Genomic DNA, 71,145 nt, shown 5'->3' on the forward strand with positions numbered 1-71,145 from the left:
TCCCAAGTAGCTGGAACTCCAGGCACATGCCACCACAACTGGCTGTTTTAAAATTTTTTGTAGAGACAAGATTTCACCACATTGTCCAGGCTGGTCCTGAACTCCTAGGCTCAAGCGATCTTCCTGCCTCAGCTTCCCAAAATGCTGGGATTACAGGTGTGAGTGACTACGCCCAGCTAGACTTTCTGAAAGTTAGGTTCTATCCTATCTGTTTTACATCCTTCGTAAGCCTGAGCTCCCTTTCTCCTGCAGTCAGTATACAGTAGTTATGGTGATGTCACAGGCACTGAAATTTGCATTTTCACCTGGTCTCATTTAAGTGCCCCAACAACCCCGTGAAGCAGGCTGTTATCACCTGAATCAGTGCATACCCCGCCTTCGCCAACCACTGAGCTCTACTGCCTCTCCTCAGGGCTTTCGTCTGCTCCGCTCACCTGGCCCCTGCTCATCAGGGCTGCTTGACAAAGTGTGACCAAGACACCAGCTGAGCACCGGGTGGTTATGGGTTTGTCCTCTGAATCCCAGTCTGGGCTCAATTGCCAAATCCACCACTATTCACTGTGTGACCTCGAGCAGCTGCCACATCTACAGAATGGTCATGACAGTCCCTGTTTCAGAGAGCCTGAGGGTGAGGAGGAAAGACAAAGTGTACACAAGGCTGAGAATGGTGGCCCACTCTGACCCGCCCACAGAGGAGGCTGTGCTGGTGGGGCTGTGGCCACGTTACTTCACACAGAGCTATAGTATCAAGTCCTGAGACCTACAAGCACTTCTCTGCTTCTATGATCCCTATTTTATAAGCTCTTCTCTACCAAACACATTTTTTTTTTTTTGAGATGGAGTCTTGCTGTGTCACCCAGGCTGGAGTGCAGTGGTGCAATCTCGGCTCACTGGAACCTCTGCCTCCCGGGTTCAAGCCATTCTCCTGCCTCAGCCTCCTGAATAGCTGGAATTACAGGTGTGCCCACCATGCCTGGCTAATTTTTGTATTAGTAAAGACAGGGTTTCACCATGTTGTTCAGGCTGGTCTCGAACCCCTGACCTCGTGATCTGCCCGCCTCAGCCTCCCAAAGTGCTGGGATTATAGGCGTGAGCCACCGTGCCTGGCACGAAACACATCTTAGCCAAACAAAATGTAGTCAGATTTTAGATGAAAACATAGGGCATAGTCAAAGCAAATTTTTCAAATTTGTTTAGCCAAAATAAATTTTATGGTCTTATCACAGATTTGGGAAACGCTTGTAAAAATAGCTCACAGCATTTATGGATGAATGGATAAACAAGTAGTGGTCTATCCAGTCAATGGAATATTGTTCAGCCATAAAAAGGAATGAAGTGCTGGCCGGGCGCGGTGGCTCAAACCTGTAATCCCAGCACTTTGGGAGGCCGAGACGGGCGGATCACGAGGTCAGGAGTTCGAGACCATCCTGGCTAACACGGTGAAACCCCGTCTCTACTAAAAAATACAAAAAACTAGCCGGGCGAGGTGGTGGGCGCCTGTAGTCCCGGCTACTCGGGAGGCTGAGGCAGGAGAATGGCGTAAAAACCCGGGAGGCGGAGCTTGCAGTGAGCTGAGATCCGGCCACTGCACTCCACCCTGGGCGACATAGTGAGACTCCGTCTCAAAAAAAAAAAAAAAAAAAAAAAAAAGGAATGAAGTGCTGATGCATGCTATAATGTGGACGAACCTCAGAAACATTATGCAAAGGGAAAGAAGCCAGACATAAAAGGCCATGTATTGTATTTTTTTTTTTTTTTTTGAGACAGAGTCTCGCTCTGTCGCCCAGGCTGGAGTGCTGTGGCTGGATCTCAGCTCACTGCAAGCTCCGCCTCCTGGGTTCCCGCCATTCTCCTGCCTCAGCCTCCCGAGTAGCTGGGACTACAGGCGCCCGCCACCTCGCCCGGCTAGTTTTTTGTATTTTTTAGTAGAGACGGGGTTTCACCGTGTTAGCCAGGATGGTCTCGATCTTCTGACCTCCTGATCCGCCCGTCTCGGCCTCCCAAAGTGCTGGGATTACAGGCTTGAGCCACCGCGCCCGGCCTGTATTTTTTCATTATATGAAATATTCATAATAGGTAAATCCATAGAGACAGGACTCAGATTGGTGGTTTCCAAGGGCTTGGGCATGCGTGGGAATGGGGAGCACCTGCTTGCTGAGTGCAGGTTTCCTTTTGGGGTAATGACAGTGTTTTGAAACTAGATGGAGGTGGTGGTTGCACTGTACTGTGCATGAACTAAACGTCACGGAATTATTCATTTTATGTTATGAGAATTTTACTTCAATAAAAAAACATAGTTCATGGACCCCCCTGCCCCCATTCTCCTTTTGATCACCCTTAGGGATCCTGATTAAGACCCCAGTTAGAAAACACCAATCCTTTCACATTATGAGTGGGAGACCAAAGCCCTGGGAGGAGGATGGAGGGGCTCTGCAGGGGGTCACAGAGCTGGTTCCAGCTGGGTCTCATTCATTGAAGAGATCTTTACTGGGAACCCATGGGCCCATCCCTGTTCTAGGCCCCAACAAGTCGGTCATGAATAAGACCTAGGAGTCTCTTTCTCGTGGAGTTTGCATTCCAAACAGAGGAAGGCTGACCAACAGACCCGTAAGCAAATGTCAAGAAGGTAGGGAGCTATGAAGAAAAATGAAGCAGGTCAGGGGATAGGAGCAGGGCGGTTACTTAAGACAGGTCTGTCTGGGATGGCCTGGAAGAGGTGATGTTGGAGTGAGCAATGCAGATATGGCAGACACTGAGAGAAGCCTGTTTCTGGAGGAAGGACCAGGACCGGCCAGCGGAAAAGCCCAGGCAGGGGCATGCTTGCTGTGCACAAGGACCGGCACGGAGGCCGTCCCCACTGGCCTCACTTCTGCAGAAAAGAGACGCTTTCTGCTGCGGAGAACATAGTAGACTGTTTTATGCTTACCAGATGCTCAGTCAATATTTAATTGATGCTTAAACATGGAATGAAGTTGGGAATCTGGGCAGAGCCTGGGCAGGGACTGGGGCTGGCTGGTGGAAGGGGAGAGGGCAGCTCCCCATCCTACTGGGCCTGGGCTGGGGAGCTCTGAGGCATCCCAGGTAGACTCCTGGGAGCAGGGGCGAGGCGGGCAGGGAGTGTTCAAGCAGCACCAGGTCCAGCAGCTCTGCCAGGATGAGGATCCTTAATTGGCTTCTTGGAGTGTGGAATCCTCCACATCCCGCCCCTGGGAGATGGTGCAGCTGGAGAAGGCTGCTCATCACCCCTCTACCTGCAGGCTGCGGGAGTGTGAAAAGAGGGGATTTGGAGCTGGTAGGAGGACTGGAGGGGCTTTGAGTTAAAGGGGCCAGCTGTGTTGGGCAGAGGGCTGGGGAGTAATGAGATGTTTCCCTGCTCACATAACCAGACACAGCACTTGCCCAGGTTGAGGTAAAGAAGAAAGTGAAGAATTATTTCAGGTAGGAGTGGAAGCTGATCCCTGCACCTGAGTTTTTTCCCCCACTTTCAGACTCTTCCTTGCTGGAAGATGGGGTTTGAGGAGCAGAGGGTTAATCTGGAGATTGAAGGCCTTGCAATGAATTCTAAGGCTCCCCACTTCCTTGCTAGTCGGGCAATTTAACTTACCTCTCCGAGCCTCAGTTTTATGGTCTATAAAATGTGGGCTAATTCAAAAAAGAATAAGCATAGTAGCTGGCATATGGTGGCACTTTAGAATCCAAGTCTAAAACTCCGAAGTCTCCTTTCATTGCCTGCTCGTGGTTTACCTGACGTAAGCAGGCAGCTATCCATGGGGAAACTCTGGCCCCAGCACATCCCTCCCAGCTACCCTGAGCAACACACAGGTCCCCTGCATGGACAGGGTGGCAGGTGGCCTGTCTCTTGGGCATGGGACTGCACAGTGGGAAGGGTACAGCAGCCAGGACCTGCACTCATGCCACTGACACAGGCTTCCCACGTCTCTGGCTGCATACTGGCTGTCATCCCCAATGCAGTGACCAACCCCCTCCCCAGGTCCTGGTGGTCCTATTTCCCAGGATTCCTGCTCCCTCTCTAGGTGTCTGTTCTGGGTCCCTATGGGCTGTGGGTTCCTATGGGTCTGTCCTCTTCAGCAATCAGCGGTCACTCAGTAGAAGACCAAAGCCTATTCCTGGTTGTCACCATCCACGGGCTGGCTTCCCAGATGCTCCCTGCAACCCAAAGAAGTCCAGCAAAACTGCCTAGCATCTGTCATTAATCTGATACTCAGAGAAATAAACACACAACTGCAGCTGGAACCTGGGCTTTGAAGAAGGAGAACATGGGACTCAGAGATGCTCAATTGTCAGAATAGACCTGGCCAGGCTGGGGAGAAGAGGGCTTCCCAGAGGAAGTGGCTTTAGAACCAAGGCAGGAAGGATGAATAGGGGCTAATTAGTTTTTTTTTTTTTTTTTTTTTTTTTTTGAGACGGAGTCTCGCTCTGTCGCCCAGACTGGAGTGCAGTGGCGCGATCTCCACTCACTGCAAGCTCCGCCTTCCCGGGTTCCCGCCATTCTCCTGCCTCAGCCTCCCGAGTAGCTGGGACTACAGGCGCCCGCCACCGCGCCTGGCTAATTTTTGTATTTTTAGTAGAGACGGGGTTTCACCGTGTTAGCCAGGATGGTCTCGATCTCCTGACCTCGTGATCCGCCCGTCTCGGCCTCCCAAAGTGCTGGGATTACAGGCGTGAGCCACCGCGCCCGGCCGAATAGGGGCTAATTAGTACAAGAAGGAAAGGAAAAGTATTTCAGGCAGAAGAAGTTGCGTATACAAAGACCCTGCAAGTGTGAAGGGCTGAGGAAGGCAGACATGGTGGGGTGCAGAGAGATTGGGGTGTGGTGTGAAGTGACATGGGCTCATAAGCAGGTTAAAGAGTTTGGTTTTTTATCTAAGAGAAATAGATGTCCTTTGAAAGCTTTAACTAAAGGAGGATGACTTGACCAAATTCGCCTTCAGGAAAGTTCAATTTAGCTAAAAAGAGGCCAGGGAGGACATTTCAGAGGCTTGTTTTTTTTTTCTCCCTGCATTAAAATCATCTTTGAAAAGAGACTGGACAGATTTACAATAGTATTGGAATATTTTAAAAATGTAATACTTTTTTTTAACTTCAAACACATTTCAGCATTCTCAACATACAGAAAATAACAGAACATTACAAATCGTGTTTAAATACAGACAGTTCTTGAATTTTCATCGATGTGATGTCTCTTGCTTTGCTGATAATGAAGACTTCTACAGTTTGTTTAAAAACAGTTTTCTGCTGGGCGTGGTGGCTCATGCCTGTAATCCTAGCACTCTGAGAGGCTGAAGTGGGCACAGTGGGCGGATTGCTTGAGTCCAGGAGTTTGAGACCAGCCTGGGCAACATGACGATACGCTGTCTCTATAAAAAAAATACAAAAATTAGCCTGGCATGGTGCAGGTGCCTGTAGTCCCAGCTACTCAGGAGGCTGAGGTGGAAGGATCACCTGAGACCAGGGGGTTGAGGCTGCAGTGAGCCAAGGTCATGCCACTGCACTCCAGTCTGGGTGACAGAGTGACACCCTGTCTCAAAAAAAAAAAAAAGTTTAAAAATGACCACACTTGGCCGGGCGCGGTGGCTCAAGCCTGTAATCCCAGCACTTTGGGAGGCCGAGACGGGCGGATCGCGAGGTCAGGAGATCGAGACCATCCTGGCTAACACGGTGAAACCCTGTCTCTACTAAAAAATACAAAAAATCTAGCCGGGCGAGGTGGCGGGCACCTGTAGTCCCAGCTACTCAGGAGGCTGAGGCAGGAGAATGGTGGGAACCCGGGAGGCGGAGCTTGCAGTGAGCTGAGATCTGGCCACTGCACTCCAGCCTGGGTGACAGAGCGAGACTCTGTCTCAAAAAAAAAAAAAAAAAAAAAAAAAAATAACCACACTTAACTAAAACAAACAAACAACCCTCCCCCAAACACTTCTCATGCTGGCTGACCTCTCTTTGTCCACAACTAAGAATGGCAGCAGAATGCTCTGTCATTATATGCAGAAACAAGACAACCTGAAGCTAAATGGATGCTCTGCAGAGTCAACAGGTCCAGCCTCACAGTGCATGCCCTGAGCTACAGCCCCTCCAAAAGGCGTCTTCCCCTACAGCCTCAATGCCAAGCAAGGAGCTGTCAAGAGTCTGCCTCGGTTGTTTTATTCTTTTTACAAACCACACATATATGCAATCGATAACTCAGGATTTCTGGTCAATAACCAGATAATTAACACCATCTTATTAAAAAAAAAAAGCCAGAAACATCTTTAAATGCCTTGTCACTCCAACAGCAAAGTGCACAGAATGAGAACACAAGAGTGCCTCTTCATTTTAAAAATGTTTGAAAATACATACAACTTTGATAGCGTTTCAGAGTGCTCCAGACACCACGGCTGCTTCATGTATACCATGGACAATTTCTAGAGCACTTTGAGAGGCTACAATATGATCATGATCAAATTTTGTAATTAAACCTGATGAGGGCAACAGACACTACTTCTCAAATAAGAGATGTGTCGATTACGGTGCTCCCCTACTCTAAGGCAGGGGTGTCCAATGTTTTGACTTCCCTGGGCCATGCTAGAAGAAGAATTGCCTTGGGCCACACATGAAATACACTAATAATAACTATAGCTGATGAGTTAAACACACACACACACACACGCACACACACTTCATAATGTTTCAAGAAAGTTTATGAATTTGTGTCAGGCAGCATTCAACCGTCCTGGGCTGCACAGGCTACAGGTTGGACAAGCTTGCTCTAAGGTACTTACAAGGAAACAGATAAACTGTTTTTAAAATGTCTTGCCAGGTGCGGTGGCTCACGCCTGTAATTCCAGCACGTCGGGACTTTGGGAGGCCAAGGTGGGCAGATCACTTGAGGTTAGGAGTTCGAGACCAGCCTAACCAACATGGTGAAACCCCGTCTCTACTGAAAATATACAAAAATTAGTTGAGTGTGGTGGCAGGTACCTTTAGTCCTAGCTGCTTGGGAGGCTGAGGCATGAGAGTCACTTGAACCTGGGAGGCAGAGGTTGCAGTGAGCGGAGATTGTGCCACTATACTCCAGCCTGAGAGACAGAGCACGATTATGTCTCAAAACAAAACAAAACAAACATGTAGCATAAAATTTACCATCTTACCCATTTTAAGTGTACGGTTCAGTACAATTAAGTACATGTATGTTGTTTTGCAACAGATCTCCAGAATTTTTTCAATTTGTAAAACAAACTCTATGCCCATTAAACAAATCCCAGTTTTCCCCTCCCCCAGCTCCTGGCAATCACCATTCTTCTTTCTCTTTCTAGGAATGTGACTACTCAAGGTACCTCACATAAATGGTATCATCCAGTATTTGTTCTTTGGGGACTGGCTTATTTCACTTAGCATGATGTCCTCAGAGTTCATCCATGTTGCATCATGTGACAGGTCATTTAGGAGGTTCTGCAGGAGTCTGAGTAAGAGCTGATGGGGGCTTGGACTAGGGCTTGGAGATGGAGATGGCAGGAAATAACAGGGAGGTTGAGGGGTGGTAGAGTCACAGGACTTGGTTTGGTTGGATCCCTGTTTTCCAGATGCTAAAACACCAAGCAACATCTTACCCGAAGTTGCACACAGGCTGGGGATGGGATTTGAACTGGGTGGTGGGCTCCCCTCTTCTCTGCTCTTTTTTTTTTGAGATGGAGTCTCACTTTGTCACCCAGGCTGGAGTACAGTGGCGTGGTCTTGGCTCACTGCAACCTCCACCTCCTGGGTTCACGCCATTCTCCTGCCTCAGCCTTGCGAGTAGCTGGGACTACAGGCACCCGCCACCATGCCCAGCTAATTTTTTGTATTTTTAGTAGAGACAGGGTTTCACCGTGTTAGCCAGGATGGTCTCGATCTCCTGACCTCGTGATCCACCCGCCTCGGCCTACCAAAGTGCTGGGATTACAGGCATGAGCCACCGTGCCTGGCTGATCTTCTCTGCTCTTAACCACTGGGCTGTGCTCTGGGCCAGCCAGCTCTGAGTGCAAGTGTTAGGGACAGGGCTGGAGGAGGTTAAGGAGAGAAAATGGCCAGGAGTTGGCTTCAGGGAGGGAGGCAGTGGGTGAGGGTGGAGCCACGGCAGGCTCCCAGAGGCTGAGGCACCATTCACCGATCTGTGGAACTGGGAAAGGCCTCGCGGTCCTCCGTCTTCCTGTCTGTGAAATGGGGACAAGAACACCTGCCTCAGTGGTAGAGAGAGTGGTGTGAAGGTCTTTTGTGTACCCAGGGTGCTCTGTCAATGTAGCCTGGCCCAGCTGCCTCACCCCAGCCCTGCCCACTGGTGCAAGCACACTCATTGTCCCCTTTGTCCCCTTCCGGCTGCCTCTGAGGGATCCTGCCCCCTGGGAATTTCTTTCTCTGTCATTTCCTGGAGGAGCTAGAACCCGCTTTGAAACCTGCCTGGCTCTTTAGTGGGAGAGAGGTAAAAGCAGTTCAAGGGATGTGGGTTGGAAGTATTTGGAAATGCAGATGGGCCGCACGAGCACCTTTTATTTTTGTTCAGAACATCTGAGTCTCCCCGTGGGGACTCCCCCGCCCAGAGTAGCGCCTCCCCGAAAGGCAGAGAGGATGAGAGAGCACCCGGGGGCTGCCATGAGCTCAGGGCAGGCAAAAGCAAGGCGGTTGCTCTCCTGTCCCACCCCTACCAAGCCACCAAAAATAGAAGGGCCAAGATGTCAGTCCCAGGGAGGGGCCAGTTGGGGAAGCCTTTGAAGCTGGAAACAGCCGGGGAAGGAAGGCTGAGAGAAGCAAGTTTGTTAATATTCAATGGGCGGCAGCAGCAGTTGTCCCTGGGTTTTCTGTTTCCAAGGCAAGCAGACATCACCAGCCTAGCTCAGCAACTCCAGGGCCTGTGAGGCAAGGCCTGGGCTTGGCTCGTGACTTGCTGGGTGACATTGGGCAACCGGAAACCCTCTCTGGGTCTCTGTTGTCTCATCTGTAGCACGAGGGATGGTGACTAGATCACCTCCCGGGTTCCTTCCTCCTGCAGCGTTCCGGGACTCACACCTTTGGCCACTGACCCCTGCCCCACCTTCTGAGTGGGGCTCAGGCCTAGGGCTCAGGGACTGTGCTGAGCATGTCTCTGGGAAGCAGCAGGGCGCAGGGGCACACTGATGAGTGGTGCAGGTGCCCAGGGGCAACATCAGGGCCATTTAATCACCAGGGCAGTCAGGCATGGACAGGTGCGTTTGGGGGAGGGGCCCACTGTGTCAGCTGTTAACACTTAAGTTCCTGGAGTAGAGAGGTCTGGAGTTCTGGGGAGGGGCCAGGGAGGCAGGAGAGGGAACACTGGGAGGATTTAGGGCTTGGCCTGTTTATCAACTACTGTGGAAGTATTTCACTGTTCTGACAATCCCTGCAGCTGTGTCCACGGACCTGCTGTCTATCAGCCCTATTCATGGAGAGGGAGAGATGGAGAAGGCTGCCGGGGTTCTGGGAGTGGGTTTCTAGTCCTTCCCACCATCAGAAAAATTCCTGTCACTCAGAGTGGGGCCAGGTCACTGTTGCCCCTTGGTCCATCGCCCAGGGTTCCTGGCCTGCCACCCTTAGGACACCCCTTTTTCCCTGGGACTGGGGAACAGTGAAGGGAGGCTTTCTTTCCACTCCTTTGCCCACAGTCCCTGTGGCTCCACTTGCCCAGCAGCTGCTCTGGACCACAGGCCAGATAGCCTCAGTTCCTGGCTCCTGTGTGGCTGCCCCCTCTGCCATCAGACCACCCCCGCACAGGGCCCATTTGGCCACCCTCCCTTATATCCCACGTCCCCTAGGTGAGGCCCTTTTCCATCCCATTCCAGCCTGGCCTGTAGGGGAGAAAGTTGAGATGGGGTTGAAGGGTGGGGGCGGCCAGAGCAGGTCCAACATCAGGTCCAACATGCGGGGACAGGGAATGGGTTCTTGGTGCAGGGTCCCCACTCTGCCGGCTGCCCCAACTTCCCTGTGCAGCAATTTCAGTTTCTATTTTGAACAGTTTGGGTTGGTTGCTTCTCTGCCTTCCTGCTGGGTGTTTATAGTGAGGAAAATAATTGGTAATATTTGCACAGATGTGCTGGCATTGCAGCTTGTCACGGGCACCTTTACCCAGGGGACCCTCCCTGCCCCCAGCCTGTCTCTGCCAGCCTGAGGAGCCAGCCTGAACGGGAGTAGCTGAAGCCCCTATGCCTCCCAGGGGCCTCAGGCAGCCAGAGGCAGGCGGAGCTGGGAAGCAGGAGCCTCAAGTGCCCCAGGCATGCCAGGGGAAGAGGGTGGGTGGGCGTCTGATCAGGACAACGCTGGGATCCACAGATGGGTCCTTTCTAGGGGCTGCATGAGGGAGGCCCCCAGGGCTTCGTTTCTGATTCCATTTTCTTCTACAGAGCCTGAATTTGCAGCTGAGGGTAGGGATGGGGTGAAAAGGAGAGGGGCAGGTCCAAGGTTGAAAATAGAAAATTGTGGCCAGGCGCTGTGGCTCACACCTGTAATCCCAGCACTTTAGGAGGCTGAGGTGGGTGGATCACCTGAGGTCAGGAGTTCCAGGCCAGCCTGACCAACTGAAATCCCATCTCTACTAAAAACACGAAATTAGCGGGGCATGGTGCCGCATGCCTGTAGTCCCAGCTACTCGGGAGGCTGAGGCAGGAGAATCGCATTAACCTGGGAGGCAGAGGTTGCAGTGAGCTGAGATTGCACCATTGCACTCCAGCCTGGGCGACAAGAGTGAAACTCCATCTAAAAAAAAAAAAAGAAGGTAGATAATTGTTTGGCTTCTCTTTCCGCCTCTCAAAGCCTGGAATAGCATTTCAGAGGGCTGGGAAGGAGGTGGGAATTGTGGACTGTGAGACTGCCTGCCCAGTCCAAGCAAGGCCTGGACCAGGGTACATGCTGCCGTGTGCCCTTTCCAGGGCCTCAGCCAGGCTGGTGATGGGTGGGACCACAGCGCAGGCAGGGCCAGGTGAGACTCCTCAGCCACCATACCCCCTTCTCTTCTTCCTTTTTAAAAAGTAATCTCTCTCTCTCTCTTTTTTTTTTTTTTTGACAGGGTCTCACTCTGTCACCTAGGCAGGAGTGCAGTAGTGTGGTCATGGCTCACTGCAGCCTCAACCTCCCAGGTTCAAACGATCCTCCTGCCTCAGCCTCCCATATAGTAGTGGGACCACAGGCATGCACCATCATCCATCACGACCAGCTAGTTTTCAAATTTTTTTGTGGAGATGGGGTCTCACTATGTTGCCCAGGCAGGTCTTGAACTCCTGGGCTCAAGCAATCCTCCTGTCTCAGCCTCCCAAAGTGCTGGGATTACAGGTGTGAGCCTCCTTCTTCACCTCTTATATGTGCACGTGGTGCATGTATGGGTGCATGTGTGTGCATACAGCTTTTGTGCATGTGTGGGCTGTGCCTGTGTACATGTGCATGTGTGTGCACAAAGGTTTGCGTGGTGCGTGGCTGTGCCTATGTGTATGTGTATGCATGTGTGTGGGTACATGTATATGCAAGTGTGTGCATATATGTGGAACATGTGCATGTGCGTGTGAACGTGCATGCTCTGTGCCAGGGTTTGGCTTCTCCCAGAAGCCAATCCTGAGACAAGGGTTCAACTGTAGGCGGTTTATTGGGAGATGATCCCAGGAAGCACAGCTGGGGAGTAGGGAAGGAGGCAGGGAGAGGCAGTCAGCCAGTGAAGGGCATGTGTCAAGCAGAATGCTGCTGCAGGCGACTGAGCTCAGTCCCACCGGGGAGCCCAGGGAACCTGTGTAGAACACGACCGAAGCAGCCTTCGGAGTGAAGAGGTGAATGCAGAGGGGATCTAGGTGGGCACCAGCGCGTCTGCTGCTGGGTGGGTGGGTGTGGTGAACGTGGTGATATGCCACTTAGGGCCCCTTCAGGAAGGATTGACAGCTTTCCAGCTGTTGCAGGTCCTGGCAGCAAACAGTCTTCAGGGCAAATCTTTTCGGGTTGTCACAGCTGAAGACCATTGCCTTGCCTGAGGTCACACCCTCTTTCTGGGTGGCCCACATCTAATGACTGGTCAAGAGGGAGTAGAAAGACCTGGCTCTTCACCCCAATTTGGGTCAACTCTGGCTCCTCTGTGGGTTGGCCCAGCCTGTCATTCAGGACTGCATTGCAGCCTGACCTCTCCGTCTGCCCAGATCTGCCTCCTTCTCCACGCTTCTACAAATGTTATCCCAACAACAGCCCCTCATATCCACCCCACAGGCTAATCTCTGTTTCTGGGGTTTGCAATCCATGCAGCATGTGTGTGTGCATACATGCATAGCTGTGTCTTACAAGTAGGTGCACACACGGATATGGGATGTGCATAACCTGCCACCCCAGGGCCCTCCATCCAAGTGACCTAGAGGCCAGGCCAGTCCCTGTGCTGGCCCAGGCAGGCTCCTGAGGGCTCAGGTCTGAGAGGATATTGGAGATTTGGTGCTGAGCTGGGGCCTGAGGCAGGCAGAGATGCCTTCCCCTCCACATTGCCCAGGAGCAGCTCCTGGGATAGAAGAGATGGTGAACCCGAGAGCAGGAGGCAGGGGCATGGACTCCTTGGCCCCCTCACACCCTGTATCCAACCTTGGTAGCCCTAGGCAGCTCCGTGGAGCCTCGGTCACCCTGGCTCACATCCCTTCCTTCCTGTCCTCCAAGGCTCTTGAGCCTAGAAGGGCTTTTATTTCAGGCATGGATCTTGCTTTGGCTTGCCTAGAGCAAGCTAAATGCAGGCCATCACCCTACAGCCAGACTACTCCAAGCAGATAAGTCCTGAGATGGTGCAGACATTCTGGCCACAGCTCCTCCTAAGGCCCATACATCATGGGCTTGTCCTCTCCGGAGGCTGCCAGGGGTCAGAGCAGCAGACATAGCAATAGAATGGGATTCAGGCAAAGGCGGGGTAGGTGGCACAGCAAGAGACCTAGAGGGCACCAGGTGTTACAGAAACGTTTATTACAAGGATAAATCAGTACAATAATGGGATCTTAAAACTGCTGTGATGCAGGAGTGGAGGGCTGGGCAGTGCCCAAGGCAGGGGAGGACAGTGGGACAAGGGATGCTCAGTGGGGGAGCCACAGCCCTGGGTTCTATATGGGGCATGGGAATGACCAGGTTCCCACATCATGCACAGCAGGGGCCTGTAGCTTGAGTCCAGACAGGCCTGCTCACATTAGTGCTCCCCCCTTGCCTACCTGGATGTCTCTAAAATTCTGGATGTGCCCTAGTGGCTGAGGGTGTTGAGAGCGGCCCTGAGCAGAGGTATCAGTGAAGATGCCCCAGGGGTAACCAGGTACCCACCACTGACCCCCTAGCATTCAGAGATGGGAAAACATCATTGGTCTTTGAGAGACAGGCCTGATGTTCCTCCTTGAGTTGGTGGAACCCTTAGGAATGGCTGTAGTTTGACTCCAGCCCGGATGTTCCAGGCAGAATCCAAACAGCCTGGAAGCTTCCCATGGAAGGCTCCTGCTACACCCCAGCCTACAAATACAAAGAATTATGTGACCAAATCCCTTAGATGAATTCTATTCATCCTAGGCCTTGCTCAAGGGACACCTCCTCCAGGAAGCCTTCCTAAGCACTGCTGACTACTCAGCAGGCCATTCCTTCCATGAGTCCCTTCCCTCATCTATACTACTCCCTAGGGTCTCTCCTTGTTGCATTTTCTGCAGGGCTGGACCTAGGGCCCTGCACTCAGTGGCTGGTGAGCTGAGGGCACTCTCTGGGTCTAGTCTATTTGTGATGGCACCAGCTCATGGACTCCCAGGCAAAGCCCAGAAAAGGATGATGGGGGCAGGGAGTGGGGGGAGAGTAGGAAGACTCATGTAGTCCAGCAATATTTCAGGACTCTCTGTCATTGCAACTGCCTTTTGCACCCACATAAAGAAGCTCCAAGAACCTGCCCTTGGTTCAGAGTTTACATACCGAGGTTCCTCTTCCCTATCTAGAATCTACAGTGCCTCACAAGCCCGTGGGGAGATAAGCACCCCGTAGAATCAGAGACAGCAAGAGGCCGCCTTGTCTCCACATATTTCCTTCTTGGCCTGCTGAGGTCTGGGCATGATGGGGCCAGAGTGGAGTTGGGGGAAGCTCAGGCTGTCCCCAGGTGAAGATCCCTGTGGGCTGAAAGGATTGGGACAGGTCCCCTTGTGCCCTGGGCACCCCCTTTCCTCCCTGTAACCTCCTGCTCTTTCTCTGTGGGGAGGTTGGCAGGGTAGGTGGTGGGCTGGCTGTAGGGCAGGAGATCTTCTAGGGAATGGGCAGAATGGACTGAGCTAGGCCCCGCTGGGATGGCCTGGTGGGCAGCCCTGCCTTCTGCTTCCCGTCTGTAGCCTGGGTTAGAGAGTGGGGCCCCGGGCCCTGCTCTGGGGCTGGGAGCAGCGGGCAAGCAGAAGTGAAGGCTGAGCTCTGCAGGCTGCGGAATGGGGGTCTCCCCCTCAGCAAGCCACTCTCCCGGGATCATCTTCAGGGGCTGGGCCTTTCCATAGCGTCTGCAACCCCAAACCCCACTGCTTCCTCAGGTGGGCAGGGGAGTCAGGATGCAGGCCCTACTGGCTACTAGCCATGGCCGTTCTGGGACATGTAAGCTGCCAGAGCCACCACCACGGCCACGTAGAGACCGGCCCCCACGGCGATGGCGAGTGTGGCTAGGAAGAGGGCCCGGCGGGAGGTGGTGCTGGCCAGGCGGAAGTCCCCTTTGGAGATGGCCTTGCTGGTCTAGGGAGAGAGACATGCTGATGAACAGGAGTGTCCCCACACCCAGCAAAACAGCCCAGCCTGCCAGGCCCCTGACCCCATCCTGTAGACGCGATGCCAAGCCCTCAAGTAGAGGGATGGGCCAGGGAAGAGCCCCTGGGCCCCAGGTGCTCTCACCCCCTGGGAGAAGTAGAAGGCAGCAATGCCCAGTGGCCAGAAGCAGCAGAGCATGGAGAAGAGAGTAAGGCCCAGGTGGTCCCTGGGAGGCAGCGTGAGGAAGTTGTCTTCACTTTCGCTCTCCGTTGAAGTGGCATCGCTCTGCAAAACAGTGGGGTTTAGTGACCAGGCCCAGGATCAGCCCCGCCCCAGCAGGCTGGAAGAGGTTTTTAAAAAGGCAATGCCCAGTGGCCAGTGACATGGAGCAACAGGCAGTCTCTTCTGCCGCAGGTGGGGGTGTAGGCTGGCCTTGGCACTTTCTACCAAAGCCTTAACAATGGCACAATGATTCCACTTTTAGGAATTTATCACGAGGAAAGAAGGCAAATACCTACATGAGGGTTGTTCATCATAGGATAGCAATTGTGAAAGAAGAGAAACACTCTCAATGGGCTGGTCACAGCGGCTCACACCTGTAATCATAGCACTTTGGGAGGCTGAGGTGGGTGGATCACCTGAGGTCAGGAGTTTGAGGCCAGCCTGGCCAACATGATGAAACTCCCTCTCTACTAAAAATACAAAAATAGCTGGGTGTGGTGGCAGGTGCCTATAATCCCAGCTACTTGGGAGGCTGAGGCAGGAGAATCGCCTGAACCTGGGAGGCAGAGGTTGCAGTGAGCTGAGATCGTGCCATTGCACTCCAGCCTGTGTAACAGAGTGAGACTCTGTCTCAAAAAAAAAAAAAAAAAAAAAAAAAGAAACAATCTCAATGACCAGTGACCAGGAGACTGTGTTAATAAATGATGGAAGAACTTGCAATGGAAGACCATGTAACCATTAACAATCACCTCTCAGGAATACATTAAATTACTTGGAGCAATACTCAAATATGTTGCTTAGAGAAATACAATCAGGCTGGGCGCGGTGGCTCAAGCCTGTAATCCCAGCACTTTGGGAGGCCGAGACGGGCGAATCACGAGGTCAGGAGATCGAGACCATCCTGGCTAACACGGTGAAACCCCGTCTCTACTAAAAAATACAAAAAACTAGCCGGGCGAAGTGGCAGGCGCCTGTAGTCCCAGCTACTCAGGAGGCTGAGGCAGGAGAATGGCTAAACCCGGGAGGCGGAGCTTGCAGTGAGCTGAGATCCGGCCACTGTACTCCAGCCTGGGCGACAGAGCGAGACTCCGTCTCAAAAAAAAAAAAAAAAAAAAAAAAAAAAAAAGAGAAATACAATCAGATTATAAAACTATGTACAGCAAGATCTCTTCTGGGGAGTGGGCTGGGGTAAAATGTGAATAAGAGACTTACACAATCATTCACCAAAATGTTATCTTTGAGTGCGCTGAGTTTAAATTATTTATATAATTAAGAAAACAAGAACAAGTGCTACTGAACAATGAAATAGGCACTCCAAACTCGTGTTTCTCAAAGCATGGGCTGTACCTGTGTCCCAAGTCCTTTTCTTTGGTAGTATACAGATTCCTGGGCCCAAGTCTAGGCCTATTAGATCTCAATATCTGGTGATGAGGCTCTGAGAACTTGCATTTTATTTATTTACTTATTTATTTATTTACATTTTTTTGAGTCAGGGTCTTGCTCTATCACCCAAGCTGGAGTGCAGTGGCGCAATCACAGCTCACTGCAGCCTCAACCTCTTGGGCTCAAGCAATCCTCCCTCTTCAGCCTCCTGAGTAACTGGGACCACAGGCATACGCCACCATGCCAGGCTAATTTTTAACTTTTTTGTAGAGTCAGGGTCTCCTTGTGTTGCTCAGGTTGGAATCTGCATTTAAACCTCATTCACTCACCTCCTCTTCCTCCTGGTCGTCCTCCTGGTCCCGAAGCTCCTCTTGTACCCCGTAGGACACAGTCTGGATGGTGACATTCTCTGCAGCTTGACCAGGTCCTGTGGGCTGCTCTGGGGGCCCCTCCTGGGGCTCCCTGTCCTCTGTGAAGCTGGTCTCACAGCTGCCTGCCCTGGGCTCCTTGACCTTGTCTCTCCCCAGGAGGCAGCTGGGCCGGTACCAGGCCTCTACGGCCAGCTGCAGGGACCCTGGGTCCAGGAGCTGGTGAGCTCCAGCAGGCCCAGCGCCGCCTAGGAGGTAGGAGTAGAGCTTTTCCTGGTAGGACCAGCTGGGTGGGGCCTCAGGGTAGGGATAGGGGCCGTGGAGGTGGGAGGGGCTCCTGGGCAGCAGCGGGTTCTGTAGTTCACTCAGACTTTCCATGGTTCTGGGGGCAGCTGCTGGGGAGGGGAGCCTGGGCCAGCCGAGCAGTCCTCAGAGCCTGTCAGAAGAGCAAGACAGACAAGCACTGAGGCCAGGGTACTGGAGGCAGGACCCAAAGTGGTGAAGAGCATGGGTTCTGCAGTCTGACTCAGCTCAAACCCTGCCTTTGTCCTTTGCAAGATGCGGGACCTGGAACTGGCTACTTCACTTCTCAGGGCCTCCGTTTCTTTGTCTGTGGATTGGGGCTGGCAGTAGTGCTTACCCCACAGAGTTGGCTTAGTCATTTGTCCATTCAACACATATTTATTGAGCATCAGCTATATGCCAGGCACTGTACCGGATGCTTGGGGTACCACGGTGAGAAAGATGAGAAGTAGGGAGAGGGAGCAGATGCATGCTTTGTCTTCACAAAACTTCCAGTCTGATGGAGAAGACAAGTGTAAAATCATATCTCTGCCCCGAAGAAGTACAGCAGGTGCATGTAAGCACACACAATGGACGGAGCTGACACAGAGACCCAGGGAAGGCCGTAAAGCTGAGATCTGAAGGAAGAGTGTGTGCGGGTCAACGAGGTGAAGAGGATGGGGAACACGTTTCATGCAGAAGGAAGAATGTGTGGAAAGTCCCCATGGCTGGATACAGGAGAAGGCAGGTGTGCAGGGCACAGATGGAGGTGTGAGATGGGGTGTGGGAGCCAGACTGTGCAGCCCTGCTGGCGTCTAAGAGTAGGTGCTAGGGTGGGATCTGGGTCCTGAAGCCTTCCCCATGGCTGTGTGTAGGGAGTGGACTGGAGAGGGCTGGACTGACTGACCCCATTAAGGGGCCTTTGCTATGGCTGCAGGCAAGTGAAGATAACTAGGGTTCAGTGGTGGTACAGATGGAGGAAAGGGAACTGATCCTGGGAGATACTGACAGGACTCAGTGGCAGGTGGGATTTGGGGTTGAGAGAGAATTCATTCTAGGGTCGAATGGGAGTGCGCTGAGCCCAGAGCTTGGCACATGGTGTGTGCTCACAGCTGTCAGCTCTTACTGAGTGAGGATGCTTGCCCCTAGCAATGGTCTTAGAGGGATACACCTTAGTAACTTCCTCCCTAAGGCAAATTGAGACTTTCAGAGGTTCCTGCAGGATCTAAGGTGGGGCATCCTGGGTGCCGAGGTCTGGACCTGCATATCCCAGCTGGAAGTATGGAGACACCCAGGGCTTCCCTTCCTCCTTCAGCTGCTCTGAGTACCTACTGAGCACCTGGGAAGCCACAATCCCCCCACACACATTGGGCTGTGGCAGGTGCAAGTGGGGTATGCAGAGAGGGGAGGGGCAGTCTAGGGGCTCCGGGGACCTCCTGCTGTCCCCCTCCTTGGCCCATCGCAAAGCTGGAGGGTGATGGGGCTGTGTCCTGCCCTGGATTTCTAATCTGAAGATCGGGGATTCAGTCCTGGCCTTGAGGCCTTGGGCAGATCTTTGTGCCCTCTGTTTTCTTATCTGTAAGGTGTGGAAGGTAATAGGGATTACCATCCATACATCCCCACAAAGTTGTTTTGTGGAGCCAAAGAGATGGCTGGGATGAGAATATGTGGTAGATTTTGAGAGAGGGGATTGCTGCCGCCCTGACTTCTGGGCTTCAGACCTTGGCGTCACCCACCTGGGGCCATGTCTGGCCTTCTAGCAGGTCTCTGCTAAGGGTGAAGGGCAAAGTGCAGGGAGACCCTGCTGCTCCCAGGGCTGCGATTATCTAGTCTCCTTTCCAGTCCCAGCCCCCATGAGAATCCACAGCCAAATCCTGGAAAAGAGCAGTTTCTGCTTCTGCCCCAAGAGAAATGCCTGGATGCTAGGAAGCTGGCTCCTGAGAAACCCGAAGACAGAGCGTGGCTCCAGGAACAATGCCCAGGTATTGGGACAGAGCAAGGGAGGAGTGGGGCCAGGCAGGCCTGGACGAAGACACTGAGGGTGTGTCCATGAGGGGTCAGGATCCTCTGGCTGACTTCCTAGGAAGTGGGGTGGGGGTTGTTGGCCGTATGAGGGCAAAGGGGCAAGAAGACACTGCCCATGGCTCTCAGCTGTGAACCCAAGGGCGGCTGCCTCTAAGCTGGGCTCCAAGAACATCTACCAAACAATCACGGGGGGACTCAGAGAAGGGGATGTGGCCCAAGCACCAGCTCCTCCACCAGGGAGGGCATAGATGGTCTGGAGACGCTGGGCTGCCATGGGCCTCAGGGCCCTGCTGGTACATTAACAAGAGGTGAGTTCCATATAGGGTGTCACGCAGCTGTGCCAGATGCCTCTCCACAGGCAGAGATGGGGCACACAGGCTTGGGCAGGTCATGCAGGCCTGCATCATAGCTCTTCAGTGCTCACAAACGCAGGGCCTCCTCCTTCCTCTCTGGGGGTCAAAAATACAGGGAACCCCTTGGATTATAGTGATGTGGAGGGCATGTTCCAGCAGGTGGGGAGCACGGAGTGCCCAAAGCAGAGGCCTTGCTGGGCTGGGCTCCTCTGGGCAGATTTCCAGGAGGACTGGTCTCTTCTGCCCTCCAAGGGCAGCTTTGGAGCCCCTGCCATGGTCTCCCTTCTCCCAGCAGTTGTGACCACAGGTGTGGGGTTGAGGGCATGTGAGCACTGTAAGCCGTATGGAGTTGGGAGTCAGGTACACTGGGATTCCATGCCTGGTTCACCCCTTATTAGTTTTTTGATGTGGCCCCTCAGTTTCCCCAATGAGTGATTGCATGAAATGGCCACTGATATCAATCAACTGTAGCACTAACATTCCATGATCCTGTGCCCCTAAGGAGCCCCACAGAAGTTAAGTCTTCTTGTCCTCTGCCCCCTTTTGAGGGTCGGTGGTAGGCGAACACATGCAGAGCCTAGTGAGGGGCACAGTCATCCCCTTCCCTACCAGAGCCCCTTGATCAGGTTGAGGAAGGCAAAGGAAAGCAAGGCATCAGTTTTCCAGAATGGCAACAGAGCCATGGATTCATCTCCAGCTTCCTGACTGCCCCTGTACTGCCCCAGTCACAGCCCTGCCCCTCCACTCCTGCCCATCTTGCCCACCCTCTGGGAATGGAAGACATGGCCCCCAAAGGTCCTCAGCCTCTCCCCCAGCTGGCCATAATGTATGTCCCTTCAACCTGCAGCCTCGAGTCAGGTACACTGTGCTGTCACCATCCATGGGGGCTGAGGTATGCAGGGGCCTTGGGGTGGGAGTGGGCAGCCCCAGGGCCCACAGAGCAGATTATTGCATTTGACTCACCCTGTCCTACACTCTGCCGCACCAGGAGGACTGCCCTCCTGTCTGATCTCTCCAGGAGGGACGGAAAGATTCCTGAAGACCATAGGGGAATTTGAAGATTGCTTGTTCAAAGCAGGCAGGGGCAGCTGAATCCCAGTTCATCCCCTTATTCCCCCATCACTGCTCCTGTCAGACTTTCTTGGTCAAAGTACACCCAGCTGAGCCTCTGCAATCCCAGCCACACTTAGCCTTTCCCGGCTTTCCTTCTCCCTTGCACTCTGATGGTGCCTTTAAGCAGGGCTCAGCACAAAGACATATGGTCCTGGCTTTACACAATATGAAAAACTGGAAGCCACCTAAATGTCCAGCAATTGGGAACAAGTTAAATAAATTACTGTGCACAATACGGTGGTACGAGGCCTTCAAACAGGTTTACAGGGAGTAATGACATGAGAAAATACTCATTGCAGATTCAGTGAGAAAGAAGAAAAGAAAATGGTAAGTGCATGTAATCTCAACTCCACCAAAATGTCAAGAGTGATTATCTCCAGAGGTGGGAGCACAGGTGCTTTTCATTTTCTTTTTCACACTCTGGTTTTTCCGTTTTCCATATTTATTATTATTATTATTATTTTTTACAATGAACATGCACTACTTTTAAACCAGAAAAAAATTAAGTGCATAGATTTCTTCTGAGCCAAATTATCTAAAATCAGTTTAAAACCTCCTTAGGCTGAGGGGTTCTTTCTAGGTTTGGCAGCTGAGCACAGCATTAAAGCCTGCCCCTACATACACACACGCACACACACAGACACACACACTCACACCCACACACACCTCTGCTTCCATGAAGCAATCCGAGTTAGCAGCAGCTGCATCTGCTCACAGTCCAGCCAAGGGTCATGGTTCTCTATACAGCTCATACTCACCCCATATCTTACTAGGGCCACATGGGGAGTTCGCGGACCTGATCCTGGAGACCCAGCACAGAGTCCTGACCAGAAGGAGAGGGTGGCAGGTCCCCAGACACAGTCTTCCTGCTCTAGGCTTGGCCTGGCATTTCAGCTCCTTGGGTCTGCCTGTCCCTGTTCACTGGAGTAAGGGACCAGCATTCAGAGCAGAACAATTATCATCACCACCATTGTGGCTTTGTCTTCCCTGGACAGTGTGTGCCTTCCAGATCCTGTGTGGTGACCTGAGGACCTGTGGGTGAGTGTGCCCACGCGCGCGCGTGTTTATGCATGAGTGCGTGTGTGTGTGTACACATGCGTGTGTGTACTCTGCTTCAGAGGAAAGATATGAGAGGATCTGGAATTCTGAAGCTAATATTACTCCAAATCGTGCAGCTAGGGCTGTGGGTCTGCGTCCCACAATGGGAGAGGGAGAGAAGGTGGTTCTGAGGCCACAGCACCCAGGTTGTCTTTTTCTGAGCTGAGAACTTAGCTGGGCCCGAGGTTTCCCACTCCCTGATTTAGGGATGGAGAGCACACTGCCACCTTCTAGACCAGGGGCAGGAAACCATTCAGGAATCCGCTGGAGTCCAATTACAGCCTCCTGCTGAGTCCAATTGCACTGGAGTTCAATCATACAGTGTGACATTGGTTTGCTTATCTGTCAAAAGTATGAGAGATTTAGGAGGAGTTGATTTTTAACACTGCAGCTCAATAGGACTCTAGGATTTTATTGGGAGAAGAAGAATAACTTACACTTACTGAGTTTTTGACCATGTGCCGGGAACTGTTCTAAACGCTCACTTTGACTCTAGATTCCCAGTGGGAGAATAACAACAGGATAGAGGGCTTCCTTTTTCAGCCGGGTCAGACTAAGTCATGTCACGCCAAACCGCCGATAACAGCTAGAAAAGTGGTGTGTGGTGGGTGGGAAATATGAAGGCTTCAAGGGATCAAGAACTGGAGGGTCAGAATGCCAAGATCCCAGAGGAAAGAGAAACACAGAGGCGAGCCTGACACTTGGCACTGCATTTTCCTTTGAGGTCTTTCCTGATTCCTAAGGGGCAGCTTAGAGGCTGCTTTTCCAGAAGCCTCAGGGCTGGGGGTGAAAAATTGGAGGTCAGGGCCTGTTAAGGAGGAGGACCCTCAGTAAACACCCTGGTTTTCAATTGGGACCACTTTAGGGCTACATGCTGGAAGTAGGAGCAACCCAGAAACAAACCAGCCCTCACAGCACTGAAACCAGGCTTTGAATCAGCTCCACCCCTTGTAGGATGAAGGCGATATGCACACAGCCCAGCTGCCTGCCAGAAGCGAAAGTTGTCTCAGGGCAGGGGTTCTCAAACTTCAGCATGCATCAACATCACAGGGAGGATCTGTTAAACCTGGATTGCCGGATTTTACCTTTACGGTTTACGATTCTGGGGTGGAGCTTGGGAATTTGCATTTCTAACAAGTTCCCAGGTAGTGTTGATGCTGCTGGTCGAGGGACCACACTTTAAGAACCACTGCTCTGATAGTCACTGTAAAAAGAGTAAAAAAATGTATAACCGCTATGGGGAATATGAACTAATAAAAATACTTTTTTTTTTTTTTTTTTTTTGATACAGGGTCTTGCTCTGTGTCCCAGACTGGAGTGCAGTGGCCTGATTCCTGCTCACTGCAGCCTCGACTGCCTGGGCTCAAGTGATTCTCCTATCTCAACTTACCAGGTAGCTGGGACTATAGGCATGTACCACCATGCCCAGCTAATTTTTTGTATTTTTTGTAGAGACAGGGTTTTGCCATGTTTCCCAGGCTGTTCTCAAACTCCTGGGCTCAAGTGACCCTCCCACCTTGGCCTCCCAAAGTACTATCCAAAAGGAGGCAAGAAAAAATATTAAAAGGAATATAGAATAGGTGAGACAAATAGAAAGTAAATAGTTAAGATGTTAGGCCTATAACCAACTATATCAGTAATGACAATGAATGTAAATGGAATAAAATTGCCCATAAAAAGACAAAGATAGTCATATAGTGTTTTATTCCACTTATATGAAAGTCTAGGAGAGGCAAAACCACAGTGACAGAAAGCAGATGGGTAGTTGCTCAGGGCTGGGGGGAGAAGAGGGAATTGATTGGAAAGGGGCCTGAGGACTTTAAGGAATGTCAGAACTATTCTCTCTCTCTTTTTAAAATGTTTCTTTTTGTTTTGTTTTATAATTTTAAATTTATTGTTTCCTTTATATTTCCTTTTTCCACATGTTCTAATATTCCATCTCTTGGTCGTGGTCGTGATTATAGGACTGCATATATTTCACAAAACAAATTGAATCGTACACTTAAAATTAATGAATTTTGTCATGTGTATTATACTTCAAAGATGACTTAAAAAGGACAAAGAGGCTAGGCATGGTAGCTCACATCTGTAATCCTAGCATTTTGGGAGGCTGAGGTGGGTGGATCACTTGAGCCTAGGAGTTCAAGATAAGCCTTGACAATATAATGAAACCCCATCTCTACAAAAAATAAAAAAATCAGTCAGGTGTGGTGGTGCACACCTGTAGTCTCAGCTACTTGGGAGGCTGAGGTGGGAGGATTGCTTGAGGCCAGGAGGTCAAGGCTGCAGTGAGCCATGATTGCATCACTGCACTCCAGCCTGGGCAACAGAGCAAGACTTTGTCTCAAAAACGAAACCAACCAACCAAACAAACAAACAAACAAAAAAGATAGATTGAACTTAAAAAAATATGCTGCAACTAAGCAATGAAACTTAAATGTGAAACTCCAAAAAGGTTAAGAGTAAAAGGATGGAATAATAATGACACCCCGTGCTTACTAAGTTCTTACTGTGTTCCAAACACTGTTCTAAATGCTATATATCATCTCATTTAATCCTTACACTAGCCCTGTCAAGTCCATGTCATCATCATCTCCATTTTACAGCAAAAGACACTGAGGCATAAGGAAATTGTAGGTGCCCACAGCACACAGCTGGTGAGTGGGGAGCTGTACATGAACCTTGGAAGTCTGACGTCAGAGTCATGGTACCCAAATGCCACTATGTATCAGCTACCATTATTGGGTGCTTGTTTTGTTCTGAATGCCATGCCAAGTGCTTCAAATGGGTTATCTCATTTAATCCATCCTCTTTAATGTGTGGGGAAACTGGGGCTTAGAGAAATTAAATTGATTTTCTGAGATCACACAGCTAGAGAGTGGCAGAGCTCTATTTGACCCAAGTCTGTCTGACCAGAGTGCATGCTTTTAGCCACTAAACAGATGGAGGGATGGGAGAACAGAGGTCCTGGCAAATGAGATAAAAGGGCTGGCCTGAACAGGACCATGTTCTCCAGGATTTGCTGTAGGGCTGACGCCTTGAGGAGGGTTGCTGTGTGCACTGCCTGGTGGGCTCTGACCTGAATGGGAGGAGGCATCGTGAACACTGTTAAAGAGAGGCCAAAAGGACAGTGTGATGTGTGTGACCAGGAGTTGGCTCACACCCTGGGATGGGGTCAGCCTTTATCAGAACCCTGTAAAATGGTAACGGCTGCTATTTATTGCATCCTCCCATGAAGTGTTCCATGTGCTTTATCTCAAAACTTTACAACAACAAATGAAGCCGGTTATTATTATTCCCCATTGTTTAGATGAGGAAACCGAGGCTCTGAACTTGCCCAAGATTAAATAGTGACAGAGACTGGATTTGACCCAGGTTTGATTTAGTCCAAAGCCTGGGCTCTGACTTCCCACTCCTTTCAGGGCATAACTGTATGGAGCTATGCGATAAGTGGATATGGAGGGTTGTGATATGTGGTAGGGGTGAGAGTGGTGAGGAGTTGATCTTCAATGAGTTAAAACTAGAGTCCTAAGTGCCAGGAATGAGAAATTGGAGTGTTAAAAGAAGATTAAGAGATTTAGGGTGATTTAGCAGGGCATACTTGTATGTGGAGGATTGTGATAAGTGGTAGGGGTGAGAATGGTGAGGAGTTGGTTTTGAATGGGTTAAAACCAGAGTCCTCAGTGACAGGAATGAGAAATGGGAGCGTTAAAAAAAGATTAAGAGATTTAGGGTGATTTAGCAACCCAGGGGTGGCTGCATAGATAACCCCAAGGTCTGGATTCAAATAAATACCGAGGCTTTGTGAAGAAGTTGAGATACTGACCACTATCTCTCAGTGCAACAAGAGAGATTGCTTTTAAACTGAGAGATAAAAACCAGAACTTCCTAATCGGGCAGAAGATTAAATGTAAATGATTAAAATCCAGGGAAAAGGTGAAATCTTTAAGAACAGGCGCTAGACCATCCTCTAATCAGATCATGTATAAACTGTTCTGTAAACTGTGAAGTGTTGTGACTCTAGTGGCTGTTTGTTGATGGCTTGGCGCTGGGTTTGAAGATTTCTGGCTGGTGATAAGCGAGAGAGCCACCAAGCCAGCTTGGAGTCATTAGCTGCAGCTTGCTGCATTTGAGAATAAAGGGAGAAAGAGCCAGGGGTGGCAAGGGGGGTGAGGTTGGCAGAGTCAAAGAAAATGGGGAACAGCTTTCTTTGTTTCAGTTTGCCTTCTCAGCAAGCCTAACACAATTGATTATCCTTTCTCTCCGTCTGTCTCCAACTGTTCCTAATTCCTGATCCTTCCTAATGGCACTTAAACATATTGTAGTCTCCCTCACTTAAAAAATAAAATCATTGTGATGATTGTAAAATCTGGCTGCAAATAATTTGACACTCTTTCTAGGAAGATTTAGGGAATCTATGCCCTTCCTCCCTAATCTGAGTGGGCTTACAACTGCTTCAACCACAGAGCACAGCAAAAGTGATGCTATGTGACTTCTGAGGCCAAGCCATAAAAAGCCATCTTTCACCTTGCTCATTGGAACACTCGCTCTTGGAATCTTGAGCCATTCTGTAAGTAGTTGGATGATTCTGAGGCCACCATGCTGGACATGTGTGTATAGATGCTCCCATCGATGGAAACTGCTGAGCCCAGCCTCCTCATCATCCCCAAGATGCCAGACATTGTGAGTGAAGCCATTTTGGGTTCTTCCAACCAGTCTATCTGTCACCAAGTGACCTCTGTTAATGCCATACAGAGTGGAATGATCACATAGCTAAACCCTGCCAGCATTTCTGACCCTCCGAAGTCGTGAAATGTAATAAAATGTCTGTTGTTTTAAGCCACTAGGTTTTGGGGTAGTTAGGCAGCAACAGATTACTGGCACATAATTCCCCAGTGCCATTCCCCCTTTCAGCTCCTGTCCCCCTCTCTTCACTTCCCATCCTTGTTTGTCAGAAGTTCCACTCACATTGGGATGCTCTAGCTCTCAGCTCAAAGGTCACTTCCTTAGAGAGGCCATCCCTAATTCCTCAGTCTAGATTTCGCCTCCCTGGTTATCTGCTCTTCGCGGCTCCATGCTCCTTGCCTCAAAGTGCTTATCACAGTCTCTATTTATATATGTGTGATTCATTCATTAGTGTCTTTCTCCTTCACCAGACTGTGAGCTCCAGCGGGTGGTAACGGTCTGTCTTGCTCCTCCCTGCATCCCCTTGGGTGGCGTATACTAGGCACTCAATAGACAGTGCATCTCATGAATGGATGAGTTAATTAGTGAATGGGTGAGCTAGGTATACTGAGATTCTCTGGGAAGAAAGCACTTTCCAGGATTTGGGGTGGATGGAACACATCTGGCTGAGGCACATTTGGTTCTGCACAATAAACATTTCTTGAACAATTACTTCAGGCCAGTTATTGGGTTGCAAAAATAAACCAGAAGTGGCACCTGCTGTGAGGAAGGGTAGGAAACACAGACTAGCAAATACAAAGTTTCAACAGATGGAGTAAGTTGTGTTAGCAGCACACAGAATGCTATGGGTGCATTGATAAGGGACCCCTATCGTGAGATGGCAGCAAAGGTGATGGTGAGAGCTAGGAAGAGGCTTCTCAGAGCTGGTGACTTCTGAACTCAGTCTTGAAGGAAAAAGTAATAGGAATCATCTAGGTGAGCAAATGAGAGAAGGGCATTTCCAGCAGAAGTTATAGCACAAAGGCATTGGGTAGTGGTATGGAGGGGAAGTCAGGGTGTTTGGTAGTGATGGAATGAGGCAGGAGAGGTGGGAAGGCCTCCCATGCCATGCAGAGGAGCCTTGGGGAGCCAGTGATGGGTGTAGCAGGGAAGTTCTATAGTCATGCCTATGTTTTAGACAGAGCACTCTGATGGGCAGCAGGGGATAGAAAGGATTTAAGGTGGGTGAGAATGGAGGCTAGGAGTCCTGTTAAGAAACTACTGTAGGAATGCAGGCAGAAGGCCAGGAGCGGTGGCTCATGCCTGCAATCCCAGCACTTTGGGAGGTCAAGGCAGGTGGATCACTTGAGATTAGGAGTTTGAGACCAGCCTGGCCAACATAGTGAAACCCCATCTCTAGTAAAAATACAAAATTAACCAGGTGTGGTGGTGCGCACCTGTAATCCCAGCTACTCGCGAGGCTGAGGGAGGAGAATCGCTTGAACCCAGGAGGCGAAGGTTGCAGTGAGCCAAAATCATGCCACTGCACTCCAGCCTGTGTGACAGAGTGAGACTCCGTAAAAAAAAAAAAAAAAAAAAAAAGCAAGCAAAAGAGGATGAGGACCTGAAACTGATCTGTGGCAGAATTGAAAAAGAGGAAGAGTCAGATCTAAGGAGCACTCAGAAACCTAAATGAACAGGAATCTGTGGGTCACTAGAAGTGAGGAAGAGGAAGATGACAAAAGTGACTCCCAGGTTTCTGGCTTTGTCAACCAAATAGAAGGCCATGCAACCACTTGAGACAGAAAGCCTAGGGGGAGGCTGCCGGTTCAAGAGGGTAGCCTGAGCACAAACCACCACCTCTTTTCCTTCTTAAGTTTCTATGAAAATGATAGGATGTATATCTTTTACAAGAATAAAATCATAATAAATGTGGAAAACAAAAAAGAATTATATCAGCGGGCCAGAAATTCCTGGAGATAAAGAGCAGATGAGATTCCTTGGTGAGGAAATCAGTGTAGAGAATCTTGTAGGCCCAAACACTGGAGGTAAGAACAACTCCCGTTCAGAAGAGAGGCCAGCTGTGGAAACAAACTTAGCCAACTTCAGAGGAAATTCACATTAGCTGCCTGTTCTAGTCAATGCCGTCCTTCATTCCTAAGTATAAATGGACAACAAAAGATAATAAAAAACAACTACAGGAAAATAAAAGAGAAGGATTAAATAAACAAATACAACAAATGACCCAATAAGATCCCAAATCATTCAAGTTACAGAAAAAAACTTCGAAAAAAATTTTTTTGAATTCATATCCTCAGGCAGATGTAAGAGAACACTGCATCTATGAAAGAATAACAGGTTACTATGAAAAAGGAGCAATTCAAGAACATGAGCATTTTGGAAATTAAAAATAATCGCTGAAATTTTCAAAAATTCAATAAAAAGACTGGATAATAGAATAGGCATAGATAAAGTTAGAAGACCTTTCAATGTAAAAAAAAAAAAGTTAATAAAATTATCTAAGACATAGAGCAAAAAGACAGAAAGATGGAAAAGGTAAAAGAAAGGTAAGGGACATGCAGGAGAGCCCCAGGAGGTCCAACATCAACCTAATAGGAGTTTCAGAAAGACACAACAGAAGTAGAGGAGAAAAATAATAATTAAAGAAGCAGAAGCATCAAGTGTTTCCTGAACTCAAAAAAAAAAAAAAAAAAAAAAGAATATTTAGATTAAAAGGCCCACTAAGTACCAAGCTGGAAAAATGAGGCACACAAACACACACACAGAAGAGCAGGATGGGGAGAAGTGGAAGAGTTTTGTTTTAAAGTGTGTTAAAGAGTAGAAACTCTGCCTGGCAGCTGGATGTATGGAGTCAAAGCCCTAGGTAGTGTTCAGGGCCGGAAAGAGATTTGAGAATCATCGAAGGACCTTTGGAGAGAGAGAAGAGAAGGGCAGAAGAGAGAACAGAAAAGGAGAGGAGAAAGCTCATGGGGGAACTCAGGAAAGACAGATTATACAGGTGGAACACTTCTTGGCTCCCACGGGAGGTTTCTTAGTCACTGTCTTCCAGGGAGAATCAATTGCCCCCTTTCCACCCCCTGCCACCCTGGGCTCCTATGGGCCAGACTGGCCTCTCCTTTAAAGCATAATCCACCTGCCTGGGAGATGGGCCTGTGGCTGACAAGGGTGAAAATTGCTGACAGGATTGGGATGGTGGCTCCGCTACTCAAATTAGTCCATTTTCAGGTGGAAATCAAATCTTTTTTCTTACTGAAACAACCTGTCTCTCTGCTGAAGCAGCTCATTCCCAACCACTTAGAAGCAAACAGCACATCTAATGGCGGAAGATAACACACCTAATGGAGAGTTTCAGCATCCGGCCCCACTCCCTGCTTGGTTTGCTTGCTGGGTGATGGGGGTGGGAGCAGCTGCAGGGAGGAAGAAGACAGAATAAGAGGAGAGGTAAGAGAAATGAGGGCTTGATATAAAGGGCGGGAGTGAAGATCAGTCTTTAGTGTCCCCTGGCTTGCAGCAGAGGGGACCTTGCCCCATACAGGATGCTAGCTGAGTCCCGGAGAAGGGAAAGGGGCTGGAAAACACAGAAGGTTTAGAGAACTGGGATGTTCCTTCTCCCAGGCTGAAGGCTGTTCCTTCTGCTTCTGTCTCCCTGGTGTACTTCGGAGCTGGAAGCCCCTCTAGGATTCATAGATGAATTGGCTTTTGGACTTGAAGGTAACCAATGATGTGCAGATATCTCTGGATATTCTCTGCCTCTGCCATTTTGTGTGCATCACGCAGGGGAAGGGATCTGCATGTGTGTATTTCAATGTTTTAATCTCTCTCTTCACACATACACACACACACACACACAATTTCTTTTTTTTTTTTTTTTCCTTTCTTTCTTTTTTAAGACAGGGTCTCCCTCTGTCGCCCAGGCTGGAGTGCAATGGCACGATCTCGGCTCACTGCAGCCTGCACCTCCCAGGCTGAAGCGATTCGTGCCTCAGCCTCCCAAGTAGCTGGAATTACATGCCTGGCTACTTTTTGTATTTTTAGTAGAGATGGGGTTTTGTCATGTTGGCCAGGCTGGTCTCGAACTCCTGACCTCAAGTGATCTGCCCGCCTCGGCCTCCTAAAGTGCTGGGATTACAGACGTGAGCCACTGCTCCTGGCCACACAATTTCTTAATGACCACGTTGCATTTATTCTTCCTCTTTCTCAGCTCCCCCCAATCCCTGCCCCTAAGATCACCCAATCATGAGCAATGTGCCAGGGTTGACTCCTTTCTTCCCTTTGAGGCCTTGTAGAAGGGCCCAGAATAAAAGCCTCAGCAAGGAGGGAATAAGAGGGGAACACAGGAAGCAGCCAATGGGTAGTTTTCCCTGGTCAGGAGAGGAGCCAGATGTCATCTGCCTGGGTGACCAGAGATGCCCTGCACCCTGACAGCTCTGGGAGTGGGGTGTCCACCCAAACAGCTGCAGAAGGAAGGCTAGTGTATTGTCCTCACCCCAGTAGCAGGCCAGCTCCCCTGCAGACCAGCCTTGCAGAAAAGAAAGCACCTCGCTAGCTTGCTGTTGCTGCTGCTGCCGCCGCCACTTTGTTATGAGGGTTAGTGACTGTCCATTAACTCCAGAGAGCTGATTTTTGCCAGTGCTGCACCAACAGCTGGGAGCCAGAAAGCAATGACATGAGGAGGGGGAGACTGGTCCCCCACCCTGGCTGGGCACTCACAGTGTAATTCGGCGAGGTCACTGGCATGGCTTACTCAGCTCTACCAAAATGTCAATTAGCTAAGGTTTTTCTGAGCATTGGCTGGGTCTGCCACAGTTGAGGGAAATTATTATCAGAGAAACTCACTTTGTGTGTGTGTGTGTGTGTGTGTGTGTGTGTGTGTGTGTATATATCTCTCTCACACATATAAATTCTCTGTAGGGATGGATCTTTCCTGCCTGTCCCCTCCTCTGGTCTTCCTAGGAGGGAGATCACAGCCAGGCAGGGTCCCTGGTAGGAGATGGCCAAGGGTGGGGTCCCTGGCCCTTTGTTACTCCCAAGAGATGGTGGTGGTGGTGGTGGTGGCAGGGATGATGGGGTGGTGTTTCCTGGCCTTTGGGCTTGGAGGCAGGAGCCCCTCTCAGTTCAGTCACTCTGAGTCATACTCATGGCTTTCCCAGAGAAATAAGAAAGAGAGGGGGTTCTTAAAACATCAGAAATATAAATGGCTTTTTCTGGTTCCTATTGCTCTCTTTTACTCCATTCATAAAATCCAGTTCATTACTAAAAGGTCATTAACTTAGTTGTCAAACCAGGTTGATAAAGCTGGCATCCTGTATTCAAGCAGAACTGAGGGGTTTATGGGCCTCAAGAAAGCCCTACAGAATATCAGGGCTTGAAATCTTAACTCATCTAGCCCAACTCTCTTCTTTTACAGATGAGAAAAATGAACCCCCAGAGGGGAATGGACCTGCCTGAGACAGTGGCAGATCTGTGACCAGAACACAGGGCTTCTGACTCCCAGTTAAATGCTTTTATTTTGATACATTTTAACTTCTCATTCCCTCATTTTACACCCGATTACCGAGTCCTTACTATCTTCCAGGTGCTGTTGGGGAGGGGGTCATGAAGGGAGGCAAAGAGATGAAAACAATGCAATTCCTGCCTTCAGGGAGCTGTTTCCTTAGATCTGTGGTTCTTAGGGAGAAAAAATAAAAACCTATGAGTCAGACTCTCACCTTATATTATCTCCTATAGGTGATGATGGAAGAGGAGAAGAAGAGAGGACACACTTTTTTCTCCTTAAGATTTATAAGTTTGGCTTCACTGATTCTGAGACCCCAGGGTGGCCAAGGACAAAGGGAGAGACATGGCCACGCTGGGAGAAGAGGGAGTAGGGGTGATAATAATCAGGTCACTGCCAGCAGGCCTGGTTAGGGGTTAGGAACAGTGACAGCAGCTCACACTGGTATGGAGATGTACAGGTGGCAAGCCTCCAATCAGGTGCATTGTTTTTCATTGGATCCCAAGGCAGTTCCCTGAGGTGAGCAGAGCATTGACCTTATCCCCACTCTAGGGGTGAGGAGGATGAGGTTGAGAGAGCTTAGGGAACTAGCTAAAGCCAGTAAATGCCAGCACCCAGCCAGGAACTCCTACTCTAGTGCTCTTTCTACCTCTGGGAGTGGGGAAGTTGGGTTGGGTTGGAGGGTGGGGATAAAGCAGTAGAAAGAAGCGGTCAGCCACAAGGATAGGCCAAGTCTTCCTCCACGCAGTTTTATTTTGATCGCTACATTCTGCCAGTCATAGAGAACTCTGCTCTGAAGAACTAGAAGCACTTTGCAGGCCTGAATGAGCTCATTCAGCGCACTCTTGCCAGAGAGAGAGAGAACTCCAAATGGAGGCTCTGTCTAGGGTCACCAGCACATAAGAGAAAACAGGACCCAGGTTCCCTGACTCTTTGCCCTCATGCGCCAAGAGATGTGACGCAAATCCTGCCTGCTTCTGTGAGCATCAAGAGTGTCATAGGAAAAAAAAAAAAAAAAAGAGGTATCTTCCAGGACCTCGTTCCTTCCCTGAAGAAATGGGTTAATGCACATCCTAAGGGGCCTCGGCCCAAGAGCCCATCCCTTGGCCCAAGAGCCATTTCCAGGGCAGAGAAATCTCAGAGCAGGGAGTACCACAGCCACCTCCGTCACCCCTGTGAACAGGTTTGGGTGCGAGAAGAGGGGAGCTTAGTGAAGCCTGCTCAGATTTTGCTAGTGTCGCAAAACGTTGGTAGGGATTGGGGTATCAGGGAGTCTGAGGCTCTAACCAGTATTTCTTGCCGTCAGTAGGCAGGATGTCTAGGAGCTGCCTGAGGTCAGGGTCAAGGCCTCGTGTTGCGAGGTTGTGGTGTCTTGACCCCAGTTCCTGAGCCCCCTCCAGCACCCCCAGCCTGCAGGGTGAGGGGTAGGGAGGGACGAAGTGCAAGCCTTGGAGGAGCGCAAGGTGCGGCCAAGCAGGGAGTCAGAGCCCCCAGCCCCGAGAGGGCTCCTGTGCCCTCCCAAGCTCACTCCCGACTCCGCGCCTAGCTCTGCGCTCCCGCGGCGCCCCCAGACCGCCCCTTACCTGTCCCGCCGCGGACGGTCCCGCCTCCTCCGCGGGGCTCGGGGGCTCGGCATGGGCCGGTGAACGACGGCTCCCCCGCCTCGCGGTCGCGGTGGAACTCCCAGGAGGGCTCCCCTGCTCCCGGCCCCGCGTCCCTGAGCCGCCGCCGCTTCAGCACCGCGGACAGCTCCCGCCCGCCGCCCGCCGCCGCCGCCCGCCCCTCCCCGCGCGGTCCCGGGAGCCCCGCATCCTGGCCGGGCCCCGCCGCCGCCGCCGCGCAGCCCTCGGCCCGGCCCGAGGCGGCTCCGCGCCGACTTGGGAGAGCAGCGAGGAGGGTCCCCCTCCTCCCCGCCTCCCGCCGCCGCCGCCGCCTCCCTGTCGCTTCCGTGCTCCGTGCTCCCTTCCACGCTCCGGAATCAGCCCACCAGGCACTCCGGACCCGGCTCCGGGGCGGGGCGGGGCGGGAAGTCGGAGAGCCTAAAGGAGGCGGCGAAGCGAGGGGCGCGCAGCTGGAACCCGCGTACCCGCTTCCTGGAGCCGAGCCCTCTTTCCCAGCCCTTCTCTCCCCTCCTCCCGCGCACCCCAGACCGATGGGAGGCCCTTGGGCTTCTTGAAGCATTTTGGAGCTCCTGGGCTCCCAAGCCAGCCCTGAGTTTTTAACATTGATCTGCCCTAAAAAGAAAAACAAACAGAAAGCATTTACTGAGCACCTACTATATACCAGACACCAAGCCCGATAATGTATTTAATCAACATAAGCTAGTTTAATTTTCTTAACAACTCTATGAGGCAATATAGTCCCCTCCCCCTCCCCCTCCCCCTCCTCCCCCTCCAATTTTGCAGACGAGGACTCTGGGCTCACAGGGATGAAATCGCATGATTGGGACATTCAGTGCTGTGCTGGGAAGGGCACAGGTTTTAAAGCTCATAGACCTAAGTTTTGGTCCTAGGGTCCCACTTGCTGTATAACCTGGAGCAAGTTACCTAACCTCTTAAAGCCTCAGGTTTCTCATGGACAAAGTGAGGGGTCGTATGACGACAAAATGAGATGACATGTGTGACACATTGGCACTCAATAGGCCCGCAGTGAGTGAGCGTCCCCCTGACTTTTCCCAGCAAGAGCCCTGAGATCCGAATGCAGGCCTTTGGCTGCTTTGTCTCCACCCTGTGCTGTTCTTTATCCACCTCCGCCTCAGTTTCCTTTTTTTTTTTTTTTGCATGGGGATGCCCTATCTTGAGTGTTACTAGTGGATGAACCTATTCTTCGAGTGCCTTCACAAGGTCTTGAGTCTCACCAAAGTCCGAGGAGGTCAGGAGGAGAGAGTATTCTCATTTTCTGAAGGTAAGTGTAGGTTTGCAAAGTAAACCCCAGAGCAGGCTGCAGCTGGGGCTGGAAGACACAAGGAACCAGGGTCTGGCAGTGGGATTCCACTAGCATCCACAGTCTCCTAGCATCCAGCTGAGGATGCTATAGCACATGGCATGGTGGGCTCCAGGATTCCCTCACTCCCACAGAATATGGGCATCTGGCACAGTTCAACGTAGCTCCTAGAGTGCACAGTAGGAGCCAGGAGCAAGTCCACATCATGGGGCTTGGGTCTTCTTCCCTTTAAGGCAGGACAGAGAACTCCCATATCCTGGGGTCTGTCTCAGGGCTGGTATTGGTGTTTAACTTGTTGGGTGCTAAATATATTATTGTTCTTCCTGTCTCTGCCCTATTAGTGGATAATGCAGTGATAAGCCCCCTGAGGCTATCGAGGCTCTTGGATCACTCATCTGAGGCCCATACATCGTCTTCACAGACACCCTCCTCCTTAAAACACAGACATACAGACACACACACAATACAGACACTCATAGACACACACAGACACACACACACACAAGACATTGTCTCTGATGTCAGGCCACCCTCCTGCACCTTTGCTTTCTCTGGCCTTCCTCTCACAGGGGCTCATGGCCCCCTACTTGGCCTTGGCCTCCCTGTGCTACTCCCCTCCCTACCCTGGCTTTGCTCCATGCCTCGGCTGCATACTGAAATACTAATTGAAAGGATAATAAAAAAGCCAGTGAAGCAAAAGCCGCATATAAATTCTAAATACTAATGTTGATAATTATATGCTGCTGCCTGGAGGGAAAACTCAAAGAGAGGCTGTTGGTGTTGTATCAAGGGCCCTGGCCTGGTGCCAGGAGACCCAGGTTCTAGTCTTGCCTTTGTCATTAATTGGCTGTGCGACCTTAGGCAGTCGCCTAATCTTCCTGGGCCTTTGCATTCTTATAATTCAGTAGCTTTGAAGAAACTATAAGTGCAATCAGCAATGTATGATGCTTGTGACAGAGAATAGTGGGTAATGCAGTGATAAGAATTTCTTCTCGGGAAACTAACCTTTACCTCTCACAAGGTATGAGGGTGGCTTAGGGACTGAAGAATCTATAACCATGCAAAGTTTCCATTCTTTTTCCATTCCCTCTCTTCATCCCTCCCTTCCTTTTTCCATCAAGCATTTCCTGCCATGTAATGAAAATCAACCCCTCTGTTAGAAACCAAGAATGGAAAGTATAAACCATTGTCCAGGCCTTTGAAGGAGCTGCAGAGAAGGGGATGCGGTCGATAGACATGTTGACCAGCAATTCCAACACATTGTGATAAATGCTGTCACGGAGTAAGTGAAGAGTGCCAGAGAAGAAAACAACTCACTCTGCCTGGTGAAGTCCCAGGAGGCTTCCTGGAGAAGGTCTGAGTTTTATTAAAGGATGAGACAGTCACCAGGCAGGCCATGGGAGGAGGGGATTGTTGGTAGGAAGGCCGGAGTGAACAGATGAGCCTGAAGGACTGATGCGGCAGCTCCACCGAGCCCAGGAAAGAGGTGGTGAGAACTTGAGCAAGGCAGAGTCAACAGGATGGGAGCAGGGAAGGGATTTAAGACACTTCTAGGTGAAAACAAAGGAGAGATTGGTTGTGGGGAAGGGAGCAAGGCCTCAAGGATAACGCTGGGGGCTCCTGTTGCTGGGAAGCTAATGTTATTTACTAGAGGGCATCAGGAGGGGAGCAAACTGCTTACCCTGGGTAATGCTGCTGAGTGCCACAGCCCCTCAGTTTCTAGGCACTCTCTCTTTTTTTTCTTTTAATTTTATTTCCCCTTTGGTTCCTAGAAAATTTTCTTAAGCCAAAAAGGCTCCTCCCATCTTATCTTAATTATCTGAATGGAAAAGGGAAAGGCCCAGGCTCGGGCCAGGTGAGCTGACTGGGGCAGAGCAGCCCTGGAAGCTCACCTGGAGGCAGCAGGCATCCTCACTGGGACCAGGGTGAGGCCCACAGGTAAGGGACAGAGTAGGCACTGGCTGAAAACCTGGGAGGGGGTGCCCTCTTGTCCTCTTCCCCTCCCACCTCTCTGACATTCCTTAAGTGAAATCCAGCCCTAGAGGGTTCTGTTTTAGTTGGAGTCAGCTCCAGCTGCTAATCTCATCCCACCTGGGGACTTCCCTTGGTAAGCTTTTTCATGCATAAACTCTTAGTTCTTTTTACAAGTGGTTGATTGCCTTACAAGTGTTCCCTAGGGAATGTAAATCAGCACCAAGCATAGAGAGATCTGTCCCACTACTACTTCAACAGGCCACACATTGGAAGAGATGCTTCCCTTAAGAGGACAGACGAACCCCACCCCTGGCCTAGTGAGCCCTCTACCTCGGAGTTGAGCTCACGGCCAAGGCCATATGGCTGTGACCCACAAAGCCCTGGCTAAAGGAGGGTTTGTCTGACAGAGGATAGGGACAGGTGGGCCTTTGGACTGCCTATCAGCCAAATCCTGCACTCATGGATATGGCTCCAGAATGACACAGTTCCAAGGAAGGGTGCATATGTGGCTGTAAGCAAATAGTGGGAACAAATTTTTTTTTTTTTTTGAGACGGAGTCTCGCTCTGTCGCCCAGGCTGGAGTGCAGTGGCTGGATCTCAGCTCACTGCAAGCTCCGCCTCCCGGGTTTATGCCATTCTCCTGCCTCAGCCTCCCGAGTAGCTGGGACTACAGGCGCCCGCCACCTCGCCCGGCTAGTTTTTTGTATTTTTTAGTAGAGACAGGGTTTCACCGTGTTAGCCAGGATGGTCTCGATCTCCTGACCTCGTGATCCGCCCGTCTCGGCCTCCCAAAGTGCTGGGATTACAGGCTTGAGCCACCGCGCCAGGCCGGGAACAAATTTTTGACTCTTAATGCAACAGAGAACCCTGGAGCCCCTCATTACTTCTGAGTCAGACCCTTTGGTTCGAGGCAGACCCCCAACAATGAAGTCTAGAGTCGTCTGTCTTTTAAACTTCTCATTTGGGGGGCTTTGGAAGTACATTACCACAGCCACACACTTCTTCTCTCCATAGGAGACTGCAAAACTGAAGATGAAGCCATTTCTCTAGAAACACACTGATTCATGCCCAGGAAAGAAGATGAGGAGAGTTCTTAGCACCAGTCCCGCCCGATTCCCTGATTCCTGCCAGGCACACACTCACTCAAGCCTGGGGAGCAGAGTGGATGAGTTACTGCAAATTTGAGAGGCAGAATCAGAGCATAAAATGGAGGAACCCAGCCGCCGGAGACTGCACAGCTCTAAACTCCAGCACTAACTCTGGCATCCACAGGCTGCTCGGGGCATGTGAGCATTTGCACCCTGGCAGAGAAACCTGCACTCTTGCACTTTCCCACTTTGCTGGAGCAAGGATGAGTGAGCGTATATGTGTGAGAGGTTGGGGCTGCCAGGGTAGGGCTTATCAACACTGGCAAGCAGATGGCAGGGTTCTTTCACCTGATATGGTGACAAAATGAAAATGAGCGGAAGAATACACTTTTTTTTTTTTTTTTTGAGACAGAGTCTCACTCTGTCACCCAGGCTAGGGTGCAATGGCATGATCTTGGCTTACTACAACCTCCGCCTGCCAGGTTCAAGCAATTCTCCTGCCTCAGCCTCCCAAGTAGCTGGGATTACAGGCATGTGCTACCATACCTAGCTAATTTTTGTATTTTTAGTAGAGATGGGGTTCACCGTGTTGGCCAGGCTGGCCTTGAACTCCTGACCTCAGGTGATCCACCCGCCTCGGCCTCCCAAAGTGTTGGGATTGCAGGCATAAGCCACTGTGCCCGGCCTAGCATTCTTTATATTTGCTTGCACACTACAATTTTTTTTTTTTTGAGACAGGGTCTTACTATGTCACCCAGGCTGGAGTGCAGTGTTGCAATCATGGCTCAACACACAACAATTTTTGAGGCATCTGCTTTGCCATTATCTCATTTCATTCTTATAAACATGTATAATTCCCAGTTTACAGATGAGGAAAACTAGAAGCTAAGTAACCAGAGAAGCTAAGTAACTTCCAACTTGGAAAAAATAGTCAGGGATCAATAACAAGCCAAAAGAAAAAATGAAACTGATGCATAATCCTGCCTTCTTCCCGCCCTTGAAGCCAGAGTCAGTGTGATGGGCCTGGGGGAGCTGCAGAAGGAGGCCTTCTTTGCCTTCACCCTGAACTGGGACAATGCAGAGTGGACCCAAGCTCCTATAAATCCTCGACTGGAGCCCTTTAAAGAGCTGAGACCAGGACCTAGTACTGCTCCCATCTTTGTGCATGTGTGTATTTGTGTGTGTGTGTGTGTGTGTGTGTGTGTGTGTGTGTGTTTATGTAAGGTAGGGTGTGTTTGCCCCATGAATGGCTTTCTGAGCTAGGAAAGTGAGCCTTTCTCCCTCTGTGTAAAGGAAAGAACTTTCCTTGTGCCTTCCTGAGGGCCTGGGGAGGCAGGGCACTGGAAGGCAAAAGGTTATTGGTACTAAGAAAACATCCCTGGAGAAGTTGGAGAACTTGTTATACTCTTCGGTCCAGGACGTGAAAGAGAGTCCGTTTTGAGTTCCTACTCTGTATTAGACAGTTTTATCTTTTAATCCTCAAAATAATTCAGTAAGGTTGTTTTTAATCAAGGCTCATGGAAGTTAAATTAATATACTAGATTCATACACTCAGCAAATGACTGGGCAAGATTTGAAGCCAGGTCTGTGTGATGCCAAAGCTGATTTTTTTCCCCCACTCTCTGCCCCAGCAACCTTACTCATCTGCATCATTGTCCAAGGAATTGTGATATTTAATGAGGGAGCAGAAAGAGAAACAAGAGGAAATGACTTCAAAATGTACAGAGAGTCTCTGGACATGCACCCCTGCTCAGGTGGAATGTGAGTATGCAAGGCCCCAAATTCTCTGCTAGATCAGGAACGTGGACTTGCTGAACTCAAAGGCTGAGCCTTTCGTTATGTTCTGTTCTTTTCTCTTTTGTTTTATCTTAATTTTTCTGATGTTCCTTTTGAAGATTGCAGCCTAATTCAACTGGGTTAAGGGAACCCAAGAGTGAATAGGTGAGGGAGGGAGGAGCACTGAGAGCACCACCCTGGGGGCTAGCAGGGTCTGCAAGCAGAGGGGAAAGTGAAAAAATGTCCAGGGAGAAGGGGAGACACTCAGGCTACTGTTTCCCTTTTGCCAGAACACCCACTCCCAAGGATTCTCCTCTTCTTCTGCCTTGGAAGATATGTGTGTGTGTGTGTGTGTGTGTGTGTGTGTGTGTGTGTGTGTGTGTGAGAGAGAGAGAGAGAGAGAGAGGGAGAAGAAGGGATAAGCCAGTGAGGCCATGCTACTTGCAGTTATCAGCTTCTTGATCCCTGGTCGCCCATGATCCCAGCAGCAAGCAGTGCTTGGGGCATGCATGTAAGGCTATACATTACAGCAAGCACATACTTGGTTTCACTGAAGCCTTCATCCCATCTCTCCTCCACACCCTGGTATATAATCCTCTCCCTCTGGCTCCCAAGCCTGTTATTCCAGCACAAGCTGTGGGCCCTAACTATACTGTGATGGCAGGGCTCTGCCATGTCAATGAGAATGTTAACTAGAGTAGCGAAGGCACACTGAGCCAGGTTGGGCACTGGAGAGCTATTGAGAGAGAGGTACAGTGGAGATAGAAGGAGAAGGCTCGGTGAGGTGGCTCATGCCTGTAATCCCAGCACTTTGGGAGGCCAAGGCAGGTGGATTGCTTGAGGTCAGGAGTTCGAGACCAGCCTGGCCAACATGGTGAAATCCTGATTCTACTAAAAATACAAAAGTTAGCTGGTCTTGGTGGCATGCCTGTAGTCCCAGCTACTCAGGAGGTTGAGGCAGGAGAATTGCTTGAAGCCAGGAGGTGGAGGTTGCAGTGAGTCGAGATTACACCACTGCACTCCAGCCTGGGTGACAGAGGGAGATTCTGTCTAAAAAAACAAAAAAACAAAACAAAACAAAACAAAAAAACAGACAGAAGGAGAGATGGATGGATGGTAGACTTTTTTTGAGCTCCTGCCATGTGCCAGGAACTGTGTTAGGAGTTTTAAAAAATGTACTATCTCAATGAATTATCTATTAAATCTATGATGTAAACATTTACTATAAAATATAATTTGTACTGATTCTTAAATAATGTAACAGATGCCAGGTCTTGTGCGGATGCTATATACACTGTTTCATTTTGTCTTAACAATACTTCATTTCTTTGGTGCTAGGAGAACAATCATTGCAGTGATCTCTAACCCCTGCCTGAGGAGATGCTGTGGCAGGCTGGTGGAATGAGCAGGATTCTTTTCATCAGGCACACCTAGGTTCACATCATGGTAGGTTTGTCAATACATGTTTGCTCTTTTTTGGAAGGCAATTTGGTACCATGTATCAAGGGACAGAGTAAGTTCACTACTGGGAAGCCATCCTAAGGCAATATTAATAGGTAACAAGTTTTGAGTAACTACTACATGCCAGGCACTGGTTTAGATAAATAATCTGATTTAATTCCTTTTTTTTTTTTTGAGACAGAGTTGCTCTGTCACCCAGGCTGGAGTGCAGTTGTGCAATCTTGGCCCGCTGCAACCTCCGTCTCCCGGGCTCAAGTGATTCTCATGCCTCAGCCTCTCAAGTAGCTGAGATTATAGGCACGCACCCACCATGCCTGGCTAATTTTTGTATTTTAGTAGAGACGGGGTTTTACCATGTTGCCCAGGGCGGTCTTGAACTCCTGAACTCAGGTGATCTGCCCACCTTGGCCTCTCAAAATGCTGGGATTACAGGCGTGAGCCACCATGCCTGGCAATCTGATTTAATTCTAAGAACCCCACAAGGTAGGTATTATTATCATCTCTATTATGCAGATGTGAAAACAGGGACATATAATTTACCCAATGGCTTGTAAGGACAGAGCCCAGATTCCAACTCAGGCAGTCTGGCTTCAAGGCCTCACTCTTAACCTTAATACCATACTAACTGTGTAAGCTTTGCACACAAAACTAGCCATCACAGTATTAATTTTCATTACAGAAAAATTGGAACATATATAAATGTCCAAAAAATAGGGCAATGGGTAAACAAATTTAAATGATATTTTAAGAGTTTGCAATATCATGGGAGAAATGCTTATGTTATAATGAAGTGGAAAAAAGCAGGTTACAAAATTGCACATATAATATAACCGCAAGTATGCCAAAGAGCCCATAAAAATCTTAGGAGGAATTAAAACAAAATGCTATTAAGGGCTGTCCCTTGATGGAGATAACTATGGTTCATTTAAACATTCTACTTTATTCTGCTTTTGTATTTTCTAACTGTCTGCAATATACATGCACTACCTTAAAATTATTGTAAAGCTTAAATAAAAATAAATATCCACTGAGTGAATGATTGCTGCATTGGATACCCTTTGAAGACTCATCCTCTCTCTCAAAATCTTTATTCCCAGCAGGAACAGTGGTGGGATTGGGGAGTGACCTCTACCCCGGCCTGCCTCGGTGGAAGAATAATAGTAAATGAGGTCACATTTCTAAAGGATTATGTTCTCCTTACAGCCCTAGTGATCCTCACAGAAAAAAGGAAGGCCAATAAAAAGCAGCAGGGAGGATGCAGGGAGTGGGAAACACAATGGCAGGGGAGAAAGAGGTGGCAGAGGAGATGACTTGGGGAGGAAAGGGGAAGAGATCAAGGAAATCTGGAACATCCAGAAGGGTCAGGAAACCGGGAGGGGAAAGTGAATGAGTGATGAGGCATGATAAAGAGAGGGCAGAGGAGAGAGAGAGAGAGAGAGAGAGAGAGAGAGAGAGGGAGAGAGTCTACACAGCAAACTGGTAAGGGATATGATTCATTGCACTCTGCTAAGCTGCAACGTTTTTCTCCAATGTTACAGAAACCATTTTCTTCAGTTAAATGCTGAAAATCTAGGGGAAGCCTTTTCCTGGGTTTGCAACTTGAATCTCTCTCCCTGCCTGGCCTTCCCCACCATCCTCAAGGCTCCAGCCAAGAGTACCTCTTTGGACTGTAGCCATTACAGTGTTCGAGGGACAACCAGGCCTATCCCTGCTTCAATCCAGTCAGCCAATACTGGGAGTTTTGGTACCAATGGACAAGCATTAGGACATAAACACAGGATTAAAGCTCAGCTGTTTCAGAGCACAGTGTACAAAGGCTGCTTAAAGCTTCCAGTTTGCCAAGCAAATCATGGAACAACGTAAGATCTTCAAGAATCATCTGTAGAATTCAACCACAGAGAAAGAAATGAGGCCCACAGAGAAGAGTTGGCCAGGGCCAACAGCTGGTTGGGCTTTGTGATTCCTTACCCAGTAGAATGATAGCTTCTGATAGGAGTGATGTTTTGTGTTTTCAAAGTGCTTGGTGTGAATCTGACTACTCTTTTTACCTTCATAATATGCATTGGGGTAGGTAACCCAGTAATAAGTTCTATTTTTGTAGGTAGAAAATCAGCAGCTCAGACAGCTCATGGAATATTCTCCCAGCATCACTGAGCTGACAACTGCTGGAACTGGGGCTCACACTAAATCTTCTTGGGAACATGTATGGGGGGCTTTTTGCGAGGCCACACACTCTCCAGAGGAACTTTCAGTCATGGAAAGTGAGGAGCAGTTTTGATTTCTGCAGTTTGCTGGAGCCTTCGGGTCAAAGTTTCTTCTTGGTGCAGCACAGCAAGTGTTAGAGGCATACAGTGAGTGTGTCCAAGTTTTTATCATAATTTTCTGGTTTCTGCTTTAAAATCCTCTACTTGGCTACAGTTTTGATAGTGTGAGGCCTCAAACCCATGATCACTGAGAACCATTGAGAAAGCATTTACTATATATAGAAAACGGGGTAGGTTCTGGGGATACAAAGAGATATGAGATATTGCTCTGGTTAGCAAAGACAGGATGATTTTAGCTGTGGAATAAGGACACATACCTACATGTACAAAGAGATAACAAGTCTGGGTTCTCCACAGTGTACTCCCTTTGCATGTACCATACCGCTTCTTTGAAATCCCTTACCGCACTCTTTTTTTTTTTTTTTTTTTAATAGAGATGGTGTCTTGTTCTGTTACCCAGGCTGGAGTGTAGAGGCGTGATCATAGCTCACTGCAATTGACCTCCTGGGCTCAAGCAATCCTCCTGCCTTAGCCTCCCAAAGTGCTGAAATTATAGGCGCGTGCCACCATACCTGGCTAATTTATTTATTTATTATTTATTTTTTGTAGGGACAGGGTCTCATTTTGTTTCTCAGGCTGGTCTCGAACTCCTGGCTTCAAGTGATCCTCCTGCCTCAGCCTCCCAAAGTGCTGGGATTACAGATGTAAGCCATCACATCTAGCCAACCCACCCATCATTAAAAGCTCAGCTCGGCCAGACACAGTTGCTCACACCTGTAATCCCAGCAATTTAGGAGGCTGAGGCAGGCGGATCATCTGAGGTCAGGCATTCAAGACCAGCCTGGCCAACACAGTGAAACCCCGTTTCTACTAAAAATACAAAAAATTAGTCGGGCGTGGTGGCACACGCCTGTAATCTCAGCTACTTGGTAGGCTGAGGCAGGAAAATCGCTTGAATCAGGGAGGCGGAGGTTGCAGAGCCGAGATCGCACCATTGCATTTCAGCTTGGGAAACAAGAGCCATACTCTGGAAAAAAAAAAAGCTCGGCTCAGGGGCTTCCTCCTTGGTGTCTTCTCCCAGACTCCTCCACCTGGGCTGGATGCCCCCTTTCTGGTTTCCTGTAATAGCTCGTATTTTCCCTCCCATAGCACTCAGAGCATTGTACTTTTACATCTTACTTGTCTCTCCTTCACTTGACTCTGAGTTTCCGGGAGGAGGTTGGGCCTGTATTTCTATCCCTTGTACCTAGCTTATGCCTGACGTAAGTAAACATGTAATAGATGTTTGCTGAATAAAGAAAAGCAACCATTCTGCCTCTACTGCCTCCAGTATACAGGCTCTAAGCCCCTTGCAGCTCTGATGTCCTGGGACCTCATTCTTGCTGTTTGAAGCATGGATTTCAGTGACAGAGGACTCAATTCATTGAGGCAAGGCATGACTTCACTTAGTAGTAAAGGAAACCACCTCAATGTAGCCCCTGTTTTCCTCCTCAAGTACCTAATGATAAATCGATCATGAACAACAGTGGGGACTTGTGGCTTACTTCACATCTCTTTTGTTAGACTGACCGGGGCTAGAAGAAGTCCAGCAGAAACTTGCTGTCCACTTCTAACAAGGTCTTACTCATGTACCTGGTTGCCAGGCAGGTGAGGCTGGGAAAATTCAGTGACTAGACAACACAGAATATGCAAGAAAGGAAACTAGCTAAGAGTATTTGCAGATTAGAATGGCAAGGAAACTTGATGGAAACAAACATTCAAAGTACCTGCCAGGCTTTTAATAATGTCAGAGGAGAAGAGCCTGGAACCAGCTGGAGGAAAAAGATAAGAAACACATTTATTTCCTCTGCCTGGACCACATCGACTATCCCCCTACTCCCACCCCTACACCTTGTGTTTTACTATTAGAAAACAATTGGTCGCATTTCTCAGGCAAGCTTCATTGTGTCAATCTCTCTTAAGCAGGAAAAACTGAGTCCAAGATGTCAGCAAATTTGTTTGGCAGCCGCTCAGGGGCTGTTTTGCTATCCATGGTGCTGACAGCCCTATAGGGCCCCCAAACCTCTGAGTCTTTAACCAGGTTCTTCTGCCGCCGCAGACGACCCTGTGATGAATGATAGAAAGAAGCTGGGATGTGGACGAGGCAAACCTGAAGTCCCATCTAGAAATATAGGTTCACAGTCAGACTATTTTCTGAAACCCTTGGTGCCAGATGTTTTCCAGAATTCAGATTTTTTTTCAGATTTTAACAAGGAAAGATGGTGCACCTACCGTATGTTATACAAAATCCTTAGTGAGGTCTGAGGCAGCACCACATAACCAACCACATCAATATCTCTTCAGTAAAATGTATGACTAGTCATCCTGAGGGTGATCAATAAAGATGTTGAATAATCTTATGGTGGTTCAGGTCAGGGTCTTCCTCCGAATGAGTTCTCTTTAGGCTTACAAAAAAACTTTTGGTTTCAGAGTGTTTTGGATTTCAGAATTTGGGTTAAGGAATTGTGAGCTCACAGCAGTTCCAACTCCACTTCAGGTAAACTGACCTGTAAAAATTCCTGCGATTGATCACACTTTCTAAGCTTCTAAATGTCCTGGCAGGGAGTTGGAGGCAGGGGATGGGTGGGAATGAAACTAAAGCTTGGACCATCTATTTCTCAAACTCACCGCACACTCAAAGGTTCACAGGCATAGAACTTTCTCCTCAAGTCAAATAGCAAATAATTACTGAGGAATAGCTACAGATCCTGGAAGCCTCATGGGTGACACACAGACTGAAAAACTAAAAGGCCATTAGACTTTTTTACTACTCAGAAGACTGATTGTCCCTTGACCCTGGGTAATCTTACATTTCCTAACACCCAACCATGAGCATAGTTGGAATTCCTGTAATGGGGGAAGAATGTTCTGTTATCAGTGCCTAAAAACGGCTACTAGCCCTAGTGACTGCTCGCTACCTGCCACATTCTGTACAAACTGCTTGACACGCATTAGCTCTCTTATCCTTATCACTGCCTTAACACAGTTGTAAGGCAGTGTTATCCTCCCATTTTGCAGGTTAGGAAACTGAGGTTCAGAGGTTAAACAATACACCTTAACTCATAAAGCCAGTAAATGGTGGAAATGGGGATTTGAATCCTGATCAGTCTGACTTCAATGCCTGCACTGCTTCTCTCTTGCCTTCACAGTCTCACTGCCATGGGTCTTGGCTTGAGTGTGAACAGAGAATTAAATTGCTGCTAGTCTTGGATCAGTGTACTCTGTGGTGGGTTTTTAGTTAACTATGCTGTGAAATGATGTATATTTACATTTACAATATATTGTTCAACTTAAAAAAAATTATACAAGTAGGCCAGGCATGGTGGCTCATGCCTGTAATCCCAGCACTTTGGGAAGCTGAGGCGGGGCAGATCACATGAAGTCGGGAGTTCGAGACCAGCCTGACCAACTGGAGAAACCCTGTCTCTACTAAAAACACAAAATTAGCTGGGCATGGTGGTGCATGCCTGTACTCTCAGCAAGTGGGGAGGCTGATGCAGTAGAATCGCTTGAACTCGGGAGGCAGAGGTTGCAGTGAGCGAAGATCGCGCCATTACACTCTAGCCTGGGCAACAAGAGCGAAACTCCATCTCAAAAAAAAAAAAAAAAAAAAAAAAATATATATATATATATATATATATACACACATACAAGTAATAATTGCTTATGAAGTGGAGAAGTCAACGGTATAAGGGTGCTCCCTGCCTATGGCCTCCCCAAGCCCACTTCCAACTAATCAACTATGCATTGTATATCCTTCCAGAAGTTCATGTGTACTTTTCAGTACAATAGGAGATTATACATAATCCACCATGGCATTATTTTTGGCCTTAATAATGTATCTCGGCCGGGCGCGGTGGCTCACGCCTGTAATCCCAGCACTTTGGAAGACCGAGGTGGGCGGATCACAAGGTCAGGAGATTGAGACCATCCTGGCTAACATAGTGAAATCCCATCTCTACTAAAAATACAGGCACAGTGGCGGGCACCTGTAGTCCCAACTACTCGGGAGGCTGAGGCAGGAGAATGGCCGTGAACCCGGGAGGTGGAGCTTGCAGTGAGCCGCGATGGCGCCACTGAACTCCAGCACAGAGCAAGACTCCATCTCAAAAAAAAAAAGTATCTCTCCATATCTAAACATACAGAATACCTCATGTTTGTTTTTATTATATTAATTTTTTAAAAGACATGATAAATGTACCAGGCAAACAGCAGTGAAAGGGATACATTTCTAATTACTAGGCTTTAAGGCAGGTAGATACAGCTGTTTGTTTTTGAGGAAGCACAACACAGTGGTTAAGAGCATAGAGCATTTGGAGATAAGTCCCCAGTCTGTCCCTTATGGGCCTTGTAATTTTGGGTAAATCTTAAGTCTCTCTGAACCTCAGTTTTGTTTTTTTTTAATCTGTAAAGTGGGACTAATCATGGAACTATATACACAAGAAAAGATAAGGCAGTGAATGGGTTTAGTACCATGCCTGCCGCCTGCCGGGCACAAAGCAAATTATTATGGTTCAAATAGGAAGCAGCCACGCTCCTACTGCTAGAACAGATATATAAGAGTCCTCCTAAATTTGCTTTAGGTTAGCCCTTAGTTGGTAACACTGAGTTTTGTTTTGTTTTGTTTTTAATCCTGGAAAGTTGGAATAGGTGGATCCAGGGATCTCTTGCTCTCCTACCCACCCTACTTCACCAATTACAAATTAACTACACTCAAACAAGTTTGGAAGCACTGCTCTTGGCAGATTTAACTTTGTACCTCGGACACTGAGCTCCTGCCCTGGGAGTGGAGGTAGGGTGGGTATATAGAACTCAGGGTGCAAAGCATTGAGTTTGGAGCTAGAAGTTCTAACCCTAAATCTGTTACCACCTTGCTGGGTGACTTGGATAGATTCAGTATTCTAGACTTTTAAAATTAAATTTTGTTTTTACATATATATTAGAGGCAGGGCTTTGCTCTGTTGCCCAGGCTGCAGTGCAGTGGCACCTTTTTAGCTCACTGTAGCCTCAAATTCCTGGGCTCAAGTGATCCTCCCACCTCAGGCTCCCAAGTACCTAGGACTACAGGTGAGTGCCACCATGCTCGGCTAATTATTTTTTAAACTTTTTTTTTTTTTTTTTTTTTTGTAGAGACAGAGTCTCAGTATATTTCTCAGACTGGTCTTGAACTGCTGGCCTTAAGTAATCCTCCCACCTCGGCCTCCCAAAGTGCTGTGATTACAGGCTTGCGCCACTGTACCTGGCTGATTCTAGGGTTTTGTTCTGATTTTCAAGATTCTGCTTAAAAAAAAAAAAAAAAAAAAATTCCAAGACTATGCAGATGTAGCTGCAGGGAACTGGTGTCCTTAGAAAGCTGCAGGTAGGTCTGGTTTTGGTGTTTGGTCCACTTGGAAAAGCAGAATGCTGCTTAAGCATTGCAGGGTCTAGAATCAGAAAAGCAGGTTCAGATTTTGACTCAGCCACTTCTATGCTGGGTACATGACAACCTCTCTGAACCTTAATTTCTTCATGATGTAACATGGGGTTAATAATAGTACCTTTCTTTAAAATAGTACTTTTTTTTGGATCCATTCATTCTACAAATATTTGTTGAATGTTCATCGTGAGCCAGGCACTGTGCTAGACATTGTCATACAATTATGAGAAAAACAAATGAAACTTAGCAGCCTAGCACAGAACAAAACAATACCTGAATAATAATATCAACAAAATTAAGATGGTAACTGTGACAAGTGCTACCACCAATGGCAATATGGCCTTATGAGAAACTATTTTGGAGGGACCTGATGTGCTAAGGTTTTCCTGGGAAGGTGATACTTGCACTGAGCACTGAAGAATGAGGATAACTAACTAGATAAAAGGAGAAACAGGATGTACAAAAGTTCTGTAGTGAAAGATAAGAAAGAAGGCCAGTGAGGTGGGAAGAGAATAAAATAAAACATGTCACAAAGCAAGGGTGGAGAGATAAACAAGGTCTAGGCCATGTTTTGTTTTTATTCTAAAATCAGCAGGCGGCCACTGAGGGTTTAAGCAGGAGGCTGATATTATCAGATTTGCTTTTAGAAGAGATCTCTAGCTAACAATAGATTTTGGGGAGGGTGGTAAAATGAGTTTAGGCACAATGGCTAGGAGGCCACTACTATGGTTCAAGTGAAATAATATGGTAGCCTAGAATGGGTTAGGAATGGAGGAAGTTAGAAGTGGACAGATTAGGAGATAAAACTGACAGGACTTTGTAAGAGATTAGATGGGTTGGAGTGGGAGATAGTAAGAGAGGAATTTGTCTTGAATGATGCCTGGGTTTCTGGTTGAGTAATTGAATGGCTGATGGCACCGTTTGCTAAAAGAGGGACTTCCAGAGGGGCAGCAGGTATGGGGGAATGAGCCTGAGTGACTTTGGACCTGTTGGCTTATGGTGCCTCTGAGACATTCAAGCTGAGTTGTACGACAGGCAGCTAGATTGTGGGTTAGAAACTGGAAATACAAATTTGGGGAAAATTAGCACAGACAGAATCAACACTATACATATGCATGAGATGCCCCAGGAATTAAGCATAGTGTAAAGAAGGGGCAGGGCTTGAGTCTCAACCTCCCAGAAATACAACATTTAATTGCTGGTTGAGAAGAATGAACCTGAAAAGGAGACAAGGGGGAGAGGGAGCTAAAGATCTCAAGAGAACATAACAATTCCAGACATTCATTGTAAAGACAGTGAAAAGACAAGCCATTGTTTGGGAGAAAATATTTTCTTTTTTTTTTTTTGAGATGGAGTCTCACTCTGTCGCCCAGGCTGGAGTGCAGTGGCCGGATCTCAGCTCACTGCAGCTCCGCCTCCCGGGTCTACGCCATTCTCCTGCCTCAGCCTCCCGAGTAGTTGGGACTACAGGCGCCCGCCACCTCGCCCGGCTAGTTTTTTGTATTTTTTAGTAGAGACGGGGTTTCACCGTGTTAGCCAGGCTGGTCTCGATCTCCTGACCTCGTGATCCGCCCGTCTCGGCCTCCCAAAGTGCTGGGATTACAGGCTTGAGCCACCGCGCCCGGCCCGAGAGAAAATATTTTCAAATCATATATCTGATAAAGTACTTGTACATGCAATATAAAGAACTCTTGTAATTCAATAACAAGAAAACAAACAACTCATATTATTTAAATCGGCAAAATATTTGTAACACTTTGCCAAATAAGGTATAGAAATGACAAGTAAACACATGAAAACATATTCCCAGCAAACTTGTAATAGAAAACTATCAAATGTTACTGAAAGAAATTAAAGAGTGGAAAGCTATACCTTGTTCATGGGTCAGGGAACTCATTGTTTGGATGTCAGTTTCCCCCAGATTGATCTATGGATTCATTGTAATTCCAATGAAAACTCCAGCAGGCTTTTTTGAAAGACGTGGACAAATTTCTAAAATTCATACGAAAATACAAAAGGCATAGAATAGCCAAAACAACTTTGAAAAAAAGGAACAAATTTAGATGGCTGACACTACCTGTTTCAAAACTTAAAAAGCTACAATAATCAAGACAGTGAGGTGTTGGCATCAAGATAGAAAAATGGTCAGTTAACCAGAATTCAGAGTTAATAAATAACATATATGAACAGCTGATTTTTGACAAAGGTGCAAAAGCAATTAAGTGGAGCAAGAATAGCCTTTTCAAGAAACAGTGCTGAAACAATTGGATGTCCATTTGGAAACTAAAGACATACAAATGTTCAATCCATACCTTATACTTTATACAAAAATTAATTCAAAGTTGATCATGGAGCTAATTTATAAAACCTGAAACTGTAAAACTTGTAGAAGATGACATTAGAAAAACATCTTTGTAATTTGTGCTAGGCAAAGATTTATCAGATAGAACACCAAAACACAATCCATAGAAGAAAAATGGATAAATTTACTTCATCAAAAGTAAACCTTTTGCTCTTTGAAAGACATTTTAAAGAGAACAAAAATACAAGCCATTGGGAGAAAATATTGTCAAATCACATCTGATAAAGTACTTCTATATGCAATATAAAGAACTTCTGTAGTCCAGGCACGGTGGCTCACGCCTCTAATCCCAGCACTTTGGGAGGCTGAGGTGGGTGGATCACGAGGTCAGGAGTTCGAGACCAGCCTGGCCAACACAGCGAAACCCCGTCTCTACTAAAAATACAAAAATTAGCCGGGTGTGGTGGCACGTGTTTGTAGTCTCAGCTACTTGGGAGGTTGAAGTGGGAGAATCACTTGAACCCAGGAGGTGGAGGCTGTGGTGAGCTAAGACTGCACTATTGCACTCCAGCCTGGGTGACAGAGAGAGACTTTGTCTCAAAAAAAAAAAAAAAAAAAAAGAACCCCTGTAACCAAATAATAAGAAAACAAACAACTCATATTTTTTAAATGGGCAAAAGACGTTTAACACTTTACCAAAGAAGATATAGAAATGGCAAGTAAACACATGAAAAGATATTTAACATCATTAGTCATTAGGGAAGCACAAATTGAAACTACAATGAGATACCACTATGTTCCTCCTAAAATGATTAAAATTATAAAGATTGATCATACCAAGTATTGACAACAACATGGATGAACTGAAACCTCATACACTATTGGTGGGACTATAAAGTGGCTGATATGGTTTGGCTGTGTCCCCACCCAAATCTCATCTTGAATTGTAACTCCCACAGTTTCCACATGTCATGGGAGGAACCTGGTGGAAGATGATTGAATTATGGGGGTGAGTCTTTCCTACGTGATAGTATATGAGTTCTCATGAGATCTGATGGTTTTATAAAGAGGAGTTCCCCTGCACAAGTTCTCTCTCTTTGCTGACATCCATGTAAGATGTGAATTGCTCCTTCTTGCCTTCCACCATGATTGTGAGGCCTCCCCAGCCATGTGGAACTGTAAGTCCATTAAACCTCTTTCTTTTGTAAATTGCCCAGTCTCGGGTATGTCTTTATCTGCAGCATGAAAACAGACTAATACAGTGGGACAAACACTTTAGAAAACAGTTTGTCCATTTCTCAAAAGTTAAATATAAACTCGCTACATAAGCTAGCCATTACATTCTTAAGTATTTACCCATGGGAGAAGAAAGCATAAGTCTGTACAAAGACTTGTACATGAATGTTCAAAGCAGCTCTATAGCCAAAAACTAGAAACAACCCAAATATTCATCAACTGATGGATGGGTGAATAAAATAGGATATATCCATAGAATGGAATACTACTCAGAAACAAAATAGAATGAAGTATTGATACACATAACATGGATGAATTTCAGAATAATTACACAGAGTTCACGAGCCAGACCAGAAAAGTGTACATACAGTATTACTCCATTTCTGTAAAATTCTAGAGAATGCAACTAATCTATAGTGACACAAAGAAGATCCATTGTTGCCCAGGTGCAGTGGCTCATGCCTGTAATCCCAGCACTTTGGGAGGCTGAGGCAGCTGGATCACCTAAGGTCAGGAGTTCAAGACCAGCCTGACCAACATGGAGAAATCCCATCTCTACTGAAAACACAAAACTTAGCCAGGCGTGGTGGCGCCTGCCTGTAATCCCAGCTACTTGGGAGGCTGAGGTAGGAGAATCACTTGAACCCAGGAGGCAGAAGTTGCAGTGAGCCAAGATCGCACCATTGCACTCCAGCCTGGGCAACAGAGTGAGACTCCATCTCAAAAAAAAAAAAAAAAAAGAAGATCAGTTGTTGTTTGGGCAGGGAGAGGAGGAGTAATGTGAGGAACAGGGGAATAGGAAGGAGTTTTTACAAAGGAGCATGAGGAAATTTTGGGGAATGATGAGTGGGGTATATACATACATAAGTCAAAACTTAGCACATCATACACCTTAAATATATGACACTTATTGTATGTCAATGATACCTCAATAAAGCTGTTTTTTAAAAAAGAAGTTAGAAAAAAAAGGCCTGAATATAAACACAGGCCAGGCATGGTGGCTCACACCTGTAATCCTAAAACTTTGGGAAGCCAAGGTGGGCGGATCACTTGAGGTCAGGAGTTCGAGACCAGCCTGGCTAACAGGGTGAAACCCCGTCTCTACAAAAAACAAAACAAAACAAAAATTAGCCAGGCGTGGTGGTGCACACCTGTAATCCCAGTTACTTGGGAGGCTGAGGAGGAGAATTGCTTGAACCTGGGGAGGTGGAGGTTGCCGTGAGCCGAGATTGTGCTACTGCACTCCAGCCTGGAGAACAGAATTAGATTCTGTCTCCAAAAAAAAAAAAAAAAAAAACACAAGAAAACCCAAAACTGAATAAAAATACAAAGAAATAAGGAAATAAGAAAGATCAAGACAGCAGAAGTTAATGAAACAAATTAAGTAGATTGTCCAAAGTCACACAGTTGGAGAATGGCAAAACTGGCCCAAATTCAGATTTTTCTGACTCCAAAGCCTATGTTCTTTACAGAAGTTAAACATCCTCACCGTTTTCCAAATTTCAGTTGTGAGGTATTATCACCTTCATGATTTTTGTCCTCTCAAGTACTACCTACTATTGTTTACTTCATATTTTTATTTAAATTAGCTCACTTTTAAAACTTAACCTCATCTTAGGCAATAACAGCTGTGAAATCAAGGTTTTGATAAGCAGTTAGAATGTTCCTAACACACATTTGGAAATAAGTACATATCAATTCAAAGGAAAACTGCCAGGTTTGTCCCACAGACCCTGGCTGACAGATGAAATGAGTACTCAGACACAGGTATGCAGTGTAAGAGCAGCTAGGTGACTGCCTGGCTCTAGTAGCCAAAGAGCAGCCCGGAGAAACTGAAGCTGCTGCCTTTTATTCAGTGTAGGCACAATGCCGAAAACCTGAAGCCAATACAACCTGTAGGTAATTAACATTTATTGTTCCCCTTTCAGGGAACGTGGGTCAGTTCCTGGTCAACATAAGTAAACAAGCCTGTTTAAGATAAATTCTCCCATGCTCCCCTGTACCTGCTCCTTGCCCTCTGCCTCAGGGTTATAGAACAGCTGCCTTTAGCTATTCTCCCTCACGGCTCTGCAGAACCTTCCAACCTTTCAGAAGGCTTACATCCTTTCCCTATAGTTTTTCCCACCATTCTGATCAATCCCCCACAGAAAACAAATTCATCCATTGTGAGGGTTAATTAATTGTATGTGTCAACCTGGCTAGGTTATAGTTACTCAATCAAACACTAATTGAGGTGTTGCCATGAAGGTATTTTATAGATGTGGTTAGCAGTTGTCTGTGACTGTAAGTCTACAGTTGCCTTTCAGTGAAGGAGATTATTCTTGATAATGTTGGTGAGCCTCATCCAATCAACTGGAAGGCCTTCAAAGCAAAACTGAGGTTTCCCTGAGAAAGAAGAAATTCTGCCTCAAGACTGCAGTGTCAGCTCCTGCCTGAGAGTTTCCAGCCTGCAGGCCTGTCCTGGAGATTTCAGACTTGCAGCCTTCACAACTGCCTGAACCAATTCCTTGAAATAAATCTCTTTCTATTCTCATTATTCCTTGTGTTCTGCCTAGAAGGGGCTGAAAGAACCAGGGGAGGCCAGCCTGGCCGAGAACACCATTTATGTCCCTGCACCACCCTGGAGTCCTGCATGCCTCACCTGGCTCCACTCTCGTCTGGAGCCGCGCCTGGCTGGAGCAGAAGATGCCAGTACCCTTCCTTCTTCCCCAATCTTTTTTTTTTTTTTTTTTTTTTTGAGACAGAGTCTTGCCCTGTTGCCCAGGCTGGAGTGCAGTGACATAATCTTGGCTCACTGCAACCTCCTCCTCCCAAGTTCAAGCGATTCTTGCCTCCCCAGTTCAAGTGATTCTCCTGACTCAGTCTCCTGAGTAGCTGGGATTACAGGTGCCTGCCATTATGCCTGGCTAATTTTTGTATTTTTAGTAGAGACAGGATTTTGCCATGTTGGCCAGGGTGCTCTCAGACTCCTGACCTCAGGTGATCTGCCTCCCTCGGCCTCCTAAAGGCTGGGATTACAGGTGTGAGCCACCATGCCCAGCTCCTCACCTGATCTGACCTGGCTTCTAAGCCTTCCTGCTCACTCTTCAGCCTCCCATCCTCTCCCTTCCAGACTCCCAAAGCCTTCTTTACCTGCGGTTCTGACCCTGCTTCTGGGTGTTCCTCCCTGTAACTGTGCTGTTCTCCCTCCAGGGTTGGTGGCTGAATGGTGTTCCTCTTTCTTGGGAGAGAGATGAGACTCCTTTCAGTGGACCCCCTGGATGCCCCCAGCCCCACGCTTGCTCTCCAGATGTCCATCTCTTGCTAGGATCTGGGCTCTGTTTATCACTGTGGGTGTCAAGGACTTTAGCCTGCCAGAAGAGAGGGGACTGAGGCCATTGACGCCAGGGGACAGCCTCACACCGTACAATACAGGCTGGGTCCCCTCTTCTCTTCCCTCTGCACCACCTGAGAAAATCCCTTATGAGAAAACTGTGGTAATTGCTATGGGACAAAGGACTGGTCTGTGTTGCTCTCCCAGTGTCTCAGAATCTTCTCTTGAGGCCCTGCTATGTGCAAGACACTGGAATTACAAAGGCAAATAAAGTATAGTTCTTTACCCCAAGGAATGTCTAATCAAATAAAATGCTGAATTTCTTACAAAACTGAGGAGGCAGGAGGGCAAGAGTAGAGTAGGAAAAATAATCCCAGTTTTTCTTTTTTTCTTTTTTTTTTGAGATGGAGTATTGCTGCTCTGTTGCCTAGGCTGGAGTGCAGTGGTGTGATCTTGGCTTACTGGCAACCTCTGCTTCCTGGGTTCAAGTGATTCTTGTGCCTCAGGCTCCCAAGTAGCTGGGACTACAGGGGTGCGCCACCGTCACGCCTGGGTAATTCTTGCACTTTTTGTAGAGATGGAGTTTCGCTATGTTGGCCATGCTGGTCTTGAGCTCCTGGCCTCAAGTGATCCACCTGCCCCAGCTTCCCAAAGTATTGAGATTACAGGCATGAGCCACTGTGCCTGGCCCCTACTATTATTAATACCTATTATGTACTGGGCAAGATACCATCTTCTAATTGGATCACAACACCTCATATGAGAGGCACTGTTGTCCCCATTAGATAGATGTGGAAACTGAAGCAAACAAGGTGAAATAACTTGCCTAAGGTTATTCAGGTATTAAGGGACAAAGTCAGGATTTGAACCCAGGTCTTTAGACTCCAAATCCAGTGATTTCTGTAGGAGTCTGATGGTTATATCGCTCAGCTGTCTTCACCAGATTGAGCCAAGGGAAGAATGAGGGCCTGGCTTCTTGTCCTGCCCTTGCTGCCAGCAGCTGTGTGTCACTAGATGGTCTCATCCCCTCTCTGGGTGGTTTTCTTACATATAAAGTGAAGGAGGTAGGTAGGTCATATTAAAGATCCTTTGCTGGGCGCAGTGGCTCAGCTCATGCCTGTAATCCCAGCACTTTGGGAGGCTGAGGCAGGTGGATCACCTGAGGTCAGGAGTTTGACACCAGCCTGACTAACATGGTGAAACCCCGTCTCTACTAAATAGAAAAAATTAGCCGGGCCTGGTGGCGCATGCCTGTAATCCCAGCTATTCAGGAGGCTGAGGAAGGAGAATTGCTTGAACCTGGGAGGGGGAGGTTGCGGTGAGCTGAGATTGCGCCATTGCACTCCAGCCTGGGCAACAAGAGCAAAATTCCATCTCAAAACAAAACAAAAACCCACAAAATAAAATAATAAAATAAAATAAAAGATCATTTTCACTTCTCTGACTTTTAAATTTCCATTTCCTTTTCCCAATGAGGTATAAAAGCATTTTGCTTCCATCTTATAAAAGAGGGGTCACTGGAGCAGACTATTTCCTGCCAAGCTGGAGCTGGAAACCACAGTCCAGGAGCCTGGTATGTTGTCCATCAGTCGGGACTGGACGTATGCAATGGGACTTCCTAGTAGGGCCACCTTGGGTCTCGGTGGCAGGATTCTAGGAGCAACAGCTGTACCCCTGCAGGAGCCACAGAGGGAAGTCACTCAGTTCACGGAGTCAGGCCACATGGGAGGAGAAGGCAGCCTAGAACTAGTCATGGTGAAGCCTTCCCAGGCAGTTCATGCTTTTGCAAATGGCCCTGAGAGAGATGCTATCAGGAGGCGTACTTAATGGGTTTTGGAAATTGGCTAATTTTGTCGCAACCGTCTGAGTGTTATCCAATGCATGCTAAGCATCTGCGGCCAGCATGCCCAAGGCCTTCCAAGAGACTTGACAGCCGGGAAGGCTGGGCAAAGTAGCTAGTGGTTTCTAGCACTTAAGGGACCCGGGGTGACCTCAGAAAACCAGGTCAGGTTCTGGGTCGATAACCTCTCCTGCTCCACAAAGAATCACCCCACCTGCCTCCTCTATCCCTCTTCCTCCCTCACATTGGTCCTTGCTCCCAGGCCTCCTTTCCTACAGCCCCTGCCTCCCCATTCCCCCAGCCAGCCGTGGGCTGAGCTCCTTCTCCCCTAGCAGCTGCCCTCTCCCATGCTTTGGGTCAATAAGTCATCAATATCCTGCACCGGGAGAAACAATAGCCTCTTGCACGCCTGATTCACCAAGAACCACTCTCCCGCCCCACTTCCCTGGGCCTCCCGCACCCTCCCTCCATCCTCTGGGGCCACGTTTCCGCCTCCAGAGACGCTGCCATCCATCAGCTCTCTGCCTCACTGGTCACATTTACTTTCTCTGGCTGTCTTCAGCTTGGTTGTTTATTTTCTTCCTCTCTCTGCTTCCTACTCCCTTTTTCTCCACTTGTTCCTGGATGCAGGATTTCTGTAGGTTGCTTCTCAGGATTGTCCTACAGAAGGGTGGCAGCAAAGAGGCCCGAAGCCATACGCTCCATTTCCCCTTCCCAGGGGACTCTTGCCTCTCTCCAAAGCTTATTAGGATCATTGAAAAGGGGTCCCTGTTTCCCACAGAGGCAGGTGATGCAATTTAAAGGGCTTGAGATTTGGAATTAGAAGCCTTCAGTTTTGGAGCTGCAGTGGTGCAGTCACAACTCACTGCTGCCTCAATCTTCTGAGCTCTAGTGATCCTCCCACCCCAGCCTCCTGAGTAGCTGGGACTACAGCCATACGCCACCATGCCTAGCTAATTTTTAAATTTTTAAATTTTTTTTTGTAGAGATGAAGTCTCACTATGTTGCCCAGGTTGCTCTCGAACTCCTGGGCTCAAGTGATCCTCCCGCCTCAACCTCCCAAAGTGCTGGGATTACAGGAGAGCCACTGCTCCCGGCTTGGAACAATTTCTGAGAGAAACTTGGGTAAGTCTATTAACCCTTTTAAACTTCAGTTTTTTCATTTATAAAATGGAGCTGTGAGGACTGAGTGAGAAAATAATAACTCATTTACTGAGTGTAGTGGGTACGTCAGGCTCTATGCTAGGCCCTTTCAAATATGATTGCCCCTAAGCAAGTTTGTGAATGTGCTTTGCAGGTTAGAAAGTGCTGTGCAGGGCAGGCGCTGTGGCTCACACCTATAATCCCAGCACTTTGGCCTGTAATCTCAGCACTCTGGGAGGCCGAGGCGGGTAGATCACCTGAGCTCAGGAGTTCAAAACCAGCCTGGCCAACATGGTGGAAACCCTGTCTCTACTGCAAAAATACAAAAATTAGCCAGGCGTGGTGGCAGGTGCCTGTAATCCCAGCTACTCGGGAGGCTGAGGCAGGAGAATCACTTGAACCCAGGAGGCAGAGCTTGCAGTGAGCTCACACCACTGCACTCCAGCCTGGGCGACAGAGCGAGACTCCATCTCAAAAAAAAAAAAGTGCTGTGCAAATGCTAGTTATTACAGACAAGTCCAGAGAGCTATTATAGCATCGCCCAGAAAATATTTTTTTGTACCTAGAAAATAATTAAATGGGCACTTTTGAACAGTTTTGTCAGCAAACATTTTATACACACCTTGACAGGACTGCTGTGAAGGAGTCAGGCAGATGTGATTAACCCCATTCTGTGGGGAAGGAGACCAAGCCCTGGGTCTGCAGAACTCTGTCTGCTGTCTCCACTTTTCCCTGCACCCTCTGGAACTCCCTGCCATCCACCGTCTGCAGTGGACAGGGAAGTGTGCCGTTTCGTGTGATGGTGTTGGGGGCGTGGGCAATGTGTATGAGAGCCTGTGGACCCGTGCAGGATTTTGGAGGTTGGGATGAGACGCCGCGTGGAGAAGTTATCTAGAGCAGGCAGCTTGGAGCTCTGAGAGCAGCAGCATGCACCCAGCAGGCCAGAGGGAGCAAGCAACACTGTCTCTGTCTCTGGAGGAGAGAGGGCATGGTGGGGAAAGTCCACGGGTCATTGTGTTGGCAAGCTGGCTGTGCCTCAAAAACCAGCAGGAAACGGGGATGCATAACAACAGGTGGCTGGGCGTGGTGGCTCACACCTGTAATCCCAGCACTCTGGGAGGCCAAGGCAGGTGGATTGCTTGGGCCCAGGACTTCGAGTAAAGTGGCAAAATCCCGTCTCTATAAAAAATACAAGATACTAGCTGAACGTGGTGGGGCAAGCCTGCAGTCCCAGCTACTCGGGAGTCTGAGGTGGGAGGATCCCTTGAGATTGGGAGGCGGGGGTTGCAGTGAGCCCAGATTATGCCACTGCACTCCAGCCTGGGCGACAGTGTGAGACCCTGTCTCAAAACAAAACAGAACAGGTCTCGGGAATCATGTGACTGAGGTTCTGAGGACTTGTTCTTACTTGCTGCTAAGCTCAGGCCAAACAGATCACTTTCCAAACCATGCTTGATACCCTGCATCTTCAGGACACAGGGCCAGACTCTGGTGCAGGAGCCTGTGGGGGAATATGCAGCCCCTTCCAGGGCTGTAACATCCAGGCCCTGGCTACCTCTACATCAGTTGGCCAAAGTCCCCCATTACCACCACCAGCCACCAGAGGCCACTGCTAATTCAAACCCAGGCTGAGTCATGGCACCAGCCTGTGCACGTGGTCCAGGGCTGTTGCTGACTCCTTCAGAGAGGCCCCAATAACTCACTGCCGAGATGGATTTCTTTAAAAATTGCAGCCAGCCAAATCTACTGTCCCCAGGAAATAGTCCCTTCTGCTAGCCAGGCTTCTGTTCTCCTCCCAGATGCTTCTAGGATTCCTTCCCTCCTTCCATGGCTCCCCGTCCATTCAAAATTGCCCCTGGACCTCCGGGGACCCCCAGCTCTTCTTCCCCCTCATCTCTGTGGTCTGATGGCCTGGCTCTCCCCTAAGGACATGGCTTTCCTTTGTGCCTTCTCAAGTGGAAGCTGCCCTTTCCTCTCAGGCTTTAAGCTCAGGAAGCAGATGGCAGCCTCCGGATCAGCAAGCCATTAAGCCCTGCCCTGTCTCACTGTCTCAGCCCTGTTCCAGTGGGGCTCCTGCCACCTACTCTACACTCTGTTCTTCTCGGTGCTGCCACGGATCCGTCTTGTTCACAGAAGACCTCGCTCTCCCTTTTAACAGCTGCAAACATAAATGTCATCATCATCTGGGATGATGTCACATCCCCAGGGACCCCACCCTCCCAATAGCTTGATTGCACGCTCTATTGTAGGCCCCTATTCCACAGCCACCCCCTGAACCTGCTCATTTCGAGCTGCCCCACCTCTGGAATGTTAGATCCAAATTTCCTGCGGGCAGGCTACAACCCCACGCGCTTCCTGCTCTCCCCAGCCTTTCAAACTACAACTGCCTTGTGACAGCGCTGGTCCACTGAGAAACCATTGGCTTTTTCTTTTCTCTTCGTATTGGCCCTTCCTGTTTTCCCTTCCATCCTGGGTCAGCCTGAGTCCGTGTTCCATTTCTTCTAATCACTCTTGCTTTGTCGCCCAGGCTGGAGTGCAGTGGTGTGGTCTTGGCTCACTGCAACCTCTGCCTCCTGGGTTCAAGTGATTCTCCCACCTCAGCCTCCCGTGTATTAATAGCTATAGCTGGGATTACAGGTGCCAGCCAACAATGCCCAGCTAATTTTTGTATTTTTATTAGAGATGGGGTTTTACCATGTTGGCCAGGCTGGTCTTGAACTCCTGAGATCAAAGTGATCTGCCCGCCTCGGTGTCCCAAAGTGCTGGGATTACAGGAGTGAGCCACTGTGACTGACCTCTTTTAATCGCTCTTATACGAACAGCTTCATCTCCGTGGCCCCCTTGTCTTTTCATGACTCCCCTTTGGCATAAAGGTAATTCAATTATTTGCCTTTTCTGCACCCGTATCTAGCATTCTGGGCACCACTGGAGAGAGATCACACAGCTGCAGAGACCGAGGGGACTAGACAATTATGGTCTCTATCACACCAAGTTTTCTTTTCTTTTCTTTTCTTTTTTTTTTGAGACGGAGTCTCGCTCTGTCGCCCAGGTTGGAGTGCAGTGGCGTGATCTCGGCTCACTACAAGCTCCGCCTCCCAGGTTCACGCCATTCTCCTGCCTTAGCCTGAGTAGCTGGGACTACAGGCGCCTGCCACCATGCCCGGCTAACTTTTTGTATTTTTAGTAGAGACAGGGTTTCACCGTGTTAGCCAGGATGGTCTCAATCTCCTGACCTTGTGATCCACCTGCCTCGGCCTCCCTAAGTGCTGGGATTACAGGCATGACCACCGCGCCCGGCCCACACTAAGTTTTCACCATGGCCCAGAATTTTCTCTTTCCTTAGCTCTCTCTCTAGAGCTCACCATTAGCTCTTTCGGACTTCTCCACTTTTTTCAATACAGCACCTTCCCCAACATCTTCCTCCATATTCTCAGTGGATAACATCACGAAAAAATAAGACATTGGGCAGAAATTCCATCAATATCCTGCCGCCAAACAGATTTTGTCCTTTCCTCCTTTGATCTCTGGTCACAATGGGAGAGGATCCAGGTGTCCTTCCTAGAAACTTAGGCTAACGCCTTCAAATACATTAGGCCCTCTCTCTTTCCACCTGCCCGAAAACCTCATTCAATTGATTTTCCATGCCCTTCTCTCTAATTTTCCACTTTCCCCTGTCTACTGGCTTCTTCTCATTAGCATTTAAACATGTTTGAGATTCACTCTTTAAAAACAAAACAAAAATCCTTTCCCTTGTCCTCATATCCTCATCTCAGTCCCCCTGCCTTCATTCTCTTTGCTTGTGTAACATATTACCCCAAAATTTAGCAGCTTAAAACAACAAGCATAAAACAATAAACAAGGCCGGGTGCAGTGGCTCATGTCTGTAATCCCAGCACTTTGGGAGGCTGAAGTGGGCAAGATTGCCTGAGGTCAGGAGTTCGAGGCCAGCCTGGGCACCATGTCGAAACCTTATCTCAACAAAAAATACAAAAAAATTTAGCCGGTCTTGGTGGCACAAGCCTGTAGTCCTAGCTACTTGGAAGACTGAGGCAGGAGGATTGCTTGAGCCTGGAAGATCAAGGCTGCAGTGAGCCATGGTCACACCACTGCACTCCAACCTGGGTGACAGAGTGAGACCATGTCTCAAAAGAAAAAAAAAAAATTCTGAGGGTCAGGCATCAGGAAGTAGCTAGGCAAGGTGGCTCAGGTCTCTTTAATGAGGCTGCAGTCGAGAGGGAGCTGCAGTTTCCTGAAGGTTTGACTGGGGCTGGAAGATCTGTTTCCAACATGGTTCACTCATGTGGCTATTGGCAAGAAGCCTCAATTCCTCGCCATGTGGGCCTTATCACATGCAGCAAGCTTCCTGCAGGGGGACTGATCAGACAGAAAGAGGCTAAAATGGAAGCTACAATGTATTTTATACAGATGATCCCTGACTTACAATGGTTCCACTTAAGATTTTCAACTTTACAATGGTGCAAAAATAATATACATTAAGTAGAAACCATACTTTGAATTTTGAATTTTGATCTTTTCCTAGGCTGGCAGTATTCAGTGTGATACTCTTTTGTGATGCTGGATAGTAGTAGTAAGTGCTAGGTCCTAGTCAGCCATGCAATCAAGGGTATACAGCCAATACTTGACCAGATGCAGTGGCTCACACCTGTAATCCCTGAACTTTGGGAGGCCGAGGTGGGTGGATCACTTGAGGCCAGAAGTTCGAGAACAGCCTGAGCAGCATGGAGAACCCTGTCTCTACTAAAAATACAAAAAGCAGCCAGGCATGGTGGCACATGCCTGTAATCCCAGCTGCTCGGGTGGCTGAGGTACTAGAATTGCTTGAACCTGGGGAGGCAGAGGTTGCAGTAAGCCGAGTTCATACTGCTGTATTCCAGCCTGGGTGACAGAGTGAGACTGTATCTCAAAAACAAAACAAAACAAAAAACAATCAATACTCTGTGGTGTGCTGTGTTGCAGGATGACTTTGCCTAACTGTAGGTTAACATAAGTGTTCTGAGCACGCTTAATGTAGGCTAGGTTGGCCAGGCGTGATGGCTCACTCCTGTAATCCCGGCACTTTGGGAGGCTGAGGTGGGCAGATCACCTGAGGTCAGGAGTTTGAGACCAGCCTAGCCAACATAGTGAAATGCTGTCTCTACTAAAAATACAAAAATTAGCCAGGCATGGTGGTGCACGCCTGTAGTCCCAGCTACTTGGGAGGCTGAGGCAGGAGAATCACTTGAACCCGGGAGGTGAAGTTTGCAGTGAGTTGTGATCACACCACTGCACTCCAGCCTGAATGACAGAATGAGACTCCATCTCAAAAAAGAAAAAAAAAAATAGGCTAGGCTAAGCTATGAGTTTAGTAGGTTAGGTGTATTAAATGCCCAGGCTGGAGTGCAGTGGCATGATCATGGCTCACTGCAGCCCTGAACTCCTGGGTTCCAGTGATCTTCCTGCCTCAGCTTCCCAAGTAGATGGGACTATAGGTGTGTGCCACCATGCCTGGCTAATTTTTGTATTTTTTATAGAGACAGGGTTTTACTATGTTGCCCAGACTGGTCTCAAACTCCTGAACTCAAGCAGTCCTCCCACCTCAGCCTCCCAAAGTGCTGGGATTACAGGTATGAGCCATTATTCCTAGCCTAAATGCATTTTTGACTTATGATATTTTCCACTTATGATGGGTTTATTGGAATGTAATTCCCTCATGAGTCAAGGAGCAACAGTACTTGAATCTTGGAAGTGACAGTCCATCCCTTCTGCTGTTTTCTGTTGGGTACGCAGACCAACTCCAATACAATGTGTGAGGGAATTAACAAGGCTGAGGATACCAAGATGTCGGATCACAGGGGGCATTTGGAGGCTGGCAACTACGCTTTCCTTCAAAGCCAGACTTCCTGAGAGAGTCGTGCACGTTGCCTGCCTCCACATTTTGCTCTCTTCATTCAGACTACTCTTTCTGGGTCTCCAATAACTTCCTTGTTTTGAAATCCAGTGGCCACTTCTCAGTCCTTATTGTATGTGGCTTCCCTGCAACACTCCACATTGGGCACTTCCTCCTTAGCTAAACACTTCTTCCTTGGCTTGTGTGCCCTCACAGGCTCCGGAGTTCCTTTGCCTTTTGCCCCTCCGTGGCTGTAGTCACAAGCTTCTCTTTACTATCTGTCTATCCCTGAAGGGTTGGAGCAGCTCAGGGTTCTGCAGTGTCCCTTCTTTGCCCATGGTGGATGAAGCTGGCATGATCTGGCCTCCGTTAACCTTGTCTTCTGCCACTCCTGCACACCAAACTCTCCATGCCAACCCCATAGACTGTCCCATGGTTCCTGCCCTCTTCCCACTATCATCAGTTCAGATCGGCACTTTGAGGCTACTCTTTGTCCAGTCTTGGATTCCTCAGCTAAAAGACGAGGGGAGGGGCCTTAAGAGGAAGTAAGGATACAGCTGTAATTAATGAAGAGAGCAACTGAGATCCATCAACCTCAGATGGAGAAGGCTAAGGGGCGATTTGATTATGTTTTTCAAGCCTAAGGGGGCCCTTTGCCTTAAGAAATATTAATCTGTCTCCTTTAAAGACAAAATAGAAAAAGGTTAAGTTTTAGTCATGACAGAAATGACAGATCCAGGTTAGGGAAGAGAAGCATTAAATGCCAGGAATTAGCTAGAGCAACGTGCAATCTGATCAGCCTGCCTTAAAAAGTAGGCTAGGTTTCTGCACATCTGAGATGATTGCTGGGTAGACTGAACTAAGGGTAGGCTGGTGAACTGGGCAACTCACCAAGCCTCGGGATGTACACTGCTGCATAAGCAGCAAGTTTGAGGTAGAGCTGGGCTCAGAGACCAATTCCTTGTCCATTTCCAGCAGTGGGGTCTGACCGTGGCAACCCTTGGGCTGCAGAATGGGTTTGTTCTGGTCTGTAGGGTCAAAGCAGTCTAGCTACTCCTGCTTGGTTATACCTGCCCTGAAAGAGGCCAGAGGGTAGGGTTGTGGGTAGGGAATGAAAAAGGGTGTAGGTTGGTATTTAGAAGAGTGGCACAATCAGGGGGAATAACCTTGGCTCAGGAGCTGGTTGGTACATCACCTCCTTCAGGAAGCCCTCCCTGATGCGCCCATGCTGGCTTAGGGCCCCTCCTCTGTGCTCCCACACCCCTGTGCTACCTTGGTTCCTAAAGGAATCCTATGGTATTGAGATAATCTAAGGATTTCAGTCTCTCCTCACCAAACCGTGAGCTCTTTGATGGCAAGAACTATGTTTCGTTGATGGCACAGGGTATGGTTGTGGAAGTGCTGGGTAAATGGGTCTTAACTAATTGACCTAGGGAACAAATGCATTGCTGCATTGCCCTGCGAGACTGTACTACATTGTCCCCAGAGGCAGCTTCAGAATAACCCAGCAGAAAGCTCCGGCTCTCTAGAACCACACATTTCAATGGGACAACCGAAGAGATGACCCCCGGAAATCTGGGCTCCGGTCCCTACTCAGCCACTTATTAGCAGTATGGCCTGGTTAGCACGTAACAATCCCCTCCCTGTGCCTCGGTTTCCTCCTCTACCAAATGGGGGCCGTGGTCCCACAGATTCACAGGGTTGTCTTGAAAATGGAATGAGATCATGGGTGTGCAGGCAGTGAAAACATCTTGAAAAAGGTCTTTAAGACTTATACAGAGGTAAGGAGTTATTAATAGCCTCATTATTATTCTTACCCAGAATGCCCATGGCAAAGCAGCATGTGGCAGCCCCAGCCCCCGCAGCCCACCCTTCTATACTATTTCTGTACCTGGAAAGCAGGTTCTTGGAGGGATCGTCCCCACATGGGGAAGAGGGTGAATGCCGGGCAGACCTGCTCTCTAGCCTGCTCCTCCCTGGGCACTCTCCCCAAACCCTGTGATTCAGGAAGCAGGACTGACTCTGGCCCACCACCCATCTGGAGGGCTTTGGGTAGCGTCTGTCTCTGTCACTTCATTTGGTGGAGTAGTGGTGCTGGTGAGGTGCAGAGGGGAGCCCCTAGAGTGGTCAGGACAAGTCTCATCACTTGGGTTAAATCCTGGGGCAAGCTGTCTTCCTGGCGACCTCTGATCCACCTTCTTCAGACCCACTTGATTCGGAGTTCACTTAGGCCCAGGCACAAAAGGAAGCAGCTTTAATGCCTATTGCGCATTTCTAAGTAAGCAGCTCAAGTCAGCTCATCCTACCTCTCCTCCCTCTTTTCTTCCAATGACCTCACCATTGCCTGGAGAGTGGAGAGCGTGGGGCAGGAGTAGGAACAGATCCAGGTGTTTCTCCTCTCACTTCCTTGCCATTCGAGTGTGATGCTTGTGAACATCAGTTGGCACACCCCAGGGAGCAGCAGCGAGATAGAAGTATCCCAGAGAAAGGAGGAGAAAATCAGATAGGTGGGTGGGTGATGGGTGACCCCATCTTCCATAAAGTCCTGGATGCAACATCCAGGTTCCGACAGCCAGCAGAATCCCCCAGGGTATAAGCCCCAGGACTCCCAGTGGAGGGCCTGACCTCCCCAACCCTGGGCCTCACCTTTCAGTTCCCCCTGGCCCTCACCCTAACCTGTGAACATCAGCATGAGGGCCGAACAGATTCGTAGAAGTGGGGTCTTCACTGGCTTTGGGAATAATCAAAGCCCTAGGGTCAGCAGAGCAGTGGGTACAGAGGGGAAAAAGCCAGCAGAATCTTAAAAAGCCAGCAGAATCTATCTGCAGGTCAGGGAAGGCTGGCGCCTGGAGTGAGATGTCAGACCAAAGCTCCACCAGCCGGGTCCAAGGATCTCTCCACAGGAGGAAGGCCAGCAGCAGCTACTGCCAGTTTCTTTCTTTCTTTTTTTTTTTTTTTTGAGACGGAGTCTCGCTGTGTCGCCCAGGCTGGAGTGCAGTGGCCGGATCTCAGCTCATTGCAAGCTCCGCCTCCTGGGTTTTTACGCCATTCTCCTGCCTCAGCCTCCCGAGTAGCTGGGACTACAGGCGCCCACCACCTCGCCCGGCTAGTTTTTTGTATTTTTTAGTAGAGACGGGGTTTCACCGTGTTAGCCAGGATGGTCTCGGACTCCTGACCTCGTGATACGCCCGTCTCGGCCTCCCAAAGTGCTGGGATTACAGGCTTGAGCCACCGCGCCCGGCCAGCCACCGCGCCCGGCCTGCCAGTTTCATAGGAATGGTCCATTATCAGAGAAACACAGCCTGACTGCTTTGAGGAAGTCTCCTAACTCGTCTTAGCTCCCGCTTCCCATTTGGCCAGCCAGGTCCGTGCGCTGCTGACTTAAAACGCTGCCCTCAATTCTATCTTTAGCTCTGGCTGCTGGGAGCCTGAGTGACAGGCAGGGTGGGGGCTTGTGCTGGGGGTGGGAACAATTTGCAGCTACCAGGTTTGCTGAGAAGGTGGCATTTATTGCAAGGAGCAGGGCCCATGTCATAATCACAGAATCATCTGTGGTCAGTGCAGTGGAAAGCACAGAACTCCACGGATACTGGTTGGGTGGGTGGATGGATGGATGGATAAATGGATGCAGCCATGCATAGATGGAGCAGAGGCCCCAGGGAAAGGATGAGAATGGGGCCAATTGGTCCATTGACCAAGGCATGGACCCTGAAGGAACTCTGCATGATATTAGGCAAATGACTTCCCCTCTTGGCCTCAGTTTCTTCATTTGTAAGAGGGGACGAGAGAAGTGGTTTTCAGGCTGCCTCCATGGGCCATCACCACTGCCTCCACCACCACATCTCCTCCCCACCCTCCCCCTTCATGAACAAGGGGCTGCTGCTGGGCTTGAGCTGGGAGGACGGGAAGTGATGGCTCTACAGGGCTCTCCTCCCACTTCCAACACGGCTGCTCGTTGGTATCAATCCTGAACACTGAGCTTCCTGGAAAAAATTCTGTTAGACAAAAGGGCCGGTGGCTAAAGAGTGTGATAATCACTGGATTAAACAACCTTAAAGGTTTCTTCTGACGTCTGGAGCCCCTTGGAAGCCATTGCTCAATCACACATTGGAAATGTTTGGGTTGCTATGGATGGCTCCAGGGGGACACCAGAATTAACACAAGTTTTCCTGGAGACAGGAATAATGAAGACCCCCGGATTTTACCCCTCTTTCCTCTCCCTCAGAAATCCCTCACACTTCATAAGGGGGAATTCCTGGGGCCATGTTGACTGCAGAATGTTTCCAGGTTACTGGCTTTGGGTGGAGAGGTGGAATTCTGTGTAAATACAGTTTTCTCACACTTTTCTCATTAATGGGTCACCCTGTTGCTTCCTTTAAAATTTTTTTTTTTAATTTAAATTTTTAATAGAGACGGGGTCTTGCCATATTGCCCAGGCTGGTCTTAAACTCCTTGGCTCAAGTGATCCTCCTACCTTGGCCTCCCAAAGTGCTGGGATTACAGGTATGATCCACTGCGCCCAGCCTGTTATTTCCTTTCAGAAGCTTGAGTGTCGCCCACCCTGTCCTCTCCAGTATAAGGGTCCTGGTTGGGGGTGGAGTGAGGAGTCACATCCTCAAACGAGGGCGGAGAAGGGGCAATGTCCAAGTCAGCTGTGCTCCCACCTACCTTAGGCAGAAGCTCAGTACCTTTTCAGCCCCAGGAGAGGGGGCAGGGGGCTCAGATTATGAAGTTGTTAATTCCCCTCCACCCCCAGAGCAGCTCAGTTTCCCAAGTGCATTCAGACTTGGTCAAATGAAATTGCCTTTTGCAGGAGGTGGCAAGACTAGTCCATCAATTGCTTCTCATCAGGACTGATACCAAAATCCCTTATCTGAACAATAAAACACTGGCAAACTCCCATCCAGCCAAATAATTTTTCCAAGAAGAGAAAGTGAAGTGCCCAAGAAAGGATGAGGAGGGACTGGGAGGAAGCCCTGGCAGGGCACTAGGAGCATGGATTGAAAGGAGCTGATGGGGGGTGTGACCCAAACGCCCAGCCTGGCCGGGGGGAGAAGTGAGTGGAACTGACGTTGAGCTGGAGAGGAGACTCCGGGCAGACACAGTTCAGAGAAAGGTGCCAGGAGAGGGAAGTAGAGTCAGATTCATCCATCCCCTGTCCATCCTAAGGTGGCAAGACCCCACAGCACAGCAGGCCTCTGAGGTCCCAAGGTTGAGGGGGATCTAGTGGCCTAGCATCCTGCAGATCTGGATGCAGCTTAGAGTGCAGATCCATGGAGCCCAGGGAAAGAGGCCATTGGCAAGGCAGGAAGGCACCCTGTGGAGAGGGAAGCTGGGCCCACCAAACTCCTCGTTCTTTCTCTTGGCCTGACCTGTGAAAGGAATGGGGTGTGACTGGACCTTGGGCAAGTTACTTTAGCCCCCTGTGCCTCCATTTCCTCCCTTGTTAGATGGAGACTCTGCCTCCATCACAAAGAGCCAACCCTTGACTTTGCCTCCAACACAAAGATGTTCTATTCCAATCTGATGACAGACGTGAAGGTTTTTCTTTTGAAATAGAACTGCTTCACAGGCATTACTCGTGGTCAGAAGGCTGGGGTCTAGTGGCCAGCTCTCTGCTACTTTTGGGCTCTCTTCTTCCTGCTCTTATGGATTTGCACCTGGGAAGGCCAGGGCCTCTGTCTCTCCCTCATTTGACCTTCCCTTTACCTTCCTACCTTCTATCTCAGGGACATTCTCCTCCCATTCCTTTTTTTCCTCAATCTTTATCCCAGCCACCCTCTGGCAATGAACTCCCAATAAGGCATATGTTCCTGCGTGAACCCTGTGCTCCATCTTAGGCCCAGCTCTTCCCCTACACACACTGCAGTGGGATCACGATCCCCCTGCTTGGAAACCTGCTGCTGTGTGCTCAGGTGTGCGTCCCACATTGTGCCTGAGTTACTCATTGAGGACTTGCGTGGGCCCACTCACCTCCCACTGACCCAACCACCCCACGCACCAGCCTTATAGGACATGCCTTTCTGTAGATAGTCAGCTTTCTACCTCCTCCTGCTTCCAAACCATTGCCTCTCCCACCACCCTCAATGTCCTACCCTTTATCTCTGCTCAATCAAGTAAATAGCCTTTGAGAAATTGTCTATCTCCTCCCCTCCAGGAAACCTTCCCCAAATAACCTCACTGTATCTTGTCTTCCCTTCACTTGGACACCTTCTAGCCTATGACAGGATTGGTATCTCTACAGTGTGAAGTGTGTGTCTGTGCATCCTGTCAAGGCCCTTGGGGGTCATCCTTTCCAAAGGGGCCATACCCACTGGCTCCCCATGGTGAGGCTATATGGGCTGCAGACTGACTGCAGCCTCATTGTGTAGGAAGAGGACCAGGTCAGGTTTGGTGTCTAGAAGATGGCAGGACAGTCCCCAGTGCAGAGGCTGTAGTAACCTTTATGACAGTGACACGTCCCAGAGCCTTTTCATGTCCTTTGTAGGGACATAGATGAAGCTGGAAACCATAATTCTAAGCAAACTATTGCAAGGACAGAAAACCAAACACCACATGTTCTCACTCATAGGTGGGAACTGAACAATGAGATCACTTGGACACAGGACGGGGAACATCACACACCGGGGCCTGTCGTGGGGTAGGAGGAGCGGGGAGGGATAGCATTAGGAGATATACCTAATGTAAATGACGAGTTAATGGGTGCAGCACACCA

The 71,145-nt window shown here is 48.8% G+C and overlaps 1 protein-coding gene across 1 annotated transcript; it reads right to left on the minus strand.

Moving 5' to 3' along the window:
- Positions 1-12,931: 12,931 nt before the first annotated feature.
- On the minus strand, positions 12,932-33,728 carry SYNDIG1L (synapse differentiation inducing 1 like). Its single transcript, XM_015144112.3, has 4 exons — positions 33,332-33,728; positions 16,659-17,133; positions 14,869-15,009; positions 12,932-14,712 (listed from the first exon to the last, which is right to left on the minus strand). The coding sequence occupies exons 2-4, from the start codon at positions 17,073-17,075 to the stop codon at positions 14,554-14,556; spliced, it is 717 nt and encodes a 238-aa protein (XP_014999598.2). The 5' UTR covers positions 17,076-17,133; positions 33,332-33,728; the 3' UTR covers positions 12,932-14,553.
- Between the last annotated feature and the right edge of the window lie 37,417 nt (positions 33,729-71,145).

The sequence above is a fragment of the Macaca mulatta genome, chromosome 7 (assembly GCF_049350105.2).
Source record: "Macaca mulatta isolate MMU2019108-1 chromosome 7, T2T-MMU8v2.0, whole genome shotgun sequence".
Classification (NCBI taxonomy): domain Eukaryota; kingdom Metazoa; phylum Chordata; class Mammalia; order Primates; family Cercopithecidae; genus Macaca; species Macaca mulatta.

Coding starts and splice junctions, on each gene's coding strand:
- SYNDIG1L (XM_015144112.3), bottom strand. CDS start 17,075: ATGGAAAGTCTGAGTGAACTACAGAACCCGCTGCTGCCCAGGAGCCCC. Junction 15,010..16,658: donor ACGACCAGGAGGAAGAGGAG/GTGAGTGAATGA, acceptor ACTGTTTTGCAG/AGCGATGCCACTTCAACGGA. Junction 14,713..14,868: donor CCTTCTACTTCTCCCAGGGG/GTGAGAGCACCT, acceptor CTCTCTCCCTAG/ACCAGCAAGGCCATCTCCAA.